The 71570-nt window shown below is 48.3% G+C and overlaps 1 protein-coding gene across 1 annotated transcript; it reads right to left on the bottom strand.

Annotated features, from left to right (window-relative positions):
* Positions 1-13229: 13229 nt before the first annotated feature.
* LOC131403226 (forkhead box protein O6-like) lies at positions 13230-43058 on the bottom strand. Its single transcript, XM_058537515.1, is given in 4 exon segments — positions 13230-14377; positions 14379-14612; positions 32703-32852; positions 42966-43058. Coding segments are annotated over 4 exon segments (1518 nt in total). The 3' UTR covers positions 13230-13336.
* Positions 43059-71570: the final 28512 nt, after the last annotated feature.

Below are 71570 nucleotides of genomic sequence, written 5' to 3'. Positions count from 1 at the left end.
TGGATAGCAAGCTGAAGGAAGGGATGAATAAGTCCTTCTCAACTCCTACTAAGCACAAGGGCTCAGTGCTGAGTGTTGTGGGACCACCAGACCCAGCCTCAGGGGCCTCAGATGCTCAGAGAGACAGACAGAAGATGGAGCAGAGAAGGACCGACTGGGCTGAGTAGGATGGTCCTGGGTTCGTGTCTGGGCAGTGCCCTTTCTAGGTAGTCAAGCCACTGCCACTTCCCCTCTTGGAACCTCAGTTTTCTTCTCTGTAAAGTGGGGAGAATATGAGTGGCTTCGTCACAGAGTTGTTTTGAGGCTGTGACAGTGCTTTGCTCCTGGAACGTGCTTTCAGGAGCAGGAGGGGCTGCTGGCACAGTCACCGTGACTTGAACAACAGCGCCCCACATCCTGCACCCAGACTCGGAGTCCCTGAGTGGGAACATCTGGGCCAAACTGAGCAGAGGGAAGACCTGGCTCATTAATGTCCTCCAAGTGCCCAGGGCTAGTGACAGCCGTTGCACCCGCACCCAGAAGACCCCATGCTGGTGCTACGCGTGATCGCACTCTCGCTGTCACATTTGTACACGCACCACACACACCCTTTCTGGGGCAGCCAGAATGTCCCCACGTGAACTGAGGGGAAGCTCGTGGCTGCACCCACCAGGGCTGTGCTGAGGGAAGCAGCTGCGGCCCAGCTGTGGGCTCTGGGGTGGGATGAGGGGAGCTGCTCCGAGACCCAGCTGGGAGTGGGGCAGGAGGGGTACTCAGCTGCACCTTGGGCTCCAGGCCACCTTCCTACCTCCAGGGCCAGCTGGCTGGGCATGGCGTGGTGGAGGTCACCTGCTGGGGGTGGCAAGAACCTCCACCTGTATTGCTCTCCCTCCTCCCCCACCGCCTGTCACTCAGCAGCAGTGACTGGGACCCTCTGGATGGTGCCCTGCCCACCTTCCCCCACCTTCTATGCCATCTCTTTCCTTCTCCCCACCCCCATATCTCTTGTCTCCGGCTCTCTGACTCCGTCTTTCTCTGGTCCCCTGGACCTTTGTCTCCTGGGCCTGGGTCTCCCCACCCCAGGGCTGGGCTATGTAAATGTGGTATTTCCCGTCTCATCAGCAGGGCTGCCTGCTCAGCTCACATTTAATTTGATCCGTGGCGGCGCCTCTGCGGAGCCACTCATCAAAGCAGGAAGACAATTAGGTGAATGTCAGGGTGGCCTAGGCCCCACGGGGCGACCAGGGCCTGGGGCTGGGGCCATGAGAGATGGGGGGCAGGGGGCTGGCTGCCACCTTCATCTCCCTCAGGGCCTGTCTATACTTGGGGCCCAATGCCTGTGGGGTGCCCAGAGGCCTGGACTGCCCCAGTGAAGACCAGGTTGCCCTCTGCCCAGGACTGGAGGCATCGAGGGGCGTGGTCGGTGCTCCTGTAATGGAGGAAGGGCTTGGCAGAGCCCCTCCCCACCCCTGGAGCCCAGAGAGCAAGGGGCCCGGGCATCTGCATGGCTATAGTCAGGTGGACTCCTGGGCTGGGCGCCAGTAGGGTTTGGGAGAGGATCTGAGCTCTGGCTCAGGGTCCCCTGAGAAAAGCACACGTTCTTTCCACAGCAGTCCCACCTGTGCCGGCACGGAGGGGTCTCTCCTGAGGGGTCCCCTCCTGAGCCTCAGCCCTGCCTTTCGTCCTCCCCTCTCTGTCTCTTTTCGTATCCTTCTGTGTCTTTATGTCTCTGATTATCTCTCTCTCCGTGTCTCCCCCCGCTCTGCCTCTTTTTCCAACTCATACCTTTACTCCTAACCTCTCCCTTTTCCTGGGTCTTATACCCGCACCCCCACCCCACCATGTTTTCGATCTGGGACCCTCGAGCCTCAGCTACTTGTCTGTCATTCCCCAACTCCCTCTCCATGGCTTCCTCATGGCTGACCCTGCCCCAGCAGCCCACCTATGGCTGACCTTCTAGACGAATCCCAACCCACCACCCCAGTCCTGGATTCCGCTCCACTGCCCCCCACCCCCCAGGGATACCCTGAATCGCCAGCATCTCCCTCCCTACTGGCTCCTTCCCGTCAGCTCTCAACACATTCAAGTCTCTCTTTTCTTAAAAACCAATAATAATGATAAAATAATTTTAAGAAATACTTTCCCTTGACAGCCCAACCTCTTCCACCATGGCTGAGTCTCTCCTCACCCTCTAGAGAAGCTTCTGAGAGTTGTCTATATTTGCTCTTTGACCCACTCCAAGCTGGCTTCTATACCCCTCATGCCCTAGAAACAATCCTCCCCAAGGTCACCAGCAGCCTTCTTGTCACTAAATCCCACGGTCATTCCTCATCTGGATGCCGGGACAGCGTCAGGCACAACTGACCTCTCTTCTCTTCTTGGCTCTCTCGTGCTCCCGTGATGCCTCCTGGCTTTGCCTCCACCCCTCTGGCTGGTACCTTCTTGGACTCTTCCTCTGCCCTTCTCACAAGGCTGCTCTCCAGAGCTCTGTCCGGGTCCCCTTCTCCGCTCACCCTTCACATGACCCCTGGGTAATATAATCCGTGCCCAAGGCTTCAGTCACCATCTGCGTGCCTACACCTCTGATCTTCCACTCCAGCCCAGCTCTTTCTCCTGAGCTTGGGACGCGACTATCCACTGCCTCCTGGCCCCTCCTTGCATGTTCCCTGGATATCTCCAACCCAGTGTGGCCCAAACCAAGCTTTCTCTCTGACCCACACCACGCTCGTCCTCTTGGCTTCCCCAGCTTGATGACTGGTGCCTTCATCTCCCAGTTTCCCAAGCCAGAAACCTGCAAGTCAAACCAGAGCCCCTTCTCCCACCTTATCCACATAGAGGTGACGATGGACTGCAGATTCATCAATTCTGCCTCCAAAATATTTCTCTTTCTCTAAGGCCTTGAAAGTCCACCCTGACCTTCCCCATCCTCCCTAGACAGACCACTCAAGCCAGGATGTTCTCATCGTTCCTTGGAGGCATCTTATGCTTGTCTACCGCCAGGTGATTACTCTTTCTTTGTCCCCACGTGGAATGCCCTCTTCCTCTTCTTTGCCTAATCCATGCTAAATCTGTCTTGGCCTCCTCTTCAAAGCCAAGCTCCAGTCCCCTCCAAGGAAGCCTCTCCTCTCTGCCCCACTTGGCAGAACTCCCTCTCACTCTAAGCTCCCGGGCCCTTCTTGTCTTGTCCATGCCTAGACACATAGAATCACCCCGGCCCTCCTCCTGCATACACGAAACCCTACATTTCCCAGGCTCCTTCTTGGTAAGTGGGCCGTGTGACTGCTCCTGGCCAAGGACCTGTGGACAGAGGTGAAATGGTCACTTCCCGGCCAAAGCATATAAGAGCTGGTGCATGACCTTCCAGCTGCTGCAGCAACCAAGAAAGCCTCTTTTGAGGCGGTGGATCCTCAAGATCAAAGTGGCATGGAAAGTTGAGTCACCCCATGAAGGACAGCAGCCCTGAGAGGTGCCCGGACCTGCAGGAGACTTTGCATAAGCAAACAATAAGTTTTTGTTGTGTTTCTCCACTGAGATTTAGGGGTTGTTTGTTACCACAGCATAGCCTCTCCTCTCCTGACTAATACAGCCCTCTCTGAGTATAATTTCCCCATCTCTAGTCTGAGGATAACCATCTACTCCTCCCAGGGTGGTGATGAGGATTAATTATCAAAAGGTCCACCCCTAGTTCCTGAGTGCCTACTGTATGCCAGGCTCACTGTGAGGGCCTGACCATGAGATGCCTTGGCTGGGCAGGTGTTATGAACTGAATGTTTGTGCGCCCCCAGATTCACATGTTGGAGCCCCAATCCCCAATGTGATGGTGTTTGGAGGTGGAGGCATTTGGGGGCCTAGGTTTAGATGAGGTCATAAGAGTGGAGCTCCCATGGTAGTAATAGCACCCTTAGGAGAAGAGGAAGACACCAGAGCACTCTCTCTCTCTTCCGTGGGAGGAAGCAGCGAGAAGGCAGCCGTCTGCAAGCCAGGAAGGGTTCTTACCAGGAACCAAATCTGCCGGCACCTTGTTCTTGGACTTCTCAGCCTCCAGATCTGTGAGAAATAAATGTTTGTGGTTTAAGCCACCCAGTCTATGGTGCTTTGTTATAGCAGCCCGAGCAGACTAAGACAGCAGGGCTCCATCATCAGAGAGAAAAGGAGATAGCTACATTCAGCTGCTCAGGTTGGGTTCTGAACAATTCCAGGGGGGAGGGGCACTGACAAACATTATAATGTGGAAGTCAACCCTTGGAGTTGTGAACTGTAGTAACCCTGTCGTACTCCCACTCCCAGTTCTGTTTTGAACCCACTAATAAATATGGAGACTGATTTTGTTGTTATAAGAGTAAGAATTGCGGAGGAGAGTCTGAAAAGGGCACAGGAGAAACAGGAACAATGGTTATAATATCATAACATTAATATCGTCATAATACTATCAGGAAACATTCACATCATGCTGCTATGTGCTAGGTAACACTCCAAGCACTTTACTAACATTCACTTATTTATTTCTCACAACAACAGCCCTATGAGGTAGGTACCATCATCCCCATTTTACAGATGAGGAAATTGAGGCAGAGATAAGTTACCCAACATCATGTGTCTGGTAAATAGCAAAGCCAGGATTTGAATCTGGGCAGTTTGGCTTCAGAACTGCTCTTAACCCCTCCACTGTATGGGTTCCTGGAATGAGGGCAGTGTGGAGCCCTCCCCAGCTGAGCCCCTGCTTAGATTTCAGCTTCCAGGGTCAGGGCAAAGGCAGAAGCTGAAGAAACTGATTTCATGAGAGTGTTTGAGAGATGATAAGCACAAGCACAGCTCCTTGGGGCCCAGATGACAAGGCCCAGAGCTGAGCAGGAACACAGTCCCTTCTACCCTTTACCCCTTTCATCCCCCGTCTTCACCCTGCTGCCCTGGCCTTGATGCAGAGCCCAGAACCACTGTGGCATCCAAACAACAGGGGATTTGGAGAACACCCAGAGGCCACTCTTTGGCCTGGTATTGATATGTCATGATGGGAGGAATGGTGGGGAGGATCTGTCAAACATGTTCAAAGGTGGCAGGCGTGCATAAACGGGAGTTGGGTCAGGACCAGGCTGGAAGAATGATGGGTGGGCTGCAGTAATGAAAGACAGGTCTGTGGGCCCCTGTGAGACCCCACCTCCGGAGCCTGCCAGAAACAGTGGAGACTGTGGGGGGTGGCCTGAGGCCCTGCAGTGAGCATGGGGGGACTCAGAGCCTGAATCATTTAGGCATACCAATAAACGCAAACGTGACCTCATTCATGCGCATAGGTTCTTCAGCTCTGGGACACATCATGCCACAGACAGGAACTCACTTAATTCTTACATCAACCCATTTTACAGATGAAGAAACCAAGGGTCAGAGAAGCTGATTGCCTGAAGCCATTCAGCCATTAGGGAGCAGAGTCTGGCAGACCTCAGGGCTGTCCACATCTCCGGCTGCCCCCACAAGTGCCAGCCCTCCTGAGAGAACTCCCTATGTCCCCAAGGATACCTCCTACTGGGGACCAGGTTATCCAGGTCTCCTGCAGCCTGGCAGAGGTCTGCCTACCCGGGAGAGCCTCTGCCTCACCCGCCCACCCGTGTGCTAGGGACAAAAGGGGGAGTTTATGTGCAATCTGCCCCACTCTCCAGAAAGCACTTAGGTTTACGATGTGCATGAAATTGATCGCCAGTTGGCGCAGCCCCCGCTCACTCAGTGCCAGCCCAGAGCTGGCAGGAGGCTGCCCCCCCACCCCCGCTTTCAAGGAGCATCAAAGCCGCCTGCCAAGGCCCCTCGTGAGGGTCCTTCTCCACTAACAAGTGCAGAGTGGAGGAGGGAGCTCTGTCCCAAGGACTTTCCACAGCACACACACCCCCACCCCACGAGAGTTAAATAGCTCTGTGTTTTCTGCCAGTTCCAGCCTCTTCTGCTTCCCCTCTAACAAGCTGATGCTTTCAAAGGCCCAGCTAATTGGTGTTTGTGCCTCGCACACCACGACACTTTGATAGTCACTTAGGACGTGGGGCCATCCATCACACCTACGGTACAAGAGGTTGCTCACCTAACTGCACCAGGGTGCCTGGGCCCGTGTGACCCCGTGCCTGTGTGTGCCTGTGAGAGTACCCGTGTGCTTTGCTTCATATGTGGAGGACATGCATCTACACAGGCACACATATGTGCACATGTGTGTCTAAATGCTCCTTTGAAGATATTTCTTGTGTACCTATGTGTTTGCATGTCAGTGCATGTGCACGGGTGACACTACCATCTGTGCACCCGGGGGTGTGCATTTGTGTGCGCGCACTTTCCTGGGTGAGTGTGTTTGTGTGCAAATGTGAACTCGCGTGTGTTTATGCATGCTCTCGTGTGCCTTGCATGTTTGTGTGTGGACATCTGCTTGCAGGCGGGCACGTACATGTGAATTTTCGCAAGTCTACTAATAAGGTACATGTTCCCGTCCGAGTGCATCTCTGGGTGCCGGGGTTTGTATGCCTAAGCGCAGGGGAGGGCAGACGTGTGTTTGTGTGCATGCAGGTGGGACGTGGAGATGAGAAACTCTCTGGTTGGGGATGTATGTGTATGTGGCATGCATGTCCCTGGGCATTTGTGTATGACACGTGGAGGAAAGGTGTAGCATAATAGTCAAGGGCCCATAGACTTTGGTTTTGAGGTCTGGATCTGCCATTTTCTAGCTGTGTGACTTTGGGATAATCACTTAACCTCTCTAATCATCAATTTTCTCATCTGTAAAATGGAGATAATAAAAGTATCTACCTCACATTGTTGCGTGGATCAATGGGATGGCACATTCAAAGGGCTGGCAGGGATGTGCAAGATGCAGGGGTGTGTGCCTATGTGCAGGGGCGGGCCCTTCCCACCCTCCCAACCCCTCCCTCCCCCCGGGGAACACCCACAGCACAGACACTTTTCCCCGCCCTCAACATGGAGCTAGCTGCCTGGGAGAGACCTGTGGGCACCTGGGGAGAGAACTGGTCAGGCCCGGGTCACACAGTAACAGCTACAACCTCGGAGATCTTTGTTGCATCTGAAGTGAGTTCACACTTTTATTACCTCCCTTTGACAGGTGGGAAACTGAGGTGCAGAAGTAGATGCCAGTTGGTGGCAGAGCAGGAACTTGCTGACAGAGGACACAGCCTACAACCAGGCTGTGGGAAGCCAGGCCGCCCCTCTACTCTTGAGGATGGAGTAATGCTCACCTTGGCACCTCGTGCACAAATGCACAAACCTGGAGCAAAGGCGATTCCTCGCCTGTCCCTGGCCTAGGGTGCTTGCCTCGGGGGAGGGTCCCTGATGGGGACTCCAGGCTGAATACGGACAACCTCTAAGGATCCCAGCCCTGTCCCCTCTGTGAACACAGCTTTAGTCTAACCCTCCCCTTTACTCAGAGAAACTGAGGCCCAGAGAGGGAAGGGAGCTTGCTCTAGGCCATAGGACAGAAAAAGCTAGAACAGAGGGCCCAGGCACCAGACCATGACTCTCACCCCCTTGCTCTCCTCATTCGCCACACTGCCACTTAAGTGGCACTGACCAGGTTGGTGAATCGTGGGGCAGAGGCTGGGTCCTCCCCATGGGCAGGTCTTAGAGCCTTCAAGCCCACCTGGTGGTCAGCCTGAAGTGTCCATTGCGTCCCCATTTGGGGGTACATGACCTCTAGACCTGGGCTCCTGGTCTGCCCCCACCTAAGACTGCAACCAGTATGCATTACTTTTATTTCCTTCCTATTTTGCAGGGTAATTTTTCATGTTACTTTTTTAATTTCAAAAGAATTAAAACTTTAAAAATCACAACCAGCAGCAGCATTGCAACCTTGCCAATTGACACTGCCACTATCATCAGTACCATCATCCCCCAGAGTCATCACCAATGCCAGCCGCAGGGTATGACTGTGCCCCCACTGCCAATGCCCACCCCTTAAGCTGTCGTTACACCCTCACCCTTAAAAAATGTCTCCTACGTGGCCCCAGAATCAAGCAGAAATGGTCTTCCTCCAGCATTTGCATTTCATTTCTCCTCCCACCCCCAAGCTCATTCCAGGGTCATATGACCTGATGCCCTCCCCGCTCCCAAGGGCCCCTGGCCTAGCCTGTCCTGCAGAGACTGTGGGCTGGGCTCTGGCCCTGAAGTCCTCGCTGGGGGCTGGCAGCCAGCAAGGGAGCCGGGAGGGCAAGCGGCCCCCTCCTCAGCCTGGCACTCCACCCACCCAGCCGGCCGCCCGTCTGCCTTCCTGAGCTCATTATCTGCAGGTCACCGTTCAGCAGGAAAGACAAGGCGTGGGTTCTGCGGGCGTTCATTAGCCGTGAGAGGAACAGTGTGTGTGAAATTAGCAGTCACCTGAGGCCCTCGATAATTTCATAATTAGGAGGCCTAATGGCCCCAGCTCTGGATGCCAAATGACTTAACCCCTTGCCTGCTGGGCGCCAAACCCCTAGCCCAAGGCTGCAGGGGAGGGCATGCAGTAGCCCCCTGCTCCAGTCCCTCCCTATGGCCCAATCACGCTCATTTCTGCCACCCCAGCACCCAGCACCAGGGCTGGCACAGAGGGGTGGCATGTAAAGTTTATGGAGTGAATGAGTGAATGAATGAATGAACGAACCTGTATCCAAATGGGGAGAGTTTCAGCCCCCGCTGCAGGTGCTCAGGGAGGAACGACTCTCCATCTGTGTGCGTAGGTGTGTGGCTGTGTGCATGCCTGTGTGTGTGTGTGTGTGCACGCGCGAGCTTGAGGGCACACACATGTGGATCTGTGATGTCTGCTTCTAAGAACCTTGCATGTGTCCATGTCCATGCTCACATCTGTGATACTCATTCTCCTACCTCCTGTCTGGAAAGAGAGGGAGCTCTGCGATGGGGCCCCAAGAGCCTCCCTTGATGCCAGCCTCTTCCGGCATCACCTGAATAACAGTAGCTCCAGAGTTTCTCTATCGGGGCACACTTAAGGGATAAAGGGGGCCAAGGAGTTTCCCTTGAACCTGCATTTGCTTAGCAAGTGCACGTTTTTTAGACTGAATGTTTATTTGGGGGGCTGGTGCTATTAATGGGGGGCAAAAGTCACAGCCTTTAGCATAGGGGGAGCTGGTATGACAGCCTCCAGAAACCAGCCCATCCCCCGTCACTCTCAGCCTGCTCCCCCTCCTCCCAACCTTCCCCTAGTCCTGAAGAGGTGAAGGCCGAGGGGAGGGGTGGGGTACACCGGGCTCCAGGCCTGTGTAGGCCTTCCCCAATCTGGGACAATTGGTTCTGAGCCTCCTGCGACCCTGCCTCCTTCCCCTAATTGTAGAGCAGATGTGGAGAGGTGAGTGGGGTGAGAAGGGAGGAGCATGAAGAAATGGGCGAAGAGGAGGTATGAGGAGAACAAGAAAGGAATAGAGAGAGGGAACAGGAGGGGAAGTGGGAAGAAAGGAGAGGAAGAAAGAATGGGAAGTCCCAAGGAGGTGAGAGAGAAGAGGGGAGGGGAGGAGAGGCAAGGAGGCTGAGAGCATTATCAGCACTTAAAAAGCCAGCAGCTCTGTTCTTCTTTGGCACAAATAATAGCTTTTTATGAATAAATCATGTGTCAGACGCCTCCCAGGGAGTGGGCGTGGAGGGGGGCTCGTCTGCTGGGCTCAAGGCTGGTGGGGAAGGGCCAGTCGCAGACCCCCAGCTGCAGGGGTGTTGCCCCCTTTCTCCCGATGGGGCTCAGCAGGACAGAAGCTCTCTCTAGAATTACCACTGGCCTGAGCCGGGCAGAGCTCAGTCGTTACTCTGAGGTGGTTTCACTGCTCCCTGCTCATAAGCCTGGCCACATCCCAGGGTTGGGAGTGTCCCTCTGCTCCCCTCCTCTTCCTCCGCAGAGCAGCCCAGAAGACACTCCTGGCAGGGGAACACCAGCTCTGGTGCACCCGGAGAGACGTGTGCGCCAAGAAAGGCAGACACACCCAGAGAGGAAGGCATGCAGCACACACAACTCACACAAGCATGGACTCCACAGCCCCGGGCACACATGTGAGCCTACTCAGAGATGGATACACTGTCATTCTCAATAGACACACACACACACACACACACACGCTCAGGCATGTGCGTACTCAGACAGGGAGGCTCCAACCATCACTCAGCCTGCCCCCCTCCCAGCACACTCACACACACACACACAGGCCCACACAGGCAGAGGCACATGGGGCTACATGGACACACACAGACCTGCACATGCACACCAGCAGCCCACCCTCGGTCAGCCTAGGGTGGGGGCAGCTTTGCAGCCCATATGGAGCCCAGACCCAGCTGGACCATCCGGAGTCTGATTGTGGGGTGGGGCTGGGGCATCTGTCCCAGGGGAGGATCTGTCAGCCTCTCTGTGCTCCCCACCCGGCAGGGACAGCTACCACACCCCACAGTGAGGTCTCGCCCTCCACCTTTAAGTCCTGTACATGTCCTGCTGGCTCAGAGCTCGTTTGCTCTTGTGGTCACAGCCACCTCCCCAGAGGCATTGGAGGCTGCAGGAGAGCCTGGGCATTGGAGGTCCACAGTGCGGGCAGGAACCCGGCTCTGCTCCCTGCCAGCTGTGTGACCTCAGAGAATAATTCCAATCTTATTTGCTCTTCAAAACAAATCTGAGACAGGTGCTACTGTCCCATCTCCCAGAACAAGAAAGTGAGGCTCTGCGGGTAAGAGCACTGGGCATTCCTTTCTAGGACCATGCTCTTTGCACAGATTCTAGGAGCTCACAGTGTCCTGGTTTTCCTTCTCCTCAGTTCGGCGGCTCCCTCTCAACCAGTGGGTTCCTCTTCCTGTGCCAAGGTGTGCTAAGGTATCCATGCAATCAGACCTGGATCCCCTGTTCTTCCCATTCTGCACCACCCCCAGGCCACTCCCAACACCTCCATGACAGCCTCTGTGCCCTTGGTTCTCTGAGCCTCTCCAGCCCAGACACCTTCCTGGGCTTCTGACCTCACTACCCAGGGGGACATCTCCAGGCTACCACGTCGGCCAATGCCAGGGCCAATGCCATTCACACAATATACATGCTCCTGAACACCCCTCCCACATCCCACTGGTTCCCGTAGTACCCAACTCAAATTGAGCCTGTCTGAGGCTGAACGCACCAGCTTCCCCGGGGCTCCTCCTGCTGGGATGTTCCCCATCTCAGGGAAGGGCTCTGTCTGCCCAGGTCACCAACTCGAAACCAGGTATCACTCAACTCTTCCTTCTCCCTCATCCCCCATGTCCAATCCACAACAAAGTCCCAATGACCCCACATCCAAAATATATGTGACCTCTTCCTTTCCGCTCCAGCCCCACTGCCCTCCCATATCCCTCCTGGTTTCAGTCACCACCAGCACCTCTGGCCTGGCCACTGACTCCCTCCCACTGTTGCTCCCTCCAGCCCATTTGCCTCCCTGTCATCAGTAACCTTTCTATCTCTGAGTTTCCATCACACTAAACTGCCTTTGGTTCTGGAACCCATATGATCTCTTGATTCCGGGCCTCTGACCATGCCGTTCCCTCTGTCTGAATCCCTCCCCTTCCCAAGGCCAACTCATCCTTCAAGGCTCAGCTGAGACAGCACCCCCTCCAGGCACCTTCCCTGACTCCTCAAGCCTGGGATGGGTGCAGCGTGTCATTCGTTCCCACAGCAGCCCTCTGGCTCCTCCCTTCATTCCAGCTCTGACCTGCAATCGCCTCTTTACTCATCCACGTCCCCCTCGAGCCTCGAAGTTCCTTGAGGGGAGAGACTGTGCCTGTGGTGTTCTCTGTGGCAGCCCCAGTGCTTGGTATAAGACCTGGCACATAACAGTTGGTCACTAAATCTTCTGTGGATGAATGAATGAATGAGTGCGGGACCACTGCTGAGCACATTACATACCTTTTCTCCTTTACTCCTTAGAAGAAATCCATGCAATCAGTGCTACTATCCTGTGGTCTAGACCAGGAAAGCAAGGCTACAGAGCTTAAAAACTTGCCCATGGTCACACAGCCAGTAAACCGCCGGGAACGGATTCAAATAGATGTCTGTGTGCCTTCAAAGGCCTCCTTTCCACCCCACCTTGCCTTCCCAAGCCATTGTCCCTCTCGGACCTTTTTCTCATCTGTATATCGGGAACAAAAATCGTGCCTAATACATGACCTGACACTAACAGGTTCTCAGTAAATATCTGTGCCTTCTCTTCCAATCTCTGAGGCTTATTCAGGACAGAATTTCGCCAAACCAGAAACTTCCTGCATGCACATGTTCACGGAAACAGGTGCAGAGCTCCACACAGGCACATCTCCAGCGTCCGGAACTCACTAGGCCCTTAACCAATGTGTGTTGAGCAGACAGACGTAGTGAATGCTGACACATACTCAGAGGCAAAGCCACAGTAGGGGCTCAGGCACAGGGACACTCCGTCCCCATGATCCCTGCCAATTCTTCTCCTCTGCTGCTACGCCCCCTGCTAGCCCAAGGCGCGGGAAATATTTAAAACAATTTTATCCATGAAAATATGCTGTACAATGCACTCTACACGGCCTCGACACGGCACACACGCACACGCACACGCTGACGGCACGGCCACGGTACACTGCCTACGACATGCGCCAGGGACGCCGCGCCCACAGCCCGCCCCGACCGGACACTTATAAATATGGGAGAGAGGAGCCAGCACTGGCACAGAGAAAGGGGTGTCGGTTGTGGGGTGGATGGGAGCTGAGGCCCGCTGGAGAGACTGAGACCAGCACTAGCGGGTGATGGGGAGGTCGGAAAGAGGGATTGACTCCGACGGAGGAGGGGAGAAGCTGGGGCCGGCAAGGATGGGTGGGAGGGGCTGAACCCTGGCGGTGGGAGGTGGTTTAGGGCTGAAAGAGGACAGCTCAGGGTGAACAGCAGGTAGGTGTGAGTGTATTTTCCGGAGGGGATTGCTGGCTTGGGGTGGGTGAGGCTAAGACCAGTAGGAAAGTGTCAATTGAGAACCAGACCGCAGTTTGGGGTGGGCGATTCGTCATGGCGAGGGCCCCACAAATGAAACTGAAGATTCGGAGACGCCCCCCGCCCCATCTCCCGGTTGGCTTCCCCGACCAGCGCGGCCCACCTCGCTCCTCGCCGTTCCACCCAGCCCGGAATTCGGCCTCCACTCCCAGACTTCCTGCCCCCGGGGGAAGGAGTGGGTCTCAGGAGTTTGGGCAGCAGTGGAGGGGTGCCCCAGCCCCTCCCCACCACTTCCTTCAGCGGTCAACTTCTGAGGGATGTCTCTAGCTGGGCTGGGACTGCCTCCTGGATCCTCCCGCGGAGCTGGAATCGGGGGTGGGGTCCCGGGGATCAGGATGGGAAGACAGAGGCCCCTTGGGGCGGGGCAGGCACCCGGGGCGCGGGAAGCGGCCCTCAGCCCGGCACCCAGCTCTGGTTGGGGGGCGGGGCCCCGGCCAGGCCGGGCGGCGGCGGAGGCAGGGCCGAGTCGAAGTTGAAGTCCATTTCGTCGCTGTCCATGAAGTCGTTGAGGATGATGGACTCGACGTCGCACTCGAGGCTCCCGCTGAACATGTCGAGGTCCAGGTCGGCCGGGAAGCGGTCGGGCGCGGCACCCAGCGGCCGGGCAGCGGCGGCCGCGTACGGCCCGGGCAGCGCGTCCAGCAGGAGGCCGCCGCGCGGGGCCCCGAAGGCGGCCGCATGGCCCGGCGGCGCCAGGCCCGGGGCGCCCGCCTCGCCGGGCAGCGTCATAAGGCTGATGGGGTGGGCTAAGGCACTGCGCGAGGGCACAGGCGGCGCGTATGGGGCCGCCCCCTTGCCCGGGTAGGCGGCGGGCGCGCCCGCCAGCGCCAGCTCCCCGGGCGCTCCCAGCACCGGGCCGGGCCTGGGCGCGGGCGGCGGCGGCGGCAGCAGCGCGGACAGCGCCCCGGGGCGGAAGGGCGCGGCCGCCGGCGCGAAGCTGGCCTGCTTGTTCTCCTGGATGGTCTGCATGGGCAGGCGGCGCAGCGCGCCCAACGCCGGCGGCCCGAAGCCCCCGCCCCCGCCCCCGCCGTAAGCACCGCTCTTGCAGCCCCCGAAGTAGGCGGGCGTCCCGGCGCGGGCCCGCGGCCCGTACGCGTCCTGCGCGCCGTCCAGCAGGGCCTCGGGCAGCCCCGCGCCGCCGCCGCCGCCGTGCAGACCCAGCGGGCCTCCCAGCTCGGCCAGGCGGGGCAGCTCCCCCGGGCAGCGCGCACCCAGCGCGGGCGACAGCGCGCTCGCCGGGCTCGGGTACATGAGCGGCGACGATGGCGCCAGGGCCTCCAGGGCCTCGTCGTCCTCCAATTCGGCCGCCTCCCCTAGCAGGGGTCTCCCGCCACCGCGGAAGTCGGCCCGCGCCTCATAGTCGTCGCTGGCGTGTGAGGCCGGGCTGGTGGCCCACTTGGCCGCGGCAGGCAAGGGCCCCGGGGCTGGTGCGCTCAGGGGGGCTGTCGTCGGGGCTTCGCTCAGGTGCCTGCAGCTGCTGCTTCTTGCTTGCCTTGCCTTTGATGCACAGGAACTTGGCCCCGTTGTCCATGGACGTGGCCCTGCGCCGCGGGGTCTTGCCCGTCTTTCTGCCCTCGGGGTTCAGCATCCACCACGAGCTCTTGCCGGTGCCCTCGTTCTGCACGCGGATGAAACGGGTGTGCAGCGACAGGTTGTGCCGGATGGAGTTCTGTGGCCGGAGACAAGGACATGGGTGGGGGAGTGGGAAGTGAGGAGGCCGTGGGGAACGGGGATGGGGGAGAAAACAGAGAAGGAGGTGAGAGGATGAGAAAGGAGAGAGCCAGAAGGGAGAAGGGGGCAATGGAGTTGGGGGAACAGGTGTAAGTCCCCAGGTCGGACTAACCCGAACACCCATCCTCTCCCCCGCTCCCCACAGGCACTGCCCAGAGGGTGGGACCCGAGCCTTGGGCCTGGCCTTTCCCGGGAAGCATGGGCGAACCTGAGGGCGACTCTTAAGGGGCCTGCAGCAGGGGAGCAGGACCCTGTCTCCCCAGCTCAGCCCAGCGCCGCCTGGAGCTGGCCAGCCTGCCAGGGCCCCCGGGCAGATTATGTAAGGGCTCATGCCGCTGCGGCTCATTTGTCTGCCCCCCTCCCTCCCCAGCCTGGCATGGTGCCAGGAGCCCGAAAACCCAGGGCTCCAGAAATCAATCTCTCGGTGACTGATTAAGCCCTGTTTAGAACTAATTGCTCTTTCATGTGTGGGGAGAATAAATTACCTGCTTTAATTTCGTGTCTTTAAAATGCAACTGCAGGTAGAGAAGACTGTTAACCCTTTGCTGGGAGGGCCTGGCCAGGGAAAGCAGAATAAGCTGGGGGTCCCCAAGGTGGCTATAGGCCCGAGACTATGCAGAGATTTCCCCCAACTCCTCTGAGCTCCTGGGACCTCCACAGAGGACGTGGATCCCAGCAAGCCCCTCAAAACACATCCACTGGCCGTGGAGACCTCAGACCCCACCTCTGCTTGGTGCCCACCTTCAGGCCAGCCTAGCTCTCCAGCCTGCCCTTTGGGCTGCAGCCCACCCTTCCCTCCTGACCCACCTGAAGCAGAGTAGCTCTGCCCTCAAAGCCCCTTCCGTGGAGCCTTCACAAAATCCCCACAAAGCAGGTGGCGTAATCCCCATTTACAGACAAGAAGACCAAGGCTCAGGAGGTGAAGTGGCTTGCCCAAGGCTCCATGGCCCTTTCTGCTGTTCCTTCCTACTTCCCTGAGCTTCCTTTTTGCCACCCCTGCATATCCTCTTCTAAATTTCTACTCTGCCAGTCTCTAGTGATCCCCATGACACTGCCTGCTTTTGCCAAGAAGGCAGGGGAGTCCACAGCTCCACTGACCTGGCTCCCCTCAGGAACCTGGAGGAGTAGGACTTCTGCTGGGCCTGCCACGCCCCACCACTGGGACCTCCCACCTGGTGGCCTTGACCTCCCAGCTTAGTAACTGCTGCAGAAACAGCATGGGCTTGGGTATCAGAAGGGCTGGGCAGGATGCCTGGCTCTTTTCAGCCACCTAGCTATGTGACCATGGGCTGCTGACTCAATCTCTTATGAGCCTCAGTGAACTCTGAAAAAAATGGGCAACATTCAATAACCACTTTCGAAGGCTGTTAGATCATTACCTGAGATAATGTGTGTGGGTAAGTGTTTGGTGAACCCACCAGGTGCTCATAGACGTTGGTTAAATCCCTCACTCTGGCCAGAAGACCTCACCTCTTAGGTCACCCAACAGACCTGCTCTGTCTCTACCTCCTTAATATCATACCCTGAGCATAACTGTGCTGGGCACTAACAACCCGGGGAAGCTGGCATTACCCCATCTCATGTACCAGGGAGCGGAGGCCCAGAGGCATGATGTAACTTGCCCACAGTCCCACAGGCAGCAGTGCTAGGTACCACTCCATCCAGATCTGCCCAGCTCATGGACCTGCTCTTAACTCATTAATCCACCTGTAACCATAACCACTGATCCATGAGGGCTCTCCCTCCCGCCTCCTTCCCACCAGTCTCCAGGAGGAGGGGTCCTTTCTGCTGCCCAGGGTATGCTCCCACCCCTCACCCCCAGCTCCAGGTACTGCCCTGACTCTTCAGGGCCCAGGCTCCCTATCTCTGGCACTTTCTGGTCTAAGGAGGTGACAGCTGGGGCTCCAAGGCCCCTCCAAGCGTTGCCCTGCCTGGCTTCTCCTGGGGCCCTGAGAGGAGGGGAGCTGGACCCCCAGGGAGTGGTGCTCCCTCAATTAGATACCCCCTTCCTGCTCCCGCCCCTGCACCTGGCTCCCCAGCCCCTCCCTCACACCTGTGTTCAGGGGACTAGGAGGCCTCAGTTCTTCTCCCCTATGGAACTCTCTGGCTTCCCAGAAGCTCCACCTCCCGGCTTCTCCACCTGGAGGTCAGTAAGGCAACACGTCTTTATCAATGTCCCTATGTGCCAGCCTGGTTCTGAGTGCTGGGGGGGAAGGAGGAAGGACATTGCCAAGTACCAGCACCTACTCAGAACCTGCCTGTTCAGACGTATAAGCGTTAAACTACTTTATCTCACGTGATCAGTCTGTCAAACTCCATACAAGTCAGGGATTGTGATCCCTATCTAAGGATGAGGATAGTGAGGCTCAGAGAGGTTAACTTAAGTTGCCAAGGTCACACAGTTTAAGTGGCAGAGCCAGGTATTGATTTCAGGTTAATCTCACCCTGAGTCTAAAGGACATCACATTCCACCACGGGAGAGAGAAACGAGTCAGAGAATTTCCAAAGAATCTTAGGAAGCCAGTACTCCAGTGCTTCTCAAACTTTCCATGTAAACTATCCCTAGAAGCTGGCAGCATGGAAAGACTGGGGACATATCACAAGGTCAAAATTTCCTATATGTCTTGTGATTCGTTTGTAGAGTTCAAGTGAATTTTGAATTGTACTTCATAATACGTCCAAATTTTCTGAATATAAAAATAATGTTTTAGATTTTTACCAAGAGCACATGTTCTGAGCCTAGGAAGGTTTGCATCCTTCCCCACTCTGTTTCCTGCCCAGCCAGGTACCCCTGGGAGCTTGAGCCCCAGCCTGAAACAATGGCTGGTCCAAACCAGAGAGAAGAAAGGATTTGCCCAAGGTCACCCAGGACCTGGTGGTAGAGCAGGGATTCGGGCCCAAGCCCCCTGACCCTCAGCCTGGGGATTGATCCATTCCACCAAGCCTGACCTGGGGCAAGTCCCTCCTTCTCTCCAGCCTCAGTTTCCCTACCAGTAAACTGATGAGATGGGCCATCTGTACTCTGGGGACCTTTTGGATTTGACACTGAAAGTTCTTAGAATCATCCAGCCCAGAGGTTTTCAAACTTTTTTTCAAAGTAGTGGAACTCTTTCAGTTAATGGAATCTAATGCAAAACTTGAGTGTTGCACACTCAAGCCATCAGGGAGTGGGGGTGGGGGCACCTGAGGCCCTGCCGGCTCAGCACCCTCCCTTGCACTCGCACAGAAAACCAGGCCCCTGGGGAGAGATTCTGCTGGCCAGATGGATGGGGCAGAGAGGAGGCCTAGAGGAGGGCGATACCTTGTCCAGGGTCACCCAGGGAGGTGGCCCAGAGCTGCACAAGGACCTAGGCCCTCACTGCTGAGCCAGGCTCTGCACCAGGTGTACACCAGGGCTGTGCCCCACGAGGGAAGCCCAGGCCCTGCAGCCCAGGCTGGCTCCTCAGAGCCCAGCCACCTGGTACCGATCAGACCTCCCGGCCAACATCCAATGGCAAGCGCAGATCACAATTCACCCACAAGGCCTCCTGGGAGGCCAGAGGCCACAGAGGAGGTGAGGGAGGCAGAGGAGGGAGATGCTTCTGCCAGGCAGCAGTAACCAGGGCTCCCTCTCGGAGTCGCCTAGCAACCCGCCACCACAGCCCGGCCCCAGCATGCCCGCGCTCCCCTGGTGCCCAGAGCTGGGCCCGACTTCTGGGGCCTCCCATCTCCCATACCTCCATGCAGGCCTGGGGCAGGTTCCCAGAGGAGATAGACCTTCCTGATTCAGGGCCTCAGGAGACCCTCAGCGGGCAGAGGGAACGGAGAGTGGGTTACATTCCACACCCATCCCACTCTCCCTCAGAACCTGGGCCAGGGAGGCCAGTCCCCTGGGGCCTCACCCACCAGGGAGAGGAGGCTGGCGCAGGGCAAAGCGCATGCGCTCTGGTGTTGGCTGCGGATCCCAGTTTTGGCTCCAACACTCACAAGCAGTGCGACCCTGGGGCAAGATGCTTTGAACTTCCATCTCCTCACACAGCTACCTGCTTCCACCCTTGCTCCCCTGCAGCCCTCCACCACGCGCCAGCCAGAGTGGTCCTTCAAATAACCCGGATCACGTCCAGTCCTGCCCAGAACCCTCTGACGCCCCCATCTCACTCAGAGTAAAGAACAGAGGCCTTGCCATAGCCCACAGCCCCTCCATGACCTCTCAGACTCCTCCCCTAAATGCTGGATCCCTCCCTCCTGCTCTGAAGCTGCGAGACATGGTCGCACCTTGGGGCCTCTGTCTCAGAGAAACACTGGGCGCCCAGACACCCACGTCGATCTCTCATCTCCTTCAAGTCTTTCTTCAGATGTCACCTTCTGCAACGAGGCCCATCCCGACCACTCTTAACAACTGCTCCTCTTCCCTGCCATTTCTGGGCCCCCTTACCTTGCTCTACATTTTTCTAAAGCAATTATCACTGTCTAAATGAATATTTAATTTATATATATATGAATTAATAAATTAATATATGTTATATATAAATATATAATGTATTTATATTCTGTATTTATTATTTATTGTCTGGTTTCACTATTTCATGAGGGATTTTTGTCCATTTTTTACTGTACTCCATGTGTTTGATACATACTAGGCGTTTACTAAATGTCAAAGGAATGAATGAATGAATGAGAGAGTAAAGGGGGAATACTGTGTTGCAGGGAGAATTAATGAGACTGGGCAGAGTAGCTGGCACATGATATGAGCTTCTCCAAACTGGGCTGAGAGAAGGGAACATAGTCAGAAGGAGAGGTAAGCATGGGGTGGAGGAAGTCAGGAACAGTGTGATCCACAGATGGAACCGCAGAGAGCAGTGAGGGATTCTGTGAGAGGGGAAGAAGGCCTCAGAGGGTGAACAATGCAGCTGCCCACCCCAGCCCCCCACCTTGCTCCCTCCTGCTCCCCAGATAGACCTGAGTAACCTAGGGCTTGCTGGGGCCAAGGTTTCTTACAGACTGTACCACCTGGGCGAGAAGACACTCCATGAGCCCCAGTGGGAACAGAATAACCTCATCCTTGCTGACCGTGCTTCCCTCCTGGACAGGGTCTGATCCATTTGATGGCGCACCTCATCTATCCAGCAAGACAACCCCATCTATTCCCAGGACACCCTTCGCCCACGAGCAGTAATGCATTCATCTGACAGCACAACCCCATTTATCCAGCACACCAGTCCCATTTATCCAGCAAGTACAACCTCATTTGCTAACAGCACTCCATTCACCTGACGGGCCCCCTCATTTATCCAGCAGGACACCCTCATTTATTCTCCAAGTCGGAGGCTCTCCTTCCTCCTGTGGTGTGGCTGTGTTCTCTGACAGTGCAACCTGACTGATCCAGCAGGACGTCATCTCTCCTACAAGTACACTTCATCCCGACAGTACAACCTCATTTATCTAACAATGCAGCCTCACCTTGCCTCCAAGTACCACCTCATTCCCTGACAGTACAACCTTGTTTATCTTCCAGTACAACCTCATTTCTCCTCCCAGTACAGCTTCATTCTCTGATAGCTCAGCCTCATCCAATCTTACTTTTCCAGCCAGAGCCCACCAGATCTCTAGGTGGGGAGAGGGGAGTGTGGAGAGGAAAGGGGTTCCACCATTTGCTGTCTCCTGCTATGACTATGTCCAATCTCCCCAGGCCCAAAAGGGCCCACAGCCTTTGAGTTCTAGGTTGCGTGGCCCAGCCAGTGCTCCACCATTGCCCCACCTCCCGTTTTGTCCCCTCTAGGGCTAAAGAGGGCCCACAGGATGGATTTCCTCCAGCTCTCCAGGATTTGATTTGTAGCTGTTGCTGATTTCTGTGGCATGGATACTGCCATCGTAGCCAATTTTAAGCTGCCAGCATGACGTCACTGAGCGCAGAACTGGGAAGAAGTGTGCACGATCGGCTCTCATGAGCCAGTGGAAGCCAGCTCTAGCACACCACCGCCACGTGCTTCAAATACTGAGGCAGGAGAAGGGCACCACTTACAGTATGACAGACCCAGGCTAGGTTCTTTGATACATTTCTTCTTTTAATCCTGATAACTGCCCTGCAAATAGGTAGTGCTACTTTACAAAGGGGGGAAACTGAGGCTCAGGTGGATTAAATGACTCCTGAGGCCGTGAAGCTGGGAAGTGATGGAGCCAGGTCTGGGTCTCAGTGTGACGGGGGACACTGCCCCCCTGCCCACCTCAGTGTCCATCCCTGCCTTGGTTCTCAAGCCCAAGCTTCCTGGCTTTCATAAGAGACAGGAGACCCAAGTCTTGTGCCCCTCACCCACCACAAGCCCTGTGCTACCTCCTGGCCTCCCTGGCACCAGGCGGTTCCAGGACCCTCCCAGTTCAGTCCCGGGTCTTGTGTCCATCCATTCAAGCCCGAAGCCAGGTATGGACACCTCTCCAGGTTCTATCACTGTCCAAGGTTCAGCCCAGCCCCTCCCTCAGGAAGTTGACCTGCCTACCCCATGGGGATGATGATCTAGCTCCTCCCTTTAATGCCTCCCTGAGCAGACACCACCTGTGGGGCTATGTGAGCGCTGGATCCCCACCATGACTCCCATTTCGTCTCTCCCTCCTTCCTTCCCTCCCTTCCTGCAGGAACAAAGGTCCAGGGCAGTGGCTGAAATTCCAGCTTCACCCATGGAACCTTGGGCCTCCCCTGGAAAAGAAGGTAACAATCCCAACATCCATGGATGAGATCCCACATGTCATGAACCTCAACCCCTCCCTGTCTCAGAGCCCCAAGAGCAGCCCCTGTCCCACCCCTTACCCCAACCCCACTCTGGGGCCCCAGTCTGGCCCAGGAACACACACCTGTCTCAGACAGAGCCACAGACTCTCCGGGGGTCACTTGCTCTGCTGCCTGAGGTGAAGCTGTGGTGCTTCACCTGGCAGAAAGGGTGACCTGGATGACCTCAAGGGCCTGAGGCCACGTGCAAATCCTTGGTACTAGTGTCTGTAGTGGAGGAGGGGTAGAAGGGCAGGTGGTGGCATCAGGGCCGCAGGTGTCAACAGGTGGGTGAGCTTGGGGTCAGCAGTGGAACAGAAGTGGGCAGCCAGGGGGTAGGGGGAACCAAATGTCCCAAGCAAGGCATGAGTTCAAGGGATAGGCCCTGGCATCCCCCACCCCTACCCCAGAGACAGCAGAGCCCACACACCCAGCCTGGGCAGCAAACAAAGCAGCAGCAGAAGTCCGAGCTCTTCCCTCAAAAGCCTGTGGCTGCTCATCACCCACAGGCTTGGGTCCAACTCCAGACTGATACTCAAGAGCCCTCTGACGCTCTCCAGCCTCATCACCTCCATTCCCTTAAGCCCATCTGGGGCTCCAGCCACCCTGGATGTCTCACACCTCCATGCCTTTGCACTCTGTTCCCTTTGCCCTTCCCTCCCTCTCTGCTCCACCAGTTCCTGCTGCTCCAACAAGGCTAGCTCTGTGGCATCTTCCTAGCGCCCTCTGCAAGCCCCAAAGATAGCTGCTCCCACGTCAGTGCTACTACAGAAATCTAACTGCACACTGGAGTATAACTGTCTATGAGTCTGCCTCCCCACGTGAACTTTCTGGGGCAACCCTTGGCTCACATTCAGTCAACCATAGGATGGAGCTCTCAGCAGCCACAAACCACTCAGGCCTGGCAATTCTGTGCAGTTTCTGTTCAGCAAAACCTCAGGCCAGAGCTCCAGGCCTTGCCTCCTCCATCCTGGTCTCCCCTCCCGTTCCTGCTGCCTCTGCCACCTCCCTCCTTTTCCTCAGCACTTCCTGGCTCCTCCAGAGAATCCAGCCAAGTGAGGAAGCAAAGAAACTACCATTTACTGAGCGTTCACCAGGTGCCATGCACTGTGCTGGCACTCAGCAATTAAAACCCTATTGAGTCTTTGTGACAACCCTCCGAGCTGGTTTATTATCCCTATTTTACAGACGAGCAACTGAGGCTCCAAGAGACAAACTGACCTGCCCAAGGTCACGTCGTGTAAGTGGTGGTGCAGGAATTCACACCCAGGGCCCTTGCTCTTCCTCCCACCCTGAGATGCCTCTAGGGAGGAGCCCAGGCCTGGCAGAAGCTCCAGGGTGGGCCTGGGGTGGGGGTGGGGGCTGTCCGCAATGGCTCAGCCACACCTCCACACTCTTTCCTCCTTCATCTGGGATTAAAGGGGATCCCTAAATGCAAAGCCATTCAGGCTTCTCCCTGTCTCTTCTCAGTCGGAGCCCCCTCCCTCCCTCAGGCCGCACCTCCCCACACCCCTGCCCTAGGCCTGGAGCAGCTGTGGTGACCTCACCCAGCCCTGCCCTGGGCCTGGCTCTGGGGAGGGCCCAGCAGCTGTGCCCCAGCCCTGCAGGCCGGCTCCTGAGGGGAAAAAAGGCAGAATGGGCGTGGTGCCAAGAGAGCCATCTGCTCTCCCAGGGGCATGGCCACCCGCGCAGACACTGGCCTTGCCCCAGGGGCCGCCCTTGGCCCTCTGTCCCCATGCCAAGGGGCTCCAGGAGCCCAGGGCAGCCCACCCAAACTGGGCACCAGCCCTCATCTGCCATCTGTCTTCTCCTGGATACTGAGAGGTCCTTGCAGGACATGTTGGAGCACGAATGTCCGCTGAAAAGGGACAAGTGCTCAGGGCAAGTTCTGGGTCCAGAGGCCAGGGGCCAGGGCTAGGTGTACTGAGCACTGCCTTCCCAGCCCCAGCCTGGCCAGGCTAAGAGCCGGAGATGCCCTGGGGGAGGAGGGGGCCTCCATCCCCTCACATCTGCTCAGCTGGCAGGTGCCTCTGGCAGAGGGCAAGCCCCTTCCCCCACAGCCCCAGCTCAGGTTACAGAGGAGGCAAGGCCAGACGAGGACAGGGGGAGGGGACAGGAGGGGTGGAGAAGGCATCACAGCTTCCCAGAGTCTTGGGGGAGGGGAATTCAGATCTCTAGATAGGACTCAGCCAGAGAGGGAAGGGCCATGCCCAAGGTCACACAGCCTCCCAATGGGCAAAGGGCAGCAGGCACCCAGGGGCAGGCAGCCCTGGGTTCAAGGGTGACCTTGAGCAAATCACTGCCTTTATCTCTAAAAATACAGAGCCTAAAACCTGGCTGCTTGCCTCCCAAGGCCATGGGGAAGGCTCTGGAGGCTAGAAAGCAGCGGGTCAACCTAAGGGCAGGACAAAGCTTGGACATCCTGAATATCTGACACCTTAGGGACAGAAAGGGAGGCATTAGAGGAAGGACCCCCTTTCCCGCAACACGCACAAGTCAGTGTCTTTTAGGGATCAGGGCCCAGGGACCCCCACCTGACACAGCAGTGCTGGTTCCTTTCCTTTCCCAGAGCAATGAATAACCGTCATGTTATTTCCTGATATCTTGGGGACAGTTGCCCAAGGCCACACACAGGGTGAGTGACAGAGCTATGATCAGCTCCTCCCTGCCTGTGTCCAAGACCCCTAACACCACTCTGCCTCACCTCCGGGATCCTTGAAGCACCAAAGGGTGCTGAATGGCACCTCAGGCCTGGCATCTAGGACTCTTTGGGCCTCCACCCTCTCTCGGGCTCATCTTCTCCCCTGGACCCCACTACCAGGCCCACACTGGGTGCCAGCGCCCGCCTCTCCCCTCGTCCACCCTCCACACCACCGTCAAGGGATTTTTCTGCCAGAGTAATTCCCCATCCCCTACAGCTTGGAGTGCCAGCTCCCCAGCTTGGCATTCAAGGCCACTAACTGTCAGGCCTCTGCTTGCTTCTCCAGCCTCAAGTCCTGGTGGGCTCTGGCCAACACAGCCAGACTCTGTGGGGCTCCTAAAGAGTCCTGAGGGTTGACTTCCTTTATCTGGTTCCCTTCCTCTACCTCCAAACACCTATAGATCATTATCTGGCCTTCCACCGTGACCCTGAGCAGTCTTTATCCTGAATCAAAATCTGGAGTCCTCATCTTATCTCCCCAGCTTGACTTGTGGGCACCTCAAAGTCAGGGAGCCAGTCCCGTTCCCCTGAGCAGCACTGCAGTTGGTGCCCAATGGGTGTAGGCCTGGAGGGAGGAAGCTGCCATCAGCCTTGGGGCCTACAGATGGGGTTGGGGAGGGGGGTGCAGTGTGGGACAATATCAGGCTGGTCAGGCCCTGTTTTCAGGGAGCTCTCTGAGAAAGGGAGCCAAGGACCCCAGAGCCACGCCCCAGGCTGGAAGCCTCAGGGCCAAACTCCAAGGGAGAGCAGAGAGGCAATGATGGGGCTGGAGACAGGGGTGGAAGCGGAGGCCAGCTTGGAATGTCTTGGCCAGAGCAATGGGCTAGGCAGGAGTTAGCCCTGGGGAGTTTCATTTCTGTCACTTACAGTGGGATACTGTGAAAGCCACTTTATTTCTCTCAGCCTTAGTTTCCTCATCTGCAAAACGGGGACAGTAACAGTACCAGCCTCACAGGGTTGCTATGAGAATTCAAGGAAAGCATGGACGTAATGGCATAAGGCGATTGAATCCTGAGCTGGAAGAGTGCAGTGTGGCTACAGCAAGGGTCAGAAGACGGTGAGTGATGTGGCTGGAGAGGCTGACTGGTGCCAGGTGGCCAAGGCCTTGAGTGTCACGCTGAAGCCCCTGGACTGGATCCTGTAGGAACAGCACTGCACTGTACACGTGCTCACGTCTCCTCACCAGATGGGGAGCCCTCAGAGAGCAGGGGCTGTGACGTTCAGTTTCCTCACCTTTCTAGGTGCAGAGAGGCTTCCTGAGAATTTACACCATCAATTCCCCTCCCTCCTGTGGCCAGAGGCTCTGAGTGGCACAGCGTATCAGCCCTGGCTGCCAGCTGCATTCTCTCCATCCACATTCTATATGGCGCGATTCCTAAGACGTGAGGGATGAGTGAATGTGTTGGGGATGGGGGTCAGTCCCTTCAAGCTGTCTGCATGGGGTTCAAGTCTCTGGAGGATCCAAAAAGAGCGAGCAGGAGAGGAGTGGGCTCAACCTGGGCAGCCTGCTTGGAGAAGAAGCTGGTCCACACTGGGGGCAGCGGAAGGGAGGGACAAGTGGAGCCTGAGACGCTACCATCTAAGGCACTGCTTCAGAATCGGACCCGTGACTAGACAGACCTGTTAAAATATAGATTCCAAAGCCCACCCGCTGAGAGTCTGATGGAGAGGGTCTGAGATGGGGACTGGAAACCTGTATTATCTAAAGCCTCTGGGTGACTCTGATCATCAGCCAGGTTTGCCAACAACTAAGGATTTAAGGGAGGAATTCTCAGGGAGACACAGTGAGTTCCAGAATCACCTGGGAGGCAGGTCTTTGTTCCAACCACCCAAGACCCCGCCTACTTTCTGAGGGGTGTCCCAAGGGATCAGTCCATGAGTCAGTAGCTGCCTTGGTGAGCATGTGACAATGACAGTGGGTGTGGGTTAAGAACTCCAGGGCCAGGTGTAAAGGCGACAACGTGAGGGTGGCCTGAGATCAGAGGCTGCAGGGAAAGCGGGAGCGAGGGTAGGGTCTAGACAAGGCCAGCAGAGGGCCCAGGGGTCCAAACAGAGCAGTTTGGGCTTGCTTGGCTCCCAGGGGAACTGAGGAGCCCTAGAGCGTTCTGGAGCATGAGCAAGCCTTGGAGCAGGAGGGCTGGCTGGTGTGTGGGGCTGAGACTGCACCAGCATCGGGACATGGGGAAACATGGTAGAAACAGACAAGTCTGTGTCTAAATCCAGGCTCGGCCTCATCCCAGCCATGCTGCCTTGGCCAAGTGACTTCATCTTTCTTGGCCTCCATTTCCTCAACTGCAAAATGGGGCTATTAACACATAGCTGGCAGGACCCAGGGAGGATGAAATGAGAGCATTTATGTGAAGTGTCCAACTAACTGCCTAGCACCCAGACGTTAATTCTCTTCATTCGTGTTCCCCTTCCCACAAGAAGCACCCCTCCTAGAGACCAGAAAGGTTTCTCTGCAAAGAGGGAGGCCCTGGGGGGAGGGTGTGGGAGGCCCCTCCCCCACACACCACCTGGCCCCCCTCCCACCTCCACATATGGGGTGGGGGTGGGGAATGGCAGCAAACAGCCAAACCCTCCCAAACAAGAGTTGCTTTCCATGGTAACCAGGGTGCCAGGAGGAAGGGGGGCGCTCCAGATCCAGCTATCCCCCTGAGCGCCCTACTCGGGCCCCAGAGCCTCAGCTAATGCCCACCCAACACCCTGCACACCCCATCTGCCCGCTCTGGGGGCCAATTGGGACTGCCATGAGCACTCCTGTCATTGCGCCCAGAGTACGTTTGCCACCTGGGTAACGCCATGGGCAGGGTAGGCATCTCCAAGCAGGAGCCCCAAGTTCAAGTCCATCCACACCCACACTCACACGCTTCCACCCGTGAGAAGTCCTATCGGTACTTTGTGCCCGCCATGCCAACTAACCCCTCGTGGTTCCCGAACCAGAGGATTTGTCAGTCACAGCGCCGAAAGGACCAGAAACCGAGTTAAGGCCCTTTGGACACTAGGGAGAATACCAAGGACCAGAATGCAAAGAGCTTTGCTCCAGCTCACACACCTGGATCAAGTTCCTACAGGTGCTCTGTCCACCCCTCACCTACTCCCAACTCCACAGCTCCAACTGACCCCAAAGGGCTGAACTAGGACACCCTGAGCGATGCTCCAGGGAGATGGGCCTCTGCCGGGAGAAGGAAGGACGTCTTAACTTTAAGACCTGTCTAGCAATAGAATGGGCAGTCTCAGAGGTCAGAGATCATGAGCTCTCAGTCACTGGGAGTGTGTGAGAAGGGACTGAGCTGAGGAAGGAGGCATGGAAGGGGGTGTTGGGCTCTGTGACTCCCCACTTCCCCTAGAGACCCAAAGTCTGATTTGGAGGTGGGAGGAGTGGGCACCAGTGTGTACCTGCTTCCCAGGTACCACCCCCAAGTTAGGAGGCAGGCCCACAGGCTGCAGATAGGCAAAGGGTGCTGGTGAGTCAGTCACGAAATAGGGGGGACAGTGAGGTGAGGAGGGGGCTCCCCCTGCTATGGCTGCTGCACCTATATCCCAGAGGCTCACATCCATACACACAGTCCATGACCACCCCCTCCCCTCAGAGGACACAGAAAGAGGGGCTTCCACAGCCCCAGGACCCCATGTGGTGGCCACCACCGGCTGCCACTCAAAGGACGGAGAAGGTGGGCTGCAAGGAATAATCCTGTGCCCTTTCAAAATCCAAACACAAGAGCCCCCCTCCAGCCCCAATGGTATAGAAAAAGCTTGAGTTTTGGGGTCAGAAGGGGGTTCAATTTCCAGGCCTGCCACTTCATAGGGATGTGACCCCAGGACAAGTCACTTCTCCACCTGGGACACAGAGATGCTAATACCCACCCAGAAGGATGGTGGCCAGGATTTGATGGGATATGCCCTGGGCTAGTGGGCATCTCCTTCCCAGCTCTCCCTCCTCTCTGGTAGAGCACCCCCACTCCAGCGAATCCTGCAGCTGGAGTCCTCAGGGCACACAGAGAGGGGGGCCCCAACCCGCAGAAAGTGGGGGCTGGGGGGTGCTGAACTTTCAAACCCGCAACCCCCCCCCCCCCCCGCGCCGTTCATTACCTTAACACGAGTTAAAAATAACCGTCTCATCTCTTTAAATTAGTCTGTCTGCAATTACCGCCTGGCACGGCGCTGCCCGCCATCGTCCCGCTGGAGCGGCGCCAGGTGGCAGGCGGGGCCCTCACCCTGTCTGTCGGTCTGTCTGCCTGCCTGCCTGCCTCCTGGTCCCCCCTTCCCCCCTACAGCGGCACAGCTACCCCAGGGGCCTCCCGGCGCCCCGCCTCCTGAGCTCCCCAAGTTGCGCGAGGATGGGGGCCAGGGCGGTGGGGCTGGCGGGAGCGAAGGGGCCGGCGGGGCGCAGAGAACCGGGGTGGGGGCTCCGGAGCACGGCGGCGGGGGAGGGGCGCCGGGAGGCCCAGGAAGCCTGAAGGGCCCGCAGCGCGCCAGCGCTCGTGGGTGGGTGTGAGCAGGTGGCCGTGGGAGTCTGCCGGGCGTGCCAGCAACTGTGCCAGGAGCGGCTGGCACGGGCTCGTGCCCAGGAGGTGGGCAGCTGCCAGCCCTCCGCTCGTGCAGTGCGGGGGGTGAGGACACCCCCCAACCCAGGCTCACACCGCCTCCTCCCGAACCCCCACCAGCCCTTGGGGCTGGGGATCCCCGGAGGACAAAGAAGGAGGAGGCAGCCCTGCTGGAGCAGGCTGGGGGGAGGAAAGAAGGGGAGCCCTCTGCGCTCACAAGCACTGCTCAGCCCGGCTGTAGCACGACCCTCCTCCTGGCCTCTCAGATCAGTCCCTCCCTCCAGCCTCCCTCCCACCTAGGACCTGCTGGCCAGCCTGGGCCAGATGGGGGTAGCACCACCCCTCCAGATCCCACCCCCCAACAGCTAGGCTGCTCCAGCCCTGAAGGAGAGGGAAACTCCCCATCCACTGCGCTCCTCCCCACCCCCAGGCCTGGGGACAGAAATGGGAGGCGCCCAGGCCTGACCTGGGAGCTCCCAGGGGAGCTGGCAGCCAGGAAACACAAAAGCAGGCAGAACAACTCCAGAGGCGCTAAGTGGAAGGAGTGCCAGGACCCTGAGCAGCCTGGAAGGCTTCCGGGAGGAGTCCAGCACTAGGGAAGGTGGGGCTGGAGCATCTGAGAGGAAGTGGGAGGCTCTACCTGGATGGTGGAGATAAACACTACTAGCACACTGCAGAGGGAGGGAGACCTCCTGTCCAAGCGCCGTCCCAGGCCTAGAGACCCTCCGCCCTGAGGGTAACACTGCCAGCCTCTTGGGTGGAGTTCCCAGCACCAAGCCCAGCCCCTCCTCAGGCTTCAGCCTGCTGAGTGCCCTGTGCCTGCTGCTGACCTTGCCTCCTCCACTTCCTCTCCGCAGCACGCCACAGCTGGGACCACAGGGCAAAGGCCAAGCACAGCGGCCCGTCCTGATCTGGCCCACTCTGCCTTTCCCATGCCACCTCCCTGCCATCCCTAGGAGCCCTCATTCCAGCCTGGCACGCCCAACCATCTCCCAAACCCAACATGTATGATTCCACCTCCTTGCTTTTCCATATGCAGTCAACAGCCCCTGGAAGACTCTCTCAAATTCTGCACCCCCCCCCCCCGCCCCGTGAAGGCAGCTCAGATCAAGTGCCACCTTCTCTGTGAGGGCTTGCCTGGCTCCCAGTGGATCTAACCTGCCTTCCCTGCACTCCCCCACCCCCGGCCCTTCCTGCCTGTAAAACACAGGGCCTGGGTGTGGAACTGGCTGAGCTCTGATGCATCCTGAAGGCAGGTGCAGTGCCTTCCCCTGTTCCCCGACTCCGTCTAACACCCCTGGGGATTCAAGTGCAACACTTATGTGGGAGAGGGGAGGGAGGAAGGAACAATGGGCCCCTTGCCCCAGCCCTGGCACCTGAGCGTACCACAGGCCCTGCTAACCAGAGGTTGGCTGGGAGTTGGAGATGGCCCCTCCACCAGGCCCCTGGAGGGACTGACTGGGAATGGAGGAACAAGCGGCAGGGGGGGCACGAATGACGAGGAGGAAGCTCCATGGGGAGCTGGATGGGGGGTGGGGTACAAGGGGGACAGCGACTGAGAGCATGAGATGGGAGAGGCCCATCTGAACAGCCTCCTCCAATGCCTGGGTGGTCTCTGCCAGGGCCTAAGTCAGGAACCCCAGGCTGAAGCACCCTCTCCAATGCCCCAGTCCAGGACAAGCCTTCCAGAGCTCCTTCCTTCCTGAGCCCGGGGAACAGGGAGAACCAGTGTGTCCCCAGCAGCATGGTGCAGTGGAAAATGCATCCAATGGGCAGGCAGGAGACCTGGGCCGTCATCCAGGGCCTGCCGCTCACAGCTGACTGACGACCTGAGAAGAGTCCCATCCCCTTCCGGGGCCTCAGTCTCACAGTCTGAGAAATGAACACATGGGACTAAATTATCTCCAAATTGTCTCCATTCCCAATCACGTTCTAGGATTTAGACCTGCCCCTGTGCAAAAGCCGTCAGCGCCCCACTCCCACGGCCAGTGCCAGCAGGATACTATTCCAGAGGCTCTGTGGGGCCTTGGAGGGAGACACACCTGGACTGGAGTCCAGCTTTCCCACCAACTGACTATGTGACCTTGGGCAGTTCACTCCTCCACTCTGCGCCTCAGTGCCCAGTTCTGTAATGGTGACGGTAAAACTCACCTTAGGGACTGCTGAGAGCATTAAAGGAGACACCTGGCACAGATGCCTGAAGGTGTCTGGCACAGGGCTTGGCCCTGAGACCCTCAATGAAGTGCAGTTCTCGCCCAGCTTCCAGCCTCACGTCCCCTCTTGCCATCTTCCCCCATCATACCTAATCTATTAAGCCCAGCTGGAGCTCCACCTCCTCTAGGAAGCCCTCCTGGCTTACCCTGGCCCACAGTACCCTCCCTGGTCTCAGCATCCTCTGCATGATCCACCCATTTCTTCACTCTTTCACCAGACATGCACCGGTGGCTCCTCGTTGTCAAGCTCTATGCTGGGTGCTGTGGGCACAGAGATTGCTCTGACACTGCCACTGTCTTCCAAACGCAGGGTGGAGAAGGGAAATGAGACCTATGACAGACAGGGAGATGGCCAGAGAAGAGGGAGTCCTAAGCTAGCTAAAGAGGATTAAGGGAAGGCTTCCTGGAAGAGGCATCTAAACTGTGCCCTTGAGGACAGGGAATATATCCACAAGGAGAAGTGAAAGGTGGGACAGTGCATGGGGAGCAGGGAGGGAGGAGGGAGCAAAGCCCAAGGGCAGGACCCAGCTGGGAGGAATAAATGTTCTGGCCCGGGCTGAGCCCAAGGGGACAGGAGAAAGCCTGGGGAAGGAAACTCATGTCTGCTCCTCCAAGCTGTGGCCCCACCCCACAGGGGCCACAGAGAGACAGAGAAGCTGCCAGCACAACGCCTGAGAGCCATGGCTCCCGGGTCAGAGCACTGCGGCCCCTAAAAAGCAGCCTCTGGGCATCTAGAGCTGTCCACATCCACAAGCCTCCCCTCTTCCACTGGCACACCTCCTTCCTCTGACCCTGTCTGCAGCCACCACCACGCACAGCCCCCTCCCTCCACGTAGGCACGACTCCCTTGCAGGGACCCCTCTCCCATAGGGAGCCTGACAGCTCACAGGCCCCAGGCACAGCACCCCCCACCAACCTCCTCTCCCCTAAAGGCATCGACTATCCCCATTCCCCAACAAGATGGCCAGGGGAGGGTCTGGAGGCCACAATCCAGTCAAGCCCCTGTCCCCTCGCAAGATGGCGCCCCCCTTTCCACTGGCTGGCACTGAGGCCTCCCTGGGGTGCCCCTGCCCCTCCCCGCACCACCAAATGCATCTGGGCTCAGAAAGCCAGAGAAGTGTAAGACTGACAGCCTGGGGTGGGCAGGGACAGATCCCCAGCCCTCAATACCGTGCCCCTACACCAACAGAGGTCATCACCAGCTCACCATGCTGATCCAGGCAAGGGGGCAGCAGCTGCCCCATGGAGAACTCAGATCCCAGGTCACCTGACCAGTTCCCCACCCCAGGCTGGCTGGTGCCCTAGGGTGAACTCCTGGCACCACAGGAAGAACTGTGGGCCCAGGGTCGCACTCTTCACCCGGGGGCCAGCTCCAGGGAGGGCAGTGGGAAAGATTTGGGGGGAAAGCAGTCACTGGCCCCAAGTCATTATTCCAGCTCTTTAAGGAGGGTGATCTGGTGGAGAGGGCAAGAGTATCATAAAGCAAACTCGCAGGGGTAAGAGGGGCTCCCCCATGTCCGAGGCCTGGGAATTGGCTCCTCTGCTATGCTCCCAAGGACGGGGTGGGATGCTCCTCCGAGATGCCTCAAAGCGGCAGTCCCTTGTCACCCCACCAGACCTCCCACCCCGCATCCAGGGCACACACACAGCTGCTTCCGGCACGCCCGCGCCTGTCTGCTGGCCGGCCCCACGCCCTAGGCACACACTCCATGTCCCTGGGGGTGCCCCAGGGCCTCCCTCTGACCGCCTGACGGGAGCCTGGACGCACCTAGCAGCCTGGAAGCCCCAGCCCGCGACCCCAGCCCCCTCCACAGCCGGACGCCCCCACCTTCCAGCCGGCCGAGCTGTTGCTGTCGCCTTTATCCTTGAAGTAGGGCATGTAACGGACCATCCAGTCGTAGATCTGCGAGAGCGTGAGCCGCTTGTCCGGGGCGCTCTCGATGGCTTTGGTGATGAGGTCGGCGTAGGACAGGTTCCTCTTTTTTGGTATGTGAGCCGCCACCACAGCATGACCGCTGACAGATGAGTGGTGTAGGTGCACACCCAGGAACCAAACCCAGGCCACCGAAGCGGAGCACACCAAACTTAACCACTAGGCCACTGGGGCTGGCCCTAGAGGATCTCTTTTGATTTTCATAATACAGAAAACAATTAACTTTGAGGAAAACCTTTGATATCCTTAGACTAGCAGGGAAAAAACTGGACAAACGTGTTCAAACTCAGTGCCAAATGTACTGAAGGAGCTCATTTCTAGGATCATTCCTTCAGCCGATAACCTTAGGTACGTCCTAGAAGCTGAAGCTGCCACATCATAGTTTTAGGGAAATGCATAAAGAAAACAGAACCCACTTGTAGTGACCTTGAGTCCTAGAGGTATAAGTCCTCCTAGGGACAGTGATGACTTACCTTCCTAACAGAGGAAACGTCAGGCTCTTACTATTTTATTTACTGCTACAAAATGTGACCATATAAAAGCAGTGCTTTAAAAACATTTTATTTTGTTCAAAATCACACTGGCATATAGATTTCAAAAAACCAAATAGTATTAAAAGCTGAACACTGCCACTACCACCAGTCCCCAGTCATCAACCCTCGCCTTTTCCGCAGAGGCATCCAACAATGGTTTAAAGCAACAATGGTTTAGTTTTCTTTTGTTTCGTTAGAAACCAGGGGTCATATTTTGATATGTCAGGTAGTTTTCACATTTCACAAAAGCATTCCGGCTAATTAACTTTCTAAAACCCCTCTGCCCACCCCCAAGAATGATTCATTTGTCATGTCACTTGATCTGTGTTTTCTAGGTAATGTGTTTTTTCTAACTGTTTCAGTTCAGGCTTCTCTACAGACTGTGCCCCTCACCCAGGCAACAACAGCCAGGCAGCTAGTCCAGATGATCCCCACAGGGGCCCCGTGGCCCTGTGCAGCCACGGGTGGTCCAGGAGAAACTCACGCAGCAGCAAGTTATGATGACAACTGTGGCCCAGCTGCAGACCCCTGGTGTTCCCGACCAGCACAGGTGCCAGCCAGCTCTGATAGCCCAAACCAGCAGCCCAGATTACAAATAAGAGTCCCTGCTGTCAGGTTAACAACGCCCACCCAAACTCCATGCCCCTAGTCAGGAAAGTGGGGTGGCCTCAGTGCAGGCCATCCATGCATTCCACCATCTAGCCAAAATCTGGTAGATTTTACTTATTGTTGAAACTTGGGACTATGTCATGTGAGATGTTCAGCACCTGTAAAGCTATAATTGTAACAAAGCAGTGTAATCATTTTATTACAATGCATCCTATACTGTGGGAGCATCATTTTATTATAATATCTCCTATACTGCAGGAAAATCATTTTATTACAATGCACCCTGGAAAAGGAGGTCACATTCCAGCAGCCAGCCTGACGATAAAATAATTCAGAAGGGGATAAGTACCATGAAGAAACAGGGGCAAGATTCTGACAACCATCTGGATTTTATCCTAAGTAGATGGGAAAGGTTGAAGCCTGAAAGACAACTTGACTTACAATTTTGAAAGGTCGCCCTGTCTGCAGTGGAGATGTTACCACCCAACGTGTGGCCTTCTGCTCGCCAAAAGACATGCCAATAGCCAAGAGGCAAAGTGGTAGGAGAAAAAGGACTTTTTATTACAGCTTCCTAGCAAGAGGGAAGATGGCCGACTCATGTCCAAAAGAACCATCTTAAGGGGGCACAAAAATCTTACAGCAGTTATATAGGCCATTGGGTTACTGGGGAGGGGATTAGGAATGTTGACCTTCTGGTCTTATAGACTGGGAGTGCCACACCAGATCTTTCAGTTTTCACTGATGATGGCTATCAGCATAGATTTTCTGTTCAGGGGTCATCACATTCCTAAGGAACTCAACAAAAACAAAGTTATCACCTTATCAAGTTACCATCTTATCGCAGCTGGGAGGTACATGCACGAGCAGGTGTCATAAAATCTACAGAGCAGTTAGATCTCCTGGAGGGTGCATATCCAGCTGGGTTAGTTTGTCAGAGGTCATTCAAAGTTACAAGAGAGTTTTTCTTTTCTACAATATGGCTTCCCTTATGTCAACCTTGTCTTGAGCTGGTTTCAGAGACTTGATGAAACGGAGCAAGAGTGAAACCAGAGACACACTAGAACATTTCCCTGGTCACAGGCAGGAGGAAGAACTATCCTTGTGGATCTTCAGATCCCCGCTTACAGCCTATTGGGCATCTTCTGACTCCTTCTCCCCAGTTTAAAATAGGCACTCAACTCCCACCACATTTTCTCAGCAGCCCTACCTTATTTTCTTCTCATTGGGCATTTATTTATTAATAAATGATAAATAAATGGCAAGCAATAGGATATATTGGGTTATATGAGGAAGCCATTTGGTGTAAAACTAATTTGGCCTGACCTTGTTTTTCCAAAAGGGCCTGCCGCAGCCACTGAGCATGCATTGTATATCTGCTTTAAGTATTTACTATGTCCCAAAGACAAGCACAAGGCCCTTTAAGATAAGGAAAGATGTAACTTCCCATTGGCATTTCCTTAAGGATAAGCATCTCTCCCTAGGCTACGGATTGATTGGTGACCTGCTGTGACCACCAAGCTCGAGACGAGACGACAGACCTGCTACTTGCTGTGGTCATCAATCGCTGTGTGAATTGCTGTGCAGGCTAGGCAATCTCTTGACTGTTGTAAAAGGGACATTCCAATCATATGTGATACATGCTCTTTGATGGTGTATAACCCCTCTGTACACCCCACTCCTTTCACGCCCCTCCTTACTTGGAGAAGGAAGTCCCTGGGCTAGTCCTCAGATATGGCTCATAATAAACTCACCCCAATTTTGACCCTTTTGATTTGACCCTTCCTCACGAGATTCCAGGTTCTACCACTGCAGGAACTAGAAGTGCTTGGTCAGTGTAACAGGTAGTAAGCATCCCGTGTATGGGTGGGTGGGCAGACTGGCACGTGCATAGTCTGTGGCAAGCAGAGATGCATCAATGAAGGCATGAAGGCCGGTGGCGGCCAGAGACGGAAGCTAGAGGAGTGCGCAGGCGCCACCTCTGCCCCACCCACTCCCTCTGGGTCCTCCGCTCTCACCCCGCCCGCTTCGATCGGCCCGCATTCCGCCTGCGGGTCCGCAGGTGCCCCTGCCTGAGCTGTGTTCCTGCCTGCTGGTGCGCCTGCGCACTGGGGCCAGCCAGACCGCTTTTGTCTAGTCCGGCGGATCCAGCAGTCCCGTGGCCTGCCGCTGCGCTACTCCTGCCAGAGTCCTGCGCCGCCTGCCCGGCAGCCTCGGTAGGGACGACCGCTGTCCACGCCGGGGCGTGATGGGCGGTGCGGCCCTCCCCTCGGCCTCCACTGCTGGCCCGCCTCCCCTGTCACCTGGGCCCGGTGACCCCCGCTTAGGTGAGGCCGCCTCCCACAGTGCAGTCCCCTGCCCCGTTCCGGGAGGCCGCTGTCAACGGTGCTGACGCCGCCGCGCCCGTCTCCGGTGGGCCGTCGGGTCGGGGTGACCCTGCTTTGCACCCCGAGAAGGGCGGGTCCGTCCAGGGAAGCAGTCTCTCCGTGGGCTGAGCCCTGCGCGCGCACCGTTGGGAGAGACCTCCCCGCAGGGGGCGTTCAGACACCGGATGGCGAACTAGGACACACCTTCGCCCCGAAGACCGTTAAGCCATCTGGCCAAGGGCTGAGTAAATATCCTTCCGCACAGAAAACTGACCTGCTGCAGTCAGCTGGCGTAAGAACGCTGAAAGTTTGAGCGTTTGACATTTTGAATCTCAAGATCCTTTGGAAAACTGATTTGCCAAAGTAATTTTTTTTTTGTACCTTGGAATGAGGTATATTTTAAAGTTAGTTTTTAAATACAACAAAATACAACCTTATAAGAAGAATTCGAACAATGTAGAAAAATAAGAATTCCTTTCTGTCCTTTTTTCTCCTTAGTCCTATTTACCTCCCTTCCCCCTTTTTCTTCACTTAGCAATATGTCTCCAACATCTATTCAAGTCCAGAGATAATTTCTTTTGGTCGCTGCATAATGGTCCATAATTAGGATGTACCATACTGAGTCAATCGTCCCCCATTGATGGGTTTTCCCACCACGAGTGGTACTGAGATAAGCGTTCTGATACATAGGTTCTGGTACTTGATTTCTATGGGCTAGATTCCCAATAGTGGGAACTAAATCGAGATAATGGGTCAAAGGATATACATATTTAAAATCTTAATTTTAATAGATGTTGACAGAGTGTTTCACAGACTATTATAGCAATTTACATTCTATAAATGCAGGGGAGGATCCTTGACTTCCTATCTGAAGTTAATGCCAGCTGAATGGGTGAAAAGACATCTTGCCCCATTGCTTTATGTTGCTTTTCCTTGGTTGGCTGTCGCCAGTTGGGACAGCCTCTTCAGTAAATGCCTCTTATATTCTTCTCCATCTCCTTGGTGAATTGTTTTTTCACTAATTTCTAGGAGCTGTTTGTATATTAAGGATATTTACCCTTTGCAGCCATAAATAAAATGTTGCATGTATTTCCCCCCTGATTATTTTTTGTCTTTTTGTTAGAACATCTTTATGTAGTTATTTTTTACTTTATGGCATCTGGGTTTCCTGCCATGTTTATTAAGAAAGTTTTCACCATCTCAGGATTGTAGAAATATTCTCCTAAATTTGACTCTAATAAACTTCCTCTCTCCCTCCCCTTATTCTCTTTCTTTCTTTCTTTTGAGGAAGATAGCATTTAACTCTTTATTCCGTCTGACATGGTGTGGGGTAGGGAACTAGCTTTTTTTTTTTTTTCCCTAGGTGCCACTACCATTTTTTAGCTAAAGCATTCTTTTTTCATTCAAAGTAAACACCACTGTCTATATATTTTGGTCAGGACTCTGTATTCTTTTCCTTTCCTCTTTTTTTTTTTTTTTTTGGTCTATTTCTGTGCCAGGACAACACTGATTTTTGAGTACAGAAGCTCTAGAATAAGTATGAATATTTTGTAAGTCAAGAACCCCCTCGGTATTCTTTATTCTTCTTTTCAAAATACTGTTGCCTCTTTTCAGACATGAGCTTTTTCATATAAGCTTTAAAGTCATGTTTTCTATTTCTAAAGCAAAACAAAAGCCAAACTCATTGGAATTCTCCTCAGAATTGCATTACATGTATATTTACTTTTTTGGAAGTGTGGCATTTTATGATATTAAATCTTCTTATTCAAGAACATAGTATCTTATTTCATTTATTCGTGTCATTTTATATCCTAAAATAAGATTGTATGGTTTTTTTCAGATTGTGCTCCACTTTTCTTGTTAAGTGTATATTCACTGGTATTTTATAGTTTTTGTGGCTGTTAATGAAATGGGATATTTTTTCTATTTCTGTTTCAATTGTCTATTGCTGACATAGAAACAAAGCTATTGATTTTTGTATGTTTATTTTGATTCCAGGCACTTTACCAAATTCTGTTATTCTTATAATTTTTGGTCTCTTAGGTTTTCTAGGCATACAGTCATATGATTTGCAAACAAAGATAATTTCATTCCCCTCATTATTTAGCTCATTTTTCTTTGTTTTTTTAATTGCTAAAACCTCCGTTGAAGTGGTGAAGTGGTGATATTTGACTCTCTTGTGTTTCTAATTTATTGGAATTAGCTTCTGTACGTCAACGTTAACATATTTGCTGTTGAGTTTTGGGCCCTAGTTTTTTAAAACATCACATTTAAGTAGTTTCCTTTGATAGGCGTTGTATTTTGAATTTTTATTAGGAATGGCTGCTAATTTTATAAACTATTATTTTGTCATCTAGTACTTTTTGGCTTTAAAATTGATGATAAAGTTAGTGAGTTTCCTGATAGTCCACTCTCTTACATTTTTGGCCTACCTCCCCTTTGAGGACAGTCTATTATCTCTGTTAGTATATGCTGGGCTCTATTTACTAATTTCTTAAATAATTTTAATATCCATACATATGCAAAATTTTTGTAAGTTTATCACTATGAACTTTTGTAAAGAACTCTTTGTATGGACATATGCTCTCTTTTTTCCTTGGTGAATACCTAGGAGTGAAATGGCAGGATCATGTGCTCAGTGTGTCTTTAACTTCTAAAGAAACTACCAAGCTGTTTCTCAAAGTGGGTGCACCCTTTTACATTCCCACCAGCAGTGTTTGAGGGTTCCAGTTTCTCCACATTCTCACCAACACTTTGTATGATCAGTCTTTGCAATTTTAGCATTCTAAGGTGTGTAGTAATATCCGGTTGTGGTTTTGTCTTGCATTTTCCTGATGACTAATAATGTTGAGCATCTTTTCATGTGCTTATTTCTCATCCATACATTTTTCTTCAATGAAGTGCCTGCTCAACTATTTTGCCCACTTAAAATTTTTTCTTCAAATTGAATTTGAGAATTCTTCTTGTTGGAAGTTCTATATCAGATAATGGGATTTGACAATATTCTCTCCTAGTCTGTGGCTTATATTTTCATTATCTTAATAATGTCTTTTCAAGAGCATAAGTCTTAATTTTGATGAAGTCCAATTTATCAATTTTCTCTTACGAATCTATTGTTGTATCCAAGCTGTCTTTGCCTACCCAAAGTCATAAGGATCACAAAGATTTTCTTCTATGCATTCTTCTAGGGAGTTTTTAGTTTTAAGTTTTATATTTACATCGCTGATCCATTGAAAATTTTTGTGCATGTCTATTGTACAACGAATGAATCAAAGTTCATCTTTTTGCACGTGGATACCCAGTTGTTTCAGCATCATTGTCTTTGCACCTTTGTTAAAAATTGATTAACCATATATGTGTGAATCTATTTCTAGTCTCTCTATTCTGTACCATTGATCTATTTCCACACCGTCTTGATTGCTGGCTTTATAATAAGTGTTAAAGTCGAGCCATCTACATTTTCCAGTGTCTTTTCCAAAATTTTGGCTCTTCTAGGTCCTTTGCATTTCCTTATGAATTTTAGAACGAGCTTCTCACTTTCTATAAAGAGCCTACTGGGATTTTGATTGAGATTGCTTTAAATTTTTAGATCAGTTTTGAGAGAATTGACATATTAACAATATTGAGTCTTCTGATCCATGAACACTTATTTACATCTTTAAAAATTTCTCTTAGCAATTTTTGTCACTTTAGTGTATAGGTCTTACACATCTGTTATAGATTTATTGCTGATATTTTTTGATGCTATCATAATTTTAAAATTTTTAATTTCTGATTGTTGTCAGCTTGTAGAAATATAACTTTTGTATATTGAGCTTATATCTTGCTAAACTCACTTATTAGTTCTAGGAGTCTTTTTGTGGATTCCATGGGATTTTCTGTATAGATGATTATTTTGCCTGGGAACGAAGGATTTTAATTCTTCCTTTACAATCTGTATGCCTTTTATTTATTTTTCTTGACTGATTGCACTGGCTAGAATCTCCATTACATTGTTGAATAGAAGTACTGAGAGTGGATATCTTTGCCTTCTTTCTGATTTTAGAGGAAAAGTGTTCAGTCTTTTACCATCTAGTATGAGTTAGCTTCAAGTTACCTGTAGGATGCCCTTTATCAGGTTAAGGAAGTTTTCTTCTAGTCCTAGTTTTCTGTGTAGAACCAGATTTTCATCTTAGATCTGGTAAGAAAAGTCTGTAGCTTTCACTGGATTCTCAGAAGCATCAACAGGGTTAAGGACCACAGGTCTAATCACTGTTGTGAGGGTTTTTCCATGATCTCACGTGTGTTCATGTGTGCTGGTAACAGCTGGGGCAGGAGGGGCGAGTCCTGCAGTAGAAATTGTTTAGAAGGTGTAACAGGGGTGAACACAAAGGGACTCTTGATCTATCACAGTGGTTCTCAACCCCAGCTGGTTCACATTTGAGTCTTTCTATTAAATCTTTAAAAATTACAAAATTTTTTTATCTTGAATTTTTCCATTTGAAATCTAACGTAAACATTTTATTTCTTCAACACTCTTTATAGTAATTTCAGTGACTACATACTATGTCATCCCATGACTGACCTGCTGTTCTCTTCTATTTGGTGTTTCGTTTACATCCATTTTTTATATGACGTGCTGTCATAAACATCTCTGAGCATCAAGCCTTTGGAAAGGCGGCTGCCATAGTTGGTGGGGTTATTGCAACTTTTAAATGTTTCCCCTGAAATTATATGATGTATTATGATGGAAAAAAATGATATCTGAGCTGTCTTATAAAATATATTTTTCTATAATACATATACTTTATTCAAAAATATTTGGCAGTAGGGAGTCTCCTGTGTCCTGGGCTTTAGTCCCAAGTTATGATAGTGCTGGACCTGGAGATTGGCCCACCAGGAACTTCAAGCCCACTCTGCACCGCATGTCTGGCCTGTCTCTGGAATGACTACTTCAGAAACTGTCTGTCTACTTCCATTCACTATTTTCCACCAGAGAGCTAGTCACTAAGCAGTAATCACTGAGTCCCTCTAGCACTTAGTTCCCGTAGGGTAGGTGCTAAACAGAGTGTTCAGTCTTCACACAGGCTCAAATCCAAAGACCTGGTGCTCCAGCGCTGTTTGGTCAACAATATCCAAATCCAGATTCAGGGCAAGGCTGAGTCTGTGTAGGACCTATCCCAGTGCTTGGCTCAGTGGCCGGCACGTGGCCTTGGAGCTGGAGAGCCTGGGGCTGAAGAAGGCTACTGCCTCTTAGCTCAGACGGCGTGTTCCCCTCTCGTGGCCTCAGTTCCCTCCGTGTAGAACGGGATGATGGTGGAATTGGCCTCGTGGCATTCTCCTGAGCAGTCAGTGAGGTGAGGAATGGAAAGCCTCTAGCACCATGCCTGGAGCACAGAGGACCGGCCCCGGTAAACGTGAGCCGCTGCCCCTGGTCTCCTCTGGCTCCTCCTTGTTGCTGTCCTCATTACCGTCAGCTCGGAAGCCACTAGCCAGTAGAATTGAATTAAGCAGATGCTTTAGCTCATGGAAAATTTGATACAAGAAAGTGTTACTGAACATCTCCTGCCGAGCAGCTCTTTTAATCTGAAATTACTCCACTGTAAGGGCTTTTTTCCACCTAAAGTAATCAGTTTGTGCCTAATTGTTATCAACCACAGCAGCCGGCTCCCCTATTCCTAAAGCAAGTAATAAGGGTACGCTTTTTGATGCAGTAGTCGGACTTTCTAAATGCCTTTGTACAGTACTCAGAAAGACTACTAGAAATAAAATTTGCCTCACTGAATCTCATCTTTTCTGTATTTGTTTAGGAATTATTTCATAAAGAAGTGATAATGCACCATGGCAGCGGCCCTCAGCATGTCCAGCACCAGCTGCAGAGGTCTGGGGCCTTCACAGGCAGCGAAGGAGAGGAGCAGCAGGCCCATGGAAATCCACTCCAGGCCCCTGCCATGTCCTTCACGCCATCGGTGAGCCCAACCCACCCCAGTCACCCAGTTACCAAGTTCAGCAGCAGGTGAATAGGAGTCCCGTGGCTGTGCAGAATGTGAGCATCACTTGTCAGAATGTTGGATTGGAGGAGGGAGGAAGCCCAAGGATCCCGCTTGCCCCTGTGCTGCTCCCCAGCCCCACTTCTCTGGGTTTTCAGTTCAGTGCCCAGCAGAGGCAGTTTGAGCATGGATCTCCGTCATACATCCAGGTTGCCTCACCACTGTCCCAACAGCTGCAGACCCAGAGCCCCACCCAGCCCAGCCCTGGGGCAGGACCGGGCCTGCAGAGCATGCAAATTGGCTCCCCTCATGCTGGCTTGGGCCTTTGCAGCAGCGGTCCTACCTGGTGAGGCAGATCAGCTGGAACCCATCCAGTGGTGGGCGCTCTGTGTTTCAGGAGGGCTAGGGCCTTGGCCAGGTGGCTCAGGGGACCCAGGTTCACCTGCAGCATGCAGGGACTCCCATCACTGTCAGAAAATGGAGACTCTCACAGCCCCACACCCAGTCCAGGGGGCGCTGTCCAGCACCTGAGACCCCAGAGCCCTGTGGACACAGGCAGGGGCAGCCTGCAGCCTGTGGCCAGCCCCATCACATCACCACAGCGAGCTTGCCACCCTAGATCAGTAGCAACATCCAGGGGCCACTGATCCAGCAGAAGCAGGTGCTGCAGGGACCACCACTGACCAGACCTCTGCTCCGTGGGGTCAGGGTCAGGGTTGGGGGAACTTCAGCATTCGGGAGGACATCCCTGCGCCCCACCAGCCCTTCCAGGACCATGGTGCCCGCTGGCCTCTCCAGCCTTCCTTTCACATCTCTGGGGAGTGCTGGGATGTGAGAGGATCCCAAGAAGTAGGAGGAGATCCTCTGGCCTCCCAGGAGCTGGCTGAGATGAGGAAGCAGTGCCTGGACCACCACTACAGAGAGATGGAGGCGCTGAAGGCGGCCTTTAAGAAGTATTTGATTGAACTGTTTTTTTTGCAGCACCTTCAAAGGAACATGATGGATTTCCTAGCTTTTAAGAAGAAACATTATGCCCTATCGCAAGCTCATCTCAGGCAGAGTGATTTGGACCTTGAGGAAGAGGAGGAGGAGGAGCAGTCTGAAGTTACTAATGATGGAGGTGAAAATTCTCATGTTTAATTACTTGTCATGGAAATGGATATCATGGCTTATATCATCACGAGTGAAATTCAGAGCTGCATCATCCTAAAGCACATGTTCTAGACATTTTACTCTCACACCAAGACACTGTTATAGTTACTTGATAGCTGTCTTAGAGATGTGCTGAGGCCCTCCCCGTTTATGGAGGATGGTTTGGGGACCCTGTGCATGGCTGAGTCCGCTAGCACCTGCATGCCAGCCGCTCGCCCCTCCGTCTAACTGTCCCTCCACTTCTCCCCATCACTGTTCCAGGCTGTGCTGCTCGGAGTGGCAGCACCCGCAGCCCTCTCTGCGGTGCCTTGCCGGGGGGGCTGGACACTATCCGAAGCTGAGAATCCTGACCATGCCCCTCTCCGTGTTAGAGTCTCTGTGGGTGTTATAGGTCTAACTTAGACTCGAAATATGTAAGGCACAACTGACAGAATTTCAAGGGGGACATTCTGAAATCCGCCATTATATGAGCGGATTCTAACATTTCTCTCAGAAAATAATAAATCAAGGAAATAAAATAATTATAAGGATGTAGAACATGTGAACAACATGAATTAACAACATAAATTATCCTGTTTGACTATACATATGTGTACATATTTAAATCTATGTACATATGTATATGTGTGTGTGTAAAAACTTTCATTCAACAAAGTGAAATAATTCTTTTCAAGGATACATGGAAATTTTTTGTAAATCGACTCCAAAGGAAACTTCAATATGATTTTAAACATCAACTCCATATGGACCATTCTGTGCATACAGTGAAGAAAATTAGAAATCAATTATTTAAAAAAATTATGTTTGGAAACTAAGAGACTTACTTCTAAGGAATTCATGGGTGGAAGAGAATATCCTCATGGAGTATTTTGAACTAAATGACAGCAGGAGTGCTGTGTCCTTCAGGCCTTGTGGGAGAAGCTGAAGGTCTACTTATAAAGTTAATTATGTGAGGGTCCGGCCCGGTGGCACAAGCGGTGGGGTGCGCACGCTCCACTGCGGCAGCCCGGGGTTCGCCAGTTCGGATCCCGGGCGCACGCTGACGCACCACTTGTCAGGCCATGCTGTGGCGGCGTCCCATATAGAGCAGAGGAAGATGGGCATGGATGTTAGCCCAGGGCCAGTCTTCCTCAACAACAACAAAAAAAGAGGAGGATTGGCAGATGTTAGCTCAGGGCTGATCTTCCTCACAAAAAAAAAAAAAAAAAGTTAATTATGTGAGAAACAAGAAAAATTGAAGACCAACATTCTGAAAGCTTTGATAGTAGACTAATAGTAAGTTAATTCTTTTATTAGTGTTTACTTGTGAATAATAGAAACAAGTTCTTAATAGAATCTGACTAGCATCTCAGGAGTTCATGTTTGACCATCATTTCACAAGAGAATGTTGGATTCTACTGACATTTACTAACATTCAGACTTTTAAGTGAATATTTTCCTCTATGTCATATAGTTCTCATTCCAAGTGCTTTTGTGTATTTTAAGTCTACCCTACTAATATCAGCTTGATTATCAAACTTTATTAGAGCCCTAAAATATTTGGGGACTAAGTATTGATTTCAACCAAATTACTTAAGTGAAATTAAGTAAATTTGCCTGTAGGTCATTTACTTGGAGAGTTGGTACAAGTGAAAACACACTTTTTTAAACCTTTGAGCAAATTATGTTTATATATTTTTTAAAACTTAAAAAAATCATTAAATCAAGTTGTCAGGAGATTTTCAGAGGTACTCTAGAAGTCAGTATATAATCCTATATTGAATTGTTAATGCCGTATTCTTATATCTTCAGTATGTTTTTCTAATTTTGCTTCTCAGTATAGTAGGATTTCCCCTTGACACCGTTGAGTGATATATGTGTAGTCAATGTATCAAAAACTGTAAGTATCAAGAGAGTGTTCCATCTCTATCCCTTTTAACCTTTTCAATAAAGGGGTCAACTACTCCATAACATTCAATTTCAGTGTTTAAAACTTGTATGAGAAGACTTGTTTTTGAAAGGCTTCTTACCTTCCAAGAAGGAGCGAACTTTACTAACAGTTTATCTCCTTCAACTTTTTTTTCCTTCATTTTTAAAAAATTTTTTATTGTGAAATTTTTATTGTACATTACTGTTTATCAGTCACGATATAAGTGCATCCCTCCACCCCTTGTGCCCACCCCCCGACCCCCTAGCCCCTGGTAACCACCAAACAGTTTTCTCTGTCCATGTGTTGGTTTATCTTCCACATACGAGTGAAATCATGCACTGTTTGTTTTTCTCTTTCTGGCTTATTTCACTTAACATAATACCCTCCAGGTCCGTCCATGTTGTTGCAAATGGGACGATTTTGTCTTTTTTTATGGCTGAGTAGTATTCCATTGTATATATATACCACATCTTCTTTATCCAATCATCAGTCAAGGGTTACTTCCATGTCTTGGCTATAGTGAATAATGCTGCGATGAACGTAGGGGTGCATAAGCCTCTTTGGATTGTTGATTTCAGGTTCGTTGGGTAGATACCCAGTAGTGGGATAGCTGGATCATAATGTATTTCTATTTTTAATTTTTTGAGGAATCTCCATAGTGTTTTCCACAAGGCTGCACAAGTTTGCATTCCCACCGGCAGTGCATTAGGGTTCCCATTTCTCCACAGCCTCTCCAGCATTTGTTGCTTTTTGTCTTGGTGATTATAACCATTCTAACAGGTGTAAGGTGATATGTTAATGTGGTTTTGATTTGCATTTCCCTGATGATTAGTGATGTTGAGCATCTTTTCATGTGCCTATTGGCCATCTGTATATCTTCTTTGGAGAAGTGTCTGTTCATTTCCTCTGCCCATTTTTTGATTGGGTTGTTTTTTTTTTTGTTATTGAGTTGCGGGAGTTCTTTATATATTATGGAGATTAATCCCTTGTCAGATATATGGTTTGCAAATATTTTTTCCAAGCTGGTGGGTTCCCTATTCATTTTGATCCTGGTTTCATTTGCCTTGTAGAAGCTCTTTAATCTGATGAAGTCCCACTTGTTTATTTTTTGGTTTGTTTCCTTTGAGTAGACATGGAATTCAAAAAGATCCCTTTATGGCTGATGGCAAGTAGTGTACTACCTATATTTTCCTCCAAGAGTTTTCTAGTTTCAGGTCTCACCTTCAGATCTTTGATCCATTTTGAGTTAATTTTTGCATATGGCGAAAGAAGATGGTCTACTTTCATTCTTTTGCAAGTGGCTGTCCAGTTTTCCCAGCACCATTTCTTGAAGAGACTTTCCTTTCTCCACTGTATGTCCTTAGCTCCTTTGTCAAAGATTAGCTGCTCATAGATATGAGGTTTTATTTCTGGACTTTCAATTCTGTTCCATTGATCTGTGTATCTGTTTTTGTACCAGTACCATGCTGTTTTAATTACTATTGCTTTGTAGTATGTTTTGAAGTCAGGGATTGTGATGCCTCCAGCCTCGTTCTTCTGTTTCAGGATTGCTTTAGCTATACGGGGTCTTTTGTTGCCCCATATGAATGTTAGTATTCTTTGTTCTATTTCTGTGAAGAATGTCCTTGGGATTCTGATTGGGATTGCATTGAATCTGTAGATTGCTTTAGGTAGTATGGATATTTTAACTATGTTTATTCTTCCAATCCAAGTGCATAGAATATTTTTCCATTTCTTTATATCATCATTGATTTCACTCAATAATGTCTTATAGTTTTCACTGTATAGGTCTTTCACCTCCTTGGTTAAATTTACTCCTAGATTAAAATTTTATTCTTTTTTGTTGCAATTGTAAACAGGATTGTCTTCTTGACTTCTCTTTCTGTTAGTTCGTTGTTGGTATATAGAAATGCAGCTGATTTCTGTAAGATGATTTTGTACCCTGCCACTTGGCTGTGGCTCTTTTTCCAAGTGGTGAGAGTGGGCACCCTTGTCTTGTCCCTGTTTTCAGAGGGATGGCTTTCAGTTTTTCCCCATTGAGTATGATGTTGGCTGTGGGTTTGTCATATATAGCCTTTATTATGATAAGGTACTTTCCTTCTATACTCATTTTGTTGAGAGTTATGATAAAAACTCTCAACAAAATGGATCTCGTCCATCTTTGTTGGATCTTGTCAAAAGCCTTCTCTGCATCTATTGAGATGATCATATGGTTTTTATTCCTCATTTTGTTAATGTGGTGTATCACATTGATTGATTTGCGGATGTTGAACCATCCCTGTGTCCCTGGTATAAATCTCACTTAATCGTGGTGTATGATCTTTCTCATGTATTGCTGTATTTGGTCTGCCAATATTTTGTTGAGGATTTTTGCATCTATGTTCATCAAGGATGCTGGTCTTTAGTTTTCCGTCTTAGTATTGTCTTTGCCTGGCTTTGGTATCAGGGTGATGTTGGCCTTGTAGAATGTGTTGGGAAGTGTTGCATCTTCCTCTATTTTTTGGAATAGTTTGAGAAGGATGGGTATTAAGTCTTCTTTGAATGTTTGGTAAAATTCTCCAGAGAAGCCATCTGGTCCTGGACTTTTATTTTTTGGGAGGTTTTTTTTTTTTTTTTTTTTTTTTTACATTTTTATTGATGTTTTAATGGTTTCTAACATTGTGAGATTTTGGGTTGTACATTTTTGTTTGTCCTTCACCCCATATATGACTCCCTTCACCCCTTGTGCCCACCCCCCACCCCCCACCCCCACTTCCCGGGTAACCACAGTCCAGTTTTCTCTGTCCATGTGTTTGTTTATATTCCACATATGAGTGAGATCATACAGTGTTTGTCTTTCTCTTTCTGGCTTATTTCACTTAACATAATACGCTCCAGGCCCATCCATGTTGTTGCAAATGGGACGATTTTGTCTTTTTTTATGGCTGAGTAGTATTCCATTGTATATATATACCACATTTTCTTAATCCAATCGTCAGTCGAGGGACACTTAGGTTGCTTCCACTTCTTGGCTATGGTGAATAATGCTGCAATGAACATAGGGGTGCATAAGCCTCTTTGGATTGTTGATTTCAGGTGCGTTGGATAGATTCCCAGTAGTGGGATGGCTGGATCATAGGGCATCTCTATTTTTAATTCTTTGAGGAATCTCCATACCGTTTTCCATAGAGGCTGCACCAATTTGCATTCCCACCAGCTGTGTATGAGGGTTCCTGTTTCTCCACATCCTCTCCAACATTTGTTGTTTTTTGTCTTGGTGATTATAGCCATTCTAACGGGCGTGAGGTGGTATCTTAGTGTTGTTTTGATTTGCATTTCCCTGATGATTAGTGATGTTGAGCATCTTTTCATGTGCCTATTGGCCATCTGTATATCTTCCTTGGAGAAGTGTCTGTTCATTTCCTCTGCCCATTTTTTGATCGGGTTGTTTGTTTTTTTGTTGTTCAATTGTGTGAGTTCTTTATATATTATGGAGATCAACCCCTTGTCAGATGTATGTTTTGCAAATATTCTCTCCCAGCTGGTTGGTTGTTTGTTCATCTTGATTCTGATTTCATTTGTCTTATAAAAGCTCTTTAGTCTGATAAAGTCCCACTTGTTTATTTTTTCTTTAGTTTCCCTAGTCTGGGTAGGCATGTCATCCGAAAAGATTCCTTTAAACCCAATGTCAAATAGTGTGTTGCCTATATTATCTTCTATGAGTTTTATAGTTTCAGGTCTCACCTTCAGGTCTTTGATCCATTTTGAGTTAATTTTTGTGTATGGCGATAGCACATGGTCCACTTTCATTCTTTTGCATGTGGATGTCCAGTTTTCCCAACACCATTTATTGAAGAGACTTTCCTTTCTCCATTGCATGTCCTTAGCACCTTTGTCGAAAATTAGCTGTCCGTATATGTGTGGTTTTATTTCTGGGCTTTCAATTCTGTTCCATTGATCTGTGTGTCTGTTTTTGTACCAGTACCATGCTGTTTTGATTACTATTGCTTTGTAGTATGTTTTGAAGTCAGGAATTGTGATGCCTCCTGCTTTGTTCTTTTTCTTTAGGATTTCTTTAGCTATTCGGGGTCTTTTGTTGCCCCATATAAATTTTAGTATTCTTTTTTCTATTTCTGTGAAGAATGTCATTGGGATTCTGATTGGGATTGCATTGAATCTGTAGATTGCTTTAGGTAATATAGACATTTTAACTATGTTTATTCTTCCAATCCACGTGCATGGGATATCTTTCCATTTCTTTATGTCATCGTTGATTTCCCTCAATAATGTCTTGTAGTTCTCATTGTATAGGTCCTTCACCTCCTTGGTAAGATTTATTCCTAGGTATTTTATTCTTTTTGATGCAATTGTAAATGGTATTATCTTTTTGAGCTCTCTTTCTGTTAGTTCATTATTAGCATATAGAAATGCAACTGATTTTTGTAGATTGATTTTGTACCCTGCAACTTTGCTGTAGTTGTTGATTGTTTCTAACAGTTTTCCAACAGATTCTTTAGGGTTTTCTATATATACAATCATGTCATCTGCAAATAGTGAGAGTTTCACTTCTTCGTTACCTATTTGGATTCCTTTTATTCCTTTTTCTTGCCTAATTGCTCTGGCCAAAACCTCCAGTACTATGTTGAACAGGAGTGGTGAGAGTGGGCAGCCCTGCCTCGTTCCTGTTCTCAGAGGAATGGCTTTCAGTCTTTCCCCGTTGAGTATGATGTTAGCTGTGGGTTTGTCATATATGGCCTTTATTATGTTGAGGTACTTTCCTTCTATTCCCAATTTATTGAGAGTTTTTATCATAAATGGATGTTGTATCTTGTCAAATGCCTTCTCTGCGTCTATTGAGATGATCATGTGGTTTTTATTCTTTGTTTTGTTGATGTGATGTATCACGTTGATTGATTTGCGGATGTTGAACCATCCCTGCGTCTCTGGTATAAATCCCACTTGATCATGGTGTATGATCTTTTTAATATATTGTTGTATTCGGTTTGCCAATATTTTGTTGAGGATTTTTGCATCAATGTTCATCAGCGATATTGGCCTGTAATTTTCTTTCTTTGTATTGTCTTTGTCTGGTTTCGGTATCAGGGTGATGTTGGCCTCGTAGAATGATTCAGGAAGTGTTCCATCTTCCTCTATTTTTTGGAATAGTTTGAGGAGGATGGGTATTAAATCTTCTTTGAATGTTTGGTAAAATTCACTGGAGAAGCCATCTGGTCCTGGACTTTTATTTTTTGGGAGGTTTTTGATTACTATTTCAATCTCTTTACTTGTGATTGGTCTATTCAGATTCTCCATTTCTTCTTGGTTCAATTTTGGGAGGTTGTATAAGTCCAAGAATTTATCCATTTCTTCTAGATTGTCCGATTTGTTGGCATATAATTTCTCATAGTATTCTCTTATAATCCTCTGTATTTCCATGGTATCCGTTGTAATTTCTCCTCTTTCATTTCTAATTTTATTTACTTGAGCCTTTTCTCTTTTTTTCTTAGTTAGCCTGGCTAAGGGTTTGTCTATTTTGTTTATCTTCTCGAAGAACCAACTCTTTGTTTCATTAATCCTTTCTACTGTTTTTTTGGTCTCAATATCATTTATTTCTGCTCTGATTTTTATTATTTCTCTCCTTCTGCTGGCTTTGGGCTTTGTTTGTTCTTCTTTTTCTAGTTCTGTTAGGTGTAATTTAAGGTTGCCTATTAGGGCTTTTTCTTGTTTGTTAAGGTGGGCTTGTATCGCTATGAGTTTCCCTCTCAGGACCGCTTTTGCTGCATCCCATATGGTTTGATATGGCATGTTATCATTTTCGTTTGTTTCCAGATAGTTTTTGATTTCTCCTTTAATTTCATCAATGATCCATTGGTTGTTCAGTAGCATGTTGTTTAATCTCCACATTTTTGTCACTTTCCCAGCTTTTTTTTCCTGGTTCATTTCCAGTTTCATAGCCTTATGGTCTGAAAAGATGCTTGTTATGATTTCAATCCTCTTAAATTTATTGAGGCTTGCTTTGTTTCCCAACATATGGTCTATCCTAGAGAATGTTCCATGCGCGCTTGAGAAGAATGTGTAGTCAGCTGTTTTTGGGTGGAGTGCTCTGTATATGTCTACTAGGTCCATCTCGTCCAGTTTTTCATTTAAGTCTAATATTTCTTTATTAACTTTTTGTCTGGATGATCTATCCATTGCTGTAAGTGGGGTGTTAAGATCCCCTACTATTATTGTGTTGTTGTTGATTTCTCCTTTTAGGTTTGTTAATAGTTGTTTTATGTACATTGGTGCTCCTATGTTGGGTGCATATATATTTATAAGTGATATGTCTTCTTGATGGAGTGTCCCTTTTATCATTATATATTTCCCTTCTTTGTCTTTCTTAACCTGTTTTATCTTGAAGTCTACTTTGTCTGATATGAGTATGGCAACACCTGCTTTCTTTTGTTTGCCATTAGCTTGGAGTATTGTCTTCCATCCTTTCACTCTGAGCCTGTGCTTGTCTTTAGTGCTAAGATGTGTTTCCTGAAGGCAGCATATTGTTGGGTCTTGCTTTTTAATCCATCCTGCCACTCTGTATCTTTTGATTGGAGAGTTGAATCCATTTACATTTAGGGTAATTATTGAAATATGAGGGTTGAATGTTGCTGTTTTGTCACTTATTTTCTGGTTCTTTTGCATTTCCTTTGTTTCTTGTCCCATTTGTTTTGGACTGCCAATTCAGTTTGGTTGTTCTGTCTTATGATTCTTCTAGTTTTCTCTTTGTTTATCATATGTGGTTTTAATTTGATTATTTGTTTAGTGGTTACCTTGAGGTTTGGGCAAAAAATCTTCTGTATGAGATAGTCCATTATCTGATAGCCTCCTATTTCCTTATACTAAGTCAATTCAGTCACTTTCCTCTTCCCCTTCTAAGTTGCTCTTGTTATACCTTATTCTATCTTGTGTTGTGGCTGTGTGTTTACAGTGATGAGGTTAAATTTATTTTTGGTGAATTTCTTCCTTTGATCTTTGAGTTTAGTATTTAAGTGGTTGCTAACCTATTCCGGTAAAGATCTACTATTTCTCTGATTTTGTCTGCCTACTTTTCTCCTTACTCCAAGCTTTGTGTTCCCTTTCTCTTCTTGTTTTCGGGCCTGAGGGCCTTCTTGAGTATTTCTTGTAGTGGCGGTCTCGTGGCCATGAACTCCCTTAGCTTTTGTTTATCTGGGAGAGTTACTATTTCTCCATCATATTTGAAGGATATTTTTGCTGGATAGAGTATTCTTGGCTGAAAGTTTTTGTCTTTTAGTATTTTGAATATATCATTCCAGTCTCTTCTAGCCTGAAAAGTTTCTGTTGAGAAATCCGCTGAGAGCCTGATGGGAGTTCCTTTGTATGTTATTTTTTGTTTTTGTCTAGCTGCCCTTAATATTGTTTCTTTGTCGTTGACCCTGGCTAGCCTTACCACTAGGTGTCGTGGTGAAGGCCTTTGTCTGTTAATATATATAGGAGTCCTGTTGGCTTCGCTTACTGGTATTTCCTGCTCCTTCCCCAGATTTGGGAAATTTTCAGCTATTATTTCCTTGAATAGGCTCTCTGTTCCTCTTTCCCTCTCCTCTCCCTCAGGAATACCTATAATTCTTATGTTACATTTTCTAATAGAGTCCGATATTTCTCGGAGTCTTTCTTCATTTCTTTTTAGTCTTAGTTCTCTCTCTTCTTCCATCTGGAGTATATCTGTATTCCTATCCTCTAAGGTACTAATTCTTTCCTCCATATTGTCAGCTCTGTTCTTTAAAGATTCCAGATTCTCCTTTATCTCCTCCATTGTGTTCTTCATCTCCATCAGCCCTGATAGGTTTTTCTTTATGATTTCAATCTCTTTTGTGAAGAAACTCCTAATCTCATTGAATTGTTTGTCTGTGTTGTCTCGTATTTCGTTGAGTGTTTTTATGATAGCTATTTTGAAATCTCTGTCATTTAGTTTATGGATTTCTGTGTCTTCGGGGTTGATTTCTGGTTGCTTGTCATTTTGTTTCTGGTCTGGTGATTTCATATATTTTTGCATTGTGGTTCCTGTGTTGGTTTTGGTTTTCCTCATCCTGGAAGTCTCTGGTTGCACTTTCCACCTGCCGCCACTGTGTGGTGGTGAAGGGCTGTGTAGTCTAAGCCCCCTGCGCTCTGCCCCAGTTTTTCTGCTGCGATCCGCAGTTTTGTTTTGTTTTGTTTTGTTTCTTTTCCCCACTGCGATCCACGGGTCCAGTCCAATTTATTCAGGTCTGCCTCGGACCGCTAGATCTGGTCGAGCTGCAGACTCCGGGTTGTGGGGAGGGGGGAGCTCTCTCTTTTGCCCTCTGGGTCCCTGACGTGGGAGGCTTCTCGTTTGCCCCTCTTTATCCGCTCTCTGGGTTGCTCAGATGTTGATGGTAGCCCTGTGGCTCCTCTGAGCCCTCTGTGCGGGAGTTTCCCACTGGTTGAGAGCGCCCGAAGAGCTGCAGTTTCCCGCCGAGGGCCGCCCCTCCCCCCTCTCTGGGAGCCGCGCGGACCGGATCGCTGATCTGATGGGGAGGGAGCGGAGTTCTCCTTACCTCTCCCCACTTCCTCCGGGGGCCCAGCACGTTCCGCTCTCAGATGTGCGGCAGTGTGGATCCCTCCGCTCCAGCTTTTGACTGTCTGGGATTCCGTTGTTTGTCTGTGGCTGTTACTTTTGTTGTATTTTGTGGGGGAAGAATTCACGGGAAAGCTCACTCCGCCATGATGCTGACGTCACTCTTTTTGGGAGGTTTTTGATTATTGTTTCAATCTCTTTACTTGTGATTGGTCTATTCAGGTTCTCTATTTCTTCTTGATTCAGTTTTGGGAGGTTGTATGAGTCCAGGAATTTATCCATTTCTTCTAGATTGTCCAATTTGTTGGCATATAGTTTTTCATAGTATTCTCTTATAATCTTTTGTATTTCTGTGGTATCTGTTGTAATTTTTCCTTTTTCATTTCTAATTTTATTTATTTGAGCCTTCTCTCTTTTTTCTTGGTGAGTCTGGCTAAGGGTTTGTCAATTTTGTTTATCTTCTCAAAGAACCAGCTCTTTGTTTCATTGATCCTTTCTACTGTTTTTTTAATTTCAATTTCATTTATTTCTGCTCTGATTTTTATTATTTCCCTCCTTCCTCTGACTTTAGGCTTAGTTTGTTCTTCTTTTTCTAATTCTGTTAGGCATACTTTGAGGTTGCTTATTTGGACTTTTTCTTGTTTGTTAAGGTGGGCCTGTATTGCTATGAGTTTCCCTCTCAGGACCGCTTTTGCTGCATCCCATATGAGTTGGTACAGTGTATTTTCATTTTCATTAGTCTGCAGATATGCTTTGACTTCTCCTTTAATTTCATTAATGATCCATTGGTTGTTTAGTAGCATGTTGTTGAGTCTCCACAGCTTTGTCACTTTCCCGGTTTTCTCCTTGTAGTTGATTTTTAACTTCATGGCATTATGGTCTGAAAAAATGCTTGTTATGATTTCAATCTTCTTAAATTTATATCAGCATGCCTTGTTTCCCAACATATGATGTATTCTTGAGAATGTTCCATGTGCACTTGAGAAGAATGTGTAATATTCTGTGTTTGGATGGAGTGCTCTGTATATGTCTATTAAGTCCATCTCATCTAGTTTTTCATTTAGGTCCATTATTTCCTTATTTATTTTCTGTCTGGATGATCTGTCCATTGATGAGAGTGGGGTGGTAAGATCCCCCACTATTATTGTATTGTTGTTAATATCTCCTTTTAGGTTTGTTAATAGTTGCTTTATGTACCTTGGTGCTCCTGTATTGGGTGCATATATATTTAAAAGTGATAAGTCTTTTTGGTGGAGTGTCCCTTTTATCATTATACATTGCCCCTCTTTGTCTCTCATTACCTGTTTTATCTTGAAGTCAGCTTTGTCTGATATAAGTATGGCAACACCTGCTTTCTTTTGTTTGCCATTAGCTTGGAGTATTGTCTTCCATCCTTTCACTCTGAGCCTGTGTTTGTCTTTAGAGCTGAGATGTGTTTCCTGGAGGCAGCGTATTGTTGGGTCTTGTTTTTTAATCCATCCCACCACTCTGTGTCTTTTGATTGGAGAGTTCAGTCCATTTACATTTAGGGTAATTATTGATATATGAGGGCTTGTTGTTGTTATTTTATTGCTCTTTTTCCAGTTCTTTTGCATTTCTTTTGTTTCTCGTCCCATGTGTTTCGGACTACCAATTTAGTTTGGTAGTTCTGTATGGGGGTTCTCTTAGTTTTCTCTTTCTTTATCGTGTGTGATTCTGTTCTGATTATTTGGTTAGTGGTTACCATGAGGTTTGTGTAAAAAATCTCGTGGATGTGAGAGTCCATTTTTTGATGGCCTCTTATTCCCTTAGACTAAGTTGATTCGATCCCTTTCTTCTTCCCCTGCTACGTTGTTGTTGTCACATCTTATTCCTTCTTGTGTTGTGAGTTCGTGTTTAACATGATGAGGTTATATTTATGCTTGGTGCTTCCCTTCCCTTGATCTTTGGTTTTATAATTAAGTGTTTGCTAATCTATTTTGATAGAGGACTGCAATTTTTCTGGTTTTGTCGACCTCTTTTCCTCCTTGTTCAAAACTTTGAATCCCCTTTCTCTTTTTTTCCTCAGGGACGAGGGCCTTCTTGAGCACTTCTTGTAGTGGGGGTCTTGTGGCAATGAACTCCCTTAGCTTTTGTTTATCTGGGATAGTTACTATTTCTCCATCACATCTGAAGGATATTTTTGCTGGATAGAGTATTCTTGGCTGAAAGTTTTTGTCCTTCAGAATTTTGAATATATCATTCCACTCTCTCCTAGCCTGTAAAGTTTCTGTTGAGAAATCAGCTGAGATCCTGATAGGAAATCCTTTGTATGTTATTTTTTTTTTTGTCTAGCTGCCTTTAATATTTTTTCTTTGTCGTTGACTTTTGTCAGCTTTACTACTATATGCCTTGGAGAGGGTCTTTTCGTGTTGATATATTTAGGAGATCTATTTATTTCATTCACTAGTATTTCCAGCTCCTTCCCCAGGTTTGGGAAGTTCTCGGATATTATTTCTTTGAATAAGTTCTCTGCTTCTTTTTCCCTCTCTTCTCCTTCTGGAATACCTATAATCCTTATGTTGGATTTCCTAATTGAGTCGGATATTTCTCGGAGAGGTTCTTCACTTCTTTTTAGTCTTAGTTCTCTTCCTTCCTCCCTCTGGAGCATTTCTGCATTGCTGTCCTCAATATTGCTAATTCTTTCCTCCATATTGTCAGCTCTGATGCTTAAGGCTTCCAGATTTGTCTTTATCTCCTCTATTGTGTTTTTCATCTCTAAGATTTCTGATTTTTTTTTTATAGTTTCAATCTCTTTTGTGAAGAAACTCCTGATTTCATTGAATTGTCTATGTTTTCTTGTATTTCATTAAGCTTTTTTATGATGGCTATTTTGAATTCTCATTAAGGTTATACATTTCTGTGCTTTCCGGGTTGACTTCTGGGTGCTTGTCATTTTCCTTTTGGTCTGGAGATTTAATATATTCTTGCATGGTGCCTGTCAGTGTTGGCTTACTTTTCCTCACAGTGAAAATATATGGTCTCAGTTTCCTCTTGCTGCTGCTGGGTGGGGGTCAAGGGCTGTGTATTGTGGCCAGCCTCAATCCGCAGGCATTCTTCTCGGCCTCTGGCTGATCTGAGGCGTGGCTGAGTGGAGGCTGCTAGGGGGGAAGCGTGGGAACAGCTGTGACTAGAGTGCAGCTGGGCTGAAGCAGCTGGGGTTTGGGTGCGGGTGAGTTGAAGCAGCTACAGCTGAAGTGCTGCTGGGCCAAAGAAGCAGGAACTGGAGCACCACTGGGCCGAAGAAGCTGGAACTGGAGTGCGCTAGGCAAAAGAAGCTGGAACCAGAGTGTGCTGGGCCAAAGAAGCTGGAACTGGAGTGCGGTGGGCTGAAGTTACGAGCGCCAAGTCAACTGGAGCCTGAGCACAGGCCAAGCTGCAGCAGCTGGAGCCAGGGGGAGGGAGGGCGGTCAAGCCAAAGGAGCTGGGGCCGTGGCACGGTGGAGCTGGGGAAGCTGGGGCCGTGGCCTGGTCCAGCTGGAGCAGCTGGGGCTGTGGCATGGTGGGGCCTGAGCTGCCGCTTCCTCTGGTGTGGGGGCGCAGGCTCACCCCACTGCTGGTCAGGCCCGGGCACCTGGGGGCTGCTGTCTGTGGGGGTGGGACGCGGTCACGCTGCCCCTGCTGGTGGGGCCCAGGCACCTGGGGGCCACTGCCTCTGGGGACAGGGCTGAGCTGAACCGCCACTGTGCTGAAGTGCCAGTTGGGTGGGCCAGGTGGGAGAGGGGCTCTTACTTTCGCCTCCCGGATCTCCGAGGTTTCTTGCCTGGCTGTCGCTCTCTGCTCTCCTGAGGGGGTAGGTTGTTGAAACTACCCTCACAACAGTTCCTCTCCCTCCATAGGGGGATCCCCTCAGGCTGTGAGGGGTCTTGGAGAGTGCCATTTTTCACATGGCGAGCCGTCCCTCCCCCTCCTCTGAGAGCCACGGGGTCTCAGTCTCTGGGTCGCAGTCCTTGGGAAAGGAAGGGAGCTCCTCTTACCTTCTTCCACTTACTCTGGGGATTCCAGCACCTCAATCTTCGAGTGTACGGCTGCCTGGGTGCCTCAGATGTCCCGTGTTGTGTGAATAGCTTCTGTTGGAATATGAATGTCTTTTTTGTTGTGTCTTAGTGGGGAGAGCTTCAATGGGGGAAGCTCACTCTGCCATGATGCTGATGTCCTATCTCTGTCAACTTTTGATGACTTGGCCCCCCCAATAAACTTCAGGCAGAGGCCTCTGCACATGCCCTCAGCATGGACATCACTCAGAGGACCTCAGAGTTCAAAGTCTCCTTCTTCCCCAAGCATTGCTGATTACTCTTCAGCCCGCTGAATGCCGAAATTCCCACTGTCACAGTATGGTTCCCTCCTTCTGGGTCAAAGTTAAAGGCTTCAGTACCTCCTAACAGAACTGGATTCCCTAAGGCCAAGACATTTAGCCAATGTCAGCCATTTTAGGCATTTTGACTAGAAATTACATTGAAGGTTCCTGAAAGAATGAGAAATGTTTGTACATTTTATTCAAGCTCATTTGATTACAGAGTTAATGTACTTGATTTTTAAAAAAAAAATTAATTGTGGTAAAATATACAGAACATAAAATTTACCATTTTGCTTATTTTTCTAAAAGTATACCTTTTTTCCAGAGTACTGATAAATATTAAGGTTTAGTTTTTATTATTTATGATGATATAGGTTTGTTTCTAATTAGCCTTCTAAATGTATTTATCCAGATGAACCAGTTTTTGTTTTCTTGTATTTCCCCTTGTGAGCTTTTAAGATGTGAAATGCTGTTTCACTTTGAGTTAATTTAATATAAGGGTATGTTCCATTCAAATATCCTGGACCAAAAGCAGATAATTCTTCTTGAAAGACTCTCATTTGCTTAGCTCTAAGTGCATTATCATGGATATGCAGGTTAACTTGTCCTTCTGTTCTGCTTTATCAGATCAAAATGTGTTTTTAAGAGATTATACATTTTCAGTGTGTGTGTGTGTGATTCTCATTCCCTCCTCCCCCGCTTATGTCCTCCCAAGTCGCCTGCAGCGCCAGCATCCCCTCCCTGCTGGGCTCATGCCTGTAACTGTCCAATGCAGACGCCTGTCGTGCCTAAACTTGTTACCTGCCAGCAATTAAATATGCCTTGTTGAAGTGAAGAGTCAAACCAGACTTAAAACAAAGCTTTTCAGTGCTGAGGTCCTAGTTTTATTCATTCCAGCCCGCTTGTGAGTCACTAACGGTGACAAATAACCATGTGTTCAACTGTGTTCATCTGAAATCACACGGGGGCCACTCAGTCATGTCCCCTCTCAGTGAGGTCTCACCATCAGAGTGTGAAATACAAATATTGATCAACTTTGAAAAAGCTTACAAATGATTCTGCTTTTTCCCTCCCTTCCCTTCAGTATCTCCTTTCAGGTAAAGGTTGTGACAGGAAAGGATGGGCAGACTGGTACTCCTTTTGTTATAGCAACCCAGCTTCCTCCTGGTTTCTGCCTCTTTTTCACCCCAGCAGCAACCATTTCAGGTACTTTTCAGTGGTTCTAAAATGTAGCTTTGTCCCTGATTTTCCACACTTGGACGTGGGGATTTGGTGTTCTCTGGCAGAATCAGATATTTTCCAAGAGTCTGTCCTTTGTAATTAAAAGATACATATTGAGATGACTTTATGAAGAATCAAAGTTTTAATGCATGAATTATGTTATTTTTTCCTGCTGTTGATGAAATGAAGAAGTTTTTGTCTCTGGTTCATTGGCTTACATCTATTAACTATTCAGCTTGAATGTTTTTCATTATTATTTGCTTTTCTGATACATCTGCTTTTTTATGCTTTTTGTATGATTGTGGCCTCTTTGTGATAGATTTTTCTCCTCTCTCTTCCCCCTTTCCTTGTCTGCTTTTTAAAAAAGGAGTAAATTTTCCAAATTATTTCCTTGCTAATGTAACTTTCTTTTGTTCTTTAGGCATGTTTTAGGTGATGAGTAGCAAAGAACAATGATTCTACATTTCTGAATACAAGAAAGTACCTAGAAACCACAAGTCACTTACTGTGTTCTTGTATACATAAGTTCTTTTTTAACTGTGATAAAAATACATAACATAAAATTTATTCTCTTAACCATTTTTTAGCATACAGTTCAGTGGTATTAAGTACATCCACATTGTTATGAAACCATCACCACCATCCATCTCCAGGACTTTTTCATCTTCCCCAAACTGAAACTCTGTCCCCATTAAACACTAACTCCTCATTCCACCTTCCCCAGCCTCTGGCACCCACCATTCTCCAGAGACTTCCTATAAGTGGAATCATACAGTATTTGTCCTTTTGTGACTGGCTAATTTCACTCAGCACAGTGTCCTCAAGGTTCATTCATGTTGCAGCAGGTGTGAGAATCTCCTTCCTTTGTAAGGCTGAATAATATCCCATCGTATGTATATATCACATTTTGGTAATCCATTTATCTCTCAGTGGACACTTGGGTTGCTTCCACATTTTAGCTGTTGTTAATAATGCTGCTTTGAACATGGGTGTACACATATCTCTTCTAGATCCTGCTTTCAGTTCTTTTGGGTATATATGCAGAAGTAGAATTATTGGATCATATGGTAATTCTTTGTTTAATTTTGTGAGTAACCACCATACTATCTTCCATAGTGGCTGTAACTATTTTACATTCCCACCAACAGTCACAGCGGTTCCAATTTCTCCACATCCTCGCCAACACTTCCTTTTCTTTTTTTTTTTTTTAATAATAGTAACCATCTTAATGGGCGTGCTATATACTTTTATGGCATAATAGAAAAATATGCACTGAATACATATGTACATAAAGCTGAAGACTTTCACAGTTTTAATATTCAATCAGCTAGCACCATTGATGGTATAGAATTGACTAGTGAGGGAGGGAGCATTTACAACACAGCTTTACCTCAAAGTAGCAGATGTGGTTTTGGCAGCACATGTAGAATCCCAAAGGAAGGGTCCCCTGGAGGAAGGGGAAGGACAGGGGGCTCTTGTGAGCAGAGGTGGGGCTGTCTGGGTGGAAAGGCACACTCCACCTCTGCCCTGGGAGGCACTGAGACCTACACACAGACCAAGGGGTGCTCAGCTCCCTTCTCACGTCCATGTTTTTAACAACTGAAACTGAATTCAGTGTGAGTCTCAAACCCACTGGCCATGGAAAATGTGAATTTTCTTTAATTTTTGTAAATTGATCATTATCTATGGAAGCATTTAGGAAGCTGCAGTTTTCACCTTAACAAATATTTTGTTAACCTTCTTTAGTGATCTACATTGTAGCAGATACAAAAGAAATAACAATCCAGAGTTTCTGCCCTTGAGTCTTCTTGGAACGTAATTTAGAAAATATTAGAAACAGCACAGGACATTGCATAATAAAGTGTGAAACTGCTTTCAGCAAAGTGCCAAAATGTGTGGGATACTCATTAGGTGCTTACATTGGCCAGGAGTGTGATATATAATTCATGTTTGTGATGATCTCTTTATGGAATGCAGCTAAAATATTATAGACTTGTGTGAAACAATTTGATTTATTTTCATATATCTAGCTATATGTATACAGAGATTTTGTAGAAAGCACTTTTAAAATTTTTATTTCAACTTTAAATTGATGTTGTATTATTGTATAGCCAAACGTTCTATAGCTGTTTCGTTTCAGATGCTAGAGCACTACAAGCATTTTCCCCAAGTTATTTTGAAAAATTTCAAACTTATAGAAAATGTAGAAAGAATAGTGCAATGAATACTAATAGACGCTTCACCTAGACTCACATTTGCCACATTCATGTGTTATCTATGTCTGTCTGTCTGTCTTTATCTACTCAAATCTAGCTCTCTACCATCTTTCTATCTATCAATCATCTGTCTATGTCTCATCTGTCTATCAATCAACTATCCATCTGTCTATCTATCTGTCATAGCACGCGTTTTCCAAATCATGTTCAAGTTTTAGATCATGCTGGTTCTTTCATGAGTACTTTATCACATATCTCCCAATAAGGAAGTTTACCTGCATAACCATAATGTTATATCACACCCATTAACTTTGATGCAATAATATTCAAAACTTCCCACCTGTATCAGAATATCCTCTGTAGCCGGGTTGTTTCCAAGCCAGGATTCAGAGGAGGGCCATGTGATGTCTTTAGCTGCCATGTCTACCTAGTCTACTTTCACCTAGAACAGTGTTTGTGTTTTCCTTCTCTCTCACGACACTGACATTTCTGAAGAGCCCAGGGCATTCACTCTTAGAGTTGCCACAACTTGGATTTTTCTGAGTTTCCTCAATATTAGATTTAGGTCAAACCTTTTTGGCAAGAATATTGTATAGGTGATGTTGTGCAAACATTATTTTAAAATCCTGTCTGGTGGATTGTTAAGGAGAGGTGGACATGCGTGCCCCTAGAGATGCAGATGCTGGCTGCCTGGGTGGTGCTGCAAGGCTGCTGGTATTGCGGCTCAGGACGGCCCGTGCTGGCACTTGGTTCATCTCCTTGTACTATCTGCTGGAATACTTTAAGGAGGCACACTCTCTATTACTAGCTGGGGCTTGGCCTGAACCCAAAGGCTTAGCAGTTGTCCATTTCTAAATACCTTCTTGCTCCTTCTATTCAGACGTTCTCTTCCTGTGGTCCTTTGTCTTGCTGTTGACCCACATCAGAGCCCTTTCCTGGAGGAATGCCAGCAGTAGGAATTAGACACCAAGCATTGAGCTTTCCCAAGAGGCCGCGTGAGCAGGGTGAAGACTTGATGGGCCAGTAACCTGTGGGCTGGGGCATCAGGCTGTGACCTGTCCTTCCGTTCTTTGTTGGGGTGAATTTGGCCCATCCAGCTTGCCTTATGTAGCATAGTATATATTGACAGAGATGTACTGACACATTTTAGAATTCTCTTTGGACTCACACACACATAAACAAATTTTTTTAACCACTTTGAGTCCATAAAACACAGGTATTTAATTTTATAGGCAAAATTTTTTTTAAAGTATCTTTTTCAAGCTTTTTTGGTATTTCTGAAACTCAGCTGGCTGCAGCATTCTGATCTATCTTTGAAATGGTCCTGCATGCTGGTTTTCATCATGAACCTGTATGAATCTCCATTCTAGATTGCTCTCTGAAACTGAACATTCTGCTTGAGGAAAGATCTCATATATAGGGATATTAAAACAAATGTTATTTTATATGAGAATAATGTCTGAGGATCAATACATATATGTTTCATATCTCAGAAATAGTCACCCATATATTTATGAAAGTGCCCTGGATCACTTTGATGCAGTTGATGATGAAGAAATCTCCGTATAGAGAGTCAAGGAGATGTGTGCTAGAAGTGATTGTGGGAGCGTACAGAATGCAGCCCACCCTCAAACGAGGCAAAGACTGAAGGTGTGCACTTGGAAGACAAAAGGTTTATTGTGCCTTATGCCAAGTAATAAAAATATAAAAATAAAGTAAAATGCTTTTAGTACATTTCAGATTCTCCTATGCCACACCCCCTTGTAGTGTTCTATATGATTTTCTCCTTATTTCAGTTAAGAGTTGGTCTTACAAAACATATTTTTATATTGTAGATTTATAAAACCCAAATCTCTCTACTTCCTACTCAGTAAGTGATTATACTCCTGATTTTTCTTTTTGTATTGTTCACTAATTACTAGGATTTTGTTTGCACGTAAAGAAGTTCTTGCTTTTGCCATCAGATCCACCCATACTTTAAGTTTTTTGTTAAATTATGTTATGGATTAGAGCTTTATTTTTTCCCAAAAACATTATCATTTTTTACTTTAGTTTATACAACTGTTTTTCTAAGCACTAGACTTAGTTTTAACATTAACATCTTTGATGTTTTTATTCTAACTTTCATTTTTTGTTAGTGTGCTAACTGCAGTTCTTACCCAGATGCTGCTTCTGAAACCTAGTTCTATTGTACTATCTTTAGTAAATTATAAACAGAAAAGTATGAAACAAATGGTAATAGCTTTTTTTCCTTTGTTGTCAAGTTCAAAGGCTAATCTGGAGTTTTTTGGAATTTATAATCATTGGCTGATAGATCTAAGCTGTGAAATCTTGTTGTTTGTTATGGAAACTGAAAAGATAGTGCGGAGATATTTCTTTGAAAATCAGTATGATATAAGTCAATGCACATTTACCTTCTGGAATGTTTGTCTTCTGATAGTACATACACATAGAGACTCCAGTACCTAGAAATGTGAATTCCATAGAAATGGAAGCGTTTAAGAGATAGCAGACACTGATGCCAGCAGGTGTTAGCAATTAACCAGCATTAAGCAAACAAACAAAATGAAAACTGCCAGGCACCTTTAGCTGTTTATTTCATAACTTTTTATCATTTTAATCAATCAACAAGTATATAACAAATGGGTTCTGTGGGCTCAGGAGAGTGATTGTGCCTTATTTCAGTGGTAATCAGAACCCATTTGTTCTTATTTAGAACGAACTAATTTAACATGCTGTTGACCATTTAGTGCATAGTGTTGGCCAGTTAGTGCATTGTGGTGGGAGATGTGGTGAAGATGCCCTCTCATATGGAGGTCGTACCAGCACCCAGGGAGTGGCAGTACCTGGGTCGACCAGGGGCCCTGGGACCTGGCCCTCAGCTCTGGGTTTATCAATGCACTTGCTAACCAAATGCATGAAAGACTACGTCACCCCCTTTAATATCAGGATATCTGGGGAGTTGAATTATTCAACAGCAGGTTTGGAATCAGAACAAAGTGAGATGGATAATCTCAAAAGATGCAGTTTATCCAGTCCTTGATAAGTCTAGCCTCACTGAGGTTACCTCTCTAGTGACTGTGATATAAATGTACGTGTTCTGCTTCCTTGAGCTATAATTCTGTGATATCACAGTAGCCTGCACTTCTGATGACAGCAGGTCTAGTACAGCATGAACTCTGAAGACAGAGCCTGGCTCACTGTCTTGTGCTGTGACTGGAATTTGATGTCACAGATTCTCCTAAGAGACCTTGACTGGAGGTGGGCCATCCTGGGCTGGGCCTCCAGCACCCAGGGCTGATCAGGAGTCCCTCTTGAGCAGCTGATGCTGACAAGGTACAAGTACAGGGTATCTGTGTCGAGACACCTGGCAGGTGCTGGTCCTGGAGCGCGGGCAGAGGGACTGGAGATCCTGCTAGCGTTTGGGGGCCACTGTAGACTCTGCCGCATGTAAACTTTGTTTTTTTTGGCAGATTGTGCCTTTGTGCCTGTTTTGTTTACTCAACCACGTGTACAAGCTAATGGTGTTCGTGCAGGCTTAGAGATTATCCTTAAACGTGCTGAACACTTAATGCACTTGCGTGCAGTCAAGAGGGTGTTTGAATTTTACTTTCAATTGCAGAACTATCTATTATCTCGCAGACTTTGTAGGACATGTGGCCACAGACAGCGGATAAATAAACAGGCAGGCTGTGTCCCAATAAAACTATTTTATCAAAACAGGCGGCAGGCTGGATTTGGCCACGGGCTGTAGCTTGTCCATCCCTGCAATGGAGAAAGAGGAACAGGGAAAGCTTCTTGGAGGAAGTGGCGACTGATCTAGGCTCTAAAAGAGTGGGGTTTGGGTGATGGGAGACAGAGGCGGCACCTTCCAGAGTTGGGGATCCTGTAGGCAAAGGCAGAGCAGGGAAGAGACAGGCGAGGTGTAGACAGGTCTGATCATCTGGTTTGAGTAGCACATGAAGTGGGACTGAAGAAGGCCATCGTGATGGTGGAGAAAAGAAATGCTAAGGTAAGGCTTCCGTGGATCCATCAACAGTGCAAGTGAGTCACTGAGCATGAGGAAGACTGCCCTATGGAGGGTGAAGGGCTGACAGGGGAGGGAGGGAGGCGGCTGGAGAGTGGGGTGACACACGGCAGAGCTTTCGGGCAGACCCCATGGGTAGTGAAGAGGGCTGGGTTCATGGCCAAGGGCAGAGGTTAGCCACCCCTTGATTCTAGAAATTACCTTGTTGTTGTTGTTGTTCTAAAAGGTAAAATGAAACTTTTAAATCGACTACTTTGAGAACTTTTAGAACAGGCACAACTGCTGCAAACATAATTTAAAAGAAAAACTGTGATCATGTGTTATAACACAAAACAATTCGAAGTGTTTCTTTTCTTTTACCATTTGTAAATGTACAGCTCAGAGGCATTAAGCACATTCTCATTGCTGTGCAACCATCACCACCATCCGTCTCCAGACCTTTTTGTCTTCCCAAACTGAAACTCTGCATCCATTAAACACTAACTCCCCATTCCTCCCTCCAGCCTCTGGCACCCACCATTCTACTTTCTGCCTCTATAAATTTGACTACTCTAGAGACCTCATGTAAGTGGAATCCTACAATATTTGTCCTTTTGTCACTGGCTTATTTCACTTAGCATAACGTCCTCAAAGTTCGCCTTGTTGTGGCATGTGTCAGAATTTCCTTCCTTTTTAAAACTGAATATTATTCCGTTGCTTGTATATACCGTATTTTGTTCATCCATGCTTGGACAGTTGGGAAAGTAGTGCAGTTTTTACTTTATTTTTTTTATTTTATTGAGGTCATAATAGTTTATAACACTGTGAAATTTCAGTTGTACATTATTATTTGTCAGTCCCCATACAAATGCTCCCCTTCATCCCTTGTGCCACCCCCCAACCCCCTTACCTTCTGGTAACCACTAAACTGTTGTCTTTGTCTGTGTGTCGTGTGTTAGTTTATCTTCCACATGTGAGTGAAATCATATGGTGCTTGTCTTTCTCTGTCTGGCTTATTTCGCTTCACATAATACCCTCAAGGTCCATCCATATTGTTGCGAATCGGATGGTTTTGTCTTTTTTTATGGCTGAGTAGTATTCCATTGTATGTATGTATACCACATCTTCTTTATCCAATCATCAGTTGATGGGCACTTGGGTTGCTTCCACTTCTTGGCTATAGTGAAGAACGCTGCAATGAACATAGGTGTGCATAAAGTCTCTTTGAATTGTTGATGTTAAGTTCTTTGGATAAATATCCAGTAGTGGGATAGCTGGGTCATATGGTATTTCTATTTTTAATTTTTTGAGAAATCTCCATACTGTTTTCCATAGTGGCTGTACCAGTTTGCATTCCTGCCAGCAGTGTATGAGGGTCCGTTTTCTCCACATCCTTTCCAACGTTTGTTATTTTTTGTCTTGGTGATTATAGCCATTCTAACGGGTGTGAAGTGATATCTTAGTATAGTTTTGATGTGCATTTTCCTGATGATTAGTGATGTTAAACATCTTCTTATGTGCCTATTCGCTGTCTGTATATCTTCTTTGCAAAACTGTCTGTTCATATCCCCTGCCCATTTTTTGATCGGGTTGTTTGCTTTTGTTATTCAGTTGTGTGAGTTCTTTATATATTTTGGAGAATAACCCCTTGTCAGATATATGATTTGTAATTATTTTCTCCAAGTTCGTGGGTTGTCTTTTTGTTTTGTTCCTATTTTCCTTTGCCTTGCAGAAGCTCTTTAGTCTGATGAAGTCCCACTTGTTTATTTTTTGTTTCCATTGTCTGAGTAGACACAGTATTCGAAAAGATCCTTCTAAGACCCATGTCAAAGAGTGTACTGCCTATATTTTCTTCTAGGAGTTTTATGATTTCGGGTCTTATCTTCAAGTCTTTGATCCATTTTGAGTTAAGTTTTGTGTATGGCAAAAGATAATGGTCTACTTTCATTCTTCTGCATGTGGCTGTCCAGTTTTCCCAACACCATTTATTGAAGAGACTTTCCTTTCTCCATTGTATGTTCTTAGCTCCTTTGTCAAAGACTAGCTGTCCATAGATGTGTGGTTTTATTTCTGGGCTTTCAGTTCTATTCCATTGATCTGTGTGTCTGTTTATGTATCACTACCATGGTGTTTGATTACTATAGCTTTGTAGTATATTTTGAAGTCAGGGATTGTGATGCCTCCAGCTTTGTTCTTTTTCTCAGGATTGCTTTAGCTCTTTGGGGTCTTTTGTTGCCCCATATGAGTTTTAGGATTCTTTGTTCTATTCCGTGAAGAATGTCATTGGGATTCTGATTGGGATTGCATTGAATCTGTAGGTTGCTTTAGGTAGTGTGGGCATTTGGACTATGTTTATTCTTCCAATCCATGTGCATGGAATATCTTTCCATTTCTTTATGTCATCATCAATTTCTTTCAATAATGTCTTATAGTTTCATTGTGTAGGTCTTTCACCACCTTGGTTAAATTTATTCCTAGATATTTTATTCTTTTCATTGCAATTGTAGATGAGATTGTCTTCTTGAGTTCTCTTTCTGTTAGTTTGTTATTAGAGTATAGAAATGCAACTCTTTTTTGTAAGTTGATTTTGTACCCTGCAACTTTGCTGTAGTTATTGATTATTTCTATAGTTTTCCAATGGATTCTTTCGGGTTTTCTATATATAAAATCATGTTGTCTGCAAACAGCGAGAGTTTCACTTCTTCATTGCCTATTTGGATTCATTTTTCTTGCCTAATTGCTCTGGCCAAAACCTCCAGTACTGTGTTGAATAAGAGAGGTGAGAGTGGGCACCTTTGTCTTGTTCCTGTTCTCAGAGGGTTGGCTTTCAGTTTTTCCCCATTGAGTATGATGTTGGCTGTGGGTTTTTCATATATGGCATTTATTATGTTGAGGTGCTTTCCTTCTATACTCATTTTATTCAGAGTTTTTATCATAAATGGATGTTGGATCTTGTCAAATGCTTTCTCTGCATCTGTTGAGATGATCATGTGGTTTTTATTCCTCATTTTTTAATGTGGTGTATCACATTGATTAATTTGCAGATGCTGAACCATCCCTGTGTCCCTGGAATAAATCCCACTTGGTCATGGTGTATGATCTTTTTAATGCATTGTTGTATGAAATTTGCTAGTATTTTGTCGAGGATTTTTGCATCAATGTTCATCAGTGATATTGGCCTGTAATTTTCTTTTATTGTGCTGTCCTTGTCTGGTTTTGGTATCAGGGTAATGTTCGCTTTGTAGAATGAGTTAGGAAGCTTCCTCTCCTCCCCAATTTTTTGAAAGAGTCTGAGAAGCAAAGGTAGTAAGTCTTCGTTGAATGTTTGGTAGAATTCACCAGGGAAGCCATCTGGTCCTGGACTTTTATTTTTTGGGAGGTTTTTGATTAGTGTTTTGATCTCCTTACTGGTGATTGGTCTATTCAAATTCTCTATTTCTTCTTGATTCAGTTTTGGAAGGTTGTATGACTCCAAGAATTTATCCATTTCTTCTAGATTATCCAGTTTGTTGGCATATAGCTTTTCATAGTATTCTCTTATAATCTTTTGTATTTCTAAGGTGTCCATTGTAATGTCTCCTCTTTCATTTCTGATTTTACTTATTTGAGCCTTCTCTCTTTTTTTCTTGGTGAGTCTAGCTAAAGGTTTGTTAATTTTGTTTATCTTTTCAAAGAACCAGCTCTTGGTTTCATTGATTTTTTTCTATTGTTTTTTAGTCTCTATTTCATTTATTTCTGCTCTGATTTTTATTATTTCCCTCCTTCTGCTTATTTGGGGCTTTGTTTGTTCTTCTTTTCCACTTTTTCCAGTTCCTTTAGGTGCACTGTTAGATTGTTTATTTGAGATTTTTCTTTTTGTTGAGATAGGCCTGTATTGCTACAAACCTCCCTCTTAGAACTGCTTTTGCTGTATCCCCTAAATTCTGGCATGTCATATTTTCATTTTCATTTGTTTCATTTCATTTCATTTGTTTTTTGAATTCTTCTTTGATTTCTTCATTGACCCAGTCATTGTTCAGTAGCATTTTGTTTAATCGCCACGTATTTGTAGCTTTTCTGATTTTCTTCCTATAGTTGATTTCTAGTTTCATAATGTTGTGGTCAGAAAAGATGCTTGGTATTATTTCAGTCTTCTTAAATTTATGGAGACTTGTTTTGTGGCCTAATATGTGATCAATCCTGGAGAATGTTCCACGTGCATTTGAAAAGAATGTGTATTCTTCGGTTTTTGGATGGAGCATTCTGTATATATCTACTAAGTCCATCTGGTCTAGTGTGTCGTTTAAGGCCAGTGTTTCCTTATGGATCTTCTGTTTGGATGATCTATCCATTGGTGTAAGTGGAGTGTTAAAGTCTCCTACTATTATTGTGTTACTGTCTATTTCTCTTTTATGTCTGTTAATAATTGCTTTGTATATTAGGTGCTCGTATGTCGGGTGTATAGATATTTATGAGTGTATATCCTCTTGTTGGATTGTTCCCTTGATCATTATGTAGTGCCCTTCTTTGTCTCCTGTTACAGTTTTTGTTTTAAAGTCTATTTTGTCTGATATGAGTATTGCTACCCCAGCTTTCTTTTTATTGCCGTTTGCATGGAGAATCTTTTTCCATCCTTTCACTTTCAGTTTGTGAGTGTCTTTAGGTCTGAAGTGTGTCTCTTGGATGCAGCATATATATGGATCTTGTTTTTTTTTATCCAATCAGCCACCCTATGCCTTTTAATTGGAGCGTTTAGTCCAGTGACATTTAAAGTAGCTATTGATAAGTATGTACTTACTGCCATTTTTTGGTGTTTTAGTAGTTCTTCTCTGTTCCTTTCTTCTTCTCTTTCTCTCTTCCCTTGTGATTTGATGACTTTCTTTAGTATTATGTTTGGGTTCCTTTCTCTTAGTTTTTTGTGTATTTATTATAGGTTTCTAGTTTGTGATTACCATGAGGGTCATATATAATAACCTACATATATAGCAATCTGTATTAAGTTGATGGTCTCTTTAGTTTGACTTCTTTCTAAAAGCTCTACTCTTTTACTCCCCTTCTCCCACATTTTATGTTTTTGATATCTTGTGTAACCTCTTTTTTGTGTGTTTGTATCATTACCCTCTTATCATGGAAATAGATAATTTTTTCCTATTTGTGAGCTTCTCTTTCCCCCTTAAATGAGTCCCTTTACCATTTCTTGCAGGACTGGTTTCTTGGTGACAAACTCCTTTAATTGTTGCTTGTCTGGGGAACTCTTTATCTCTCCATCCTGCAGGGTAGAGTGTTCTTAGCTGTAGGTTTTTTCTTTTTAGCACTTTAAATATATTATGCCACTCTCTTCTAGCCTGTAAGGTTTCTGCTGAGAAGTCAGCTGATGGCCTTATGGGGTTTCCTTTGTATGTAACTTGTCTTTCTCTTGTGGTTTTTACGATTCTCTTTTTATCTTTAATTCTGGACATTTCACTTATGATGTGTCTTTGTGTGGGCCTCTTTGGGTTTTTCTTTTTTGTGCGTCCTGTACCTGGATGTCTGCTTCCTTCCTTAGGTTAGGGAAGTTTTCAGCTATTATTTCTTCAAATAGATTCTCTGCCCCTTCGTCTGTCTCTTCTCCTTCTGGGACACCTATAACACGGATGTTAATGCACTTGATATTGTCCCAGAGGTCCCTTATACTGTTCTCACTCTTTTTCTTCTTTCTTTTATCTCTTCAGCTTGGGTGATTTCCTCTACTCCTTCATCCAGCTTGCTGATCTGTTCTGTATCCTCTACTCTGCTTTTAAGCCCCTCTCGTGAATTTTTTATTTCCAGTATTGTATTCTTCATTTCTGATTGGTTCTTTTTTATATCTTCCATTTCTTTGCTGACATTCTCACTGAGTTCATCCATTATTCTCCCAAGATGGGTGGGCATCCTTATGACCCTTTG

This window comes from Diceros bicornis, unplaced genomic scaffold (assembly GCF_020826845.1).
Source record: "Diceros bicornis minor isolate mBicDic1 unplaced genomic scaffold, mDicBic1.mat.cur scaffold_590_ctg1, whole genome shotgun sequence".
Taxonomy (NCBI): domain Eukaryota; kingdom Metazoa; phylum Chordata; class Mammalia; order Perissodactyla; family Rhinocerotidae; genus Diceros; species Diceros bicornis.
The sequence above is the reverse complement of the archived record's forward strand: the minus strand, read 5'-3'. Positions and strand labels throughout refer to the sequence as shown.